Below are 71,757 nucleotides of genomic sequence, written 5' to 3'. Positions count from 1 at the left end.
TACCCATTAAATACCTATTATTTCTTTCATTATAATACACCAAAGTTACAAAATAAAACTCAATTTCATTAAATGATAAAAAAATATAATTTTTTAAAATTTCAAATAAACCCTAACATATACAAATCATACAACGAATTTTTCTAGAAAAAAGCTATAAAACAAATAAACACAAACAAACCACATATATTACACAAAAATACCAAAAAAATTAACATAAAAAATGAGTTACAACAAAAAATAGATAGATTTGCTTACTTGATGTGATAAATCTTAAGAAAAAATAAACAAGGACAATAATACTAACAGATTAAGTATTGGGATGACTGAATTTGTGATGATGGAAGCTAGATTTGTAATAAAATGAAAGAGAGGGTGATGTTTTTCTGCAAAAAAAAAAATGAAGTGGATGAAGAAATAAGAAAAAGGGAGAGAGAGGGTTGTGCTACTAGTTAAAAGTTTAATATTACCACGGAATGTGCTGACAGAAATTAGCAATGACAATTAATTATCATTGGTTATTTCATAAGGTATATTGACATATTAGATTTGCCGATGAAATTAATGAGGAAATACTTGTTTATTTTTTTTATTTTTTGAATTCTACCAGTAATTTTTTTTGGTATTCATCAATAGAATTTTTTTTTATTAGTAAATATTATTATAATTCATTAAATGAATTTTTTCAGTTGAATTGATAATTTTCTTGGGAAGAGCTGCAAATACAAAACGCTAAATCAAATGCAGCCTCTACCATCTTCCTCAATTGTCGGCAAACGGATACCATTCTTTCCCATTCCTCTCTCAATTCCATCTGTCAAAGGTGGAAAATTTCACCCTCTCTCATCTCAATCTCTCAAACTTTCGATTGATTTCTTTGTTTCTCTACTCGAATTCTTCTTCCCTCTCGAACCTTCATATGTGTTGTTAATATAAACAGGTTTGAATTGGTTCCTTGACACCATCAAGCAAAAACTTGTTCTCTGTTAAGGTGACATATCAAAGTTTGGTATGTCATGCGTAACATAAATGTCATTCTCTTCCTGTGTTTCTCGAATCAGCTTAATAGATTTGTTTGTTGTTTGATAATGCATAAACCCAGTCAATCGCAAACCTTGCATGTCATAAGTATTGAGACCCCTGCTTACCAAAATCACCACCATTGTCCATGGTAGAGGAGACCGGGGACCAAGTGGGGGATAGTACCCATTGTTAGAAAACCAGAAAATTCAGCAATTCTAATAACTTCAACAGGCATTGCTCTTCCTGCCTTGCTTGTCATGTTCATTTTTTCTAGACTGGAAAGAGTTTAATAATACTTACCAAAGAACATTATTTTCGGTCAGAAAGTGCAGTAAATTACTCATTGCTTGCCGTTCGATGCTACCTACCAATTTTACCGTCCCTGTCACTGTTATATATGCCTAGCATTTCACTGTAATTCATATCCGAGTTGAACTCTCAGTTTCTTTCGTACGAGTAGTTTCCTTTATTCATAATTTTTTTTGGGTCTCCATTGATTGCTTGAGTTATCTTTCGTGAGTTGTAATCCATTGCCAGCTTCTACCTTTTCCTTTCTTCTCTGTCTTTATTCATTTTTTTTCGTCCTTTTTTTCATTAATTACTGCAGAATTTTCCTCGATGTTATTTTTTTCGGGGAAAGTGAATTTTCATTCATTCCCTGTCTCATCAGTATTTCTTGTATTTGCAGTGCCTCTCCTTTTCTATAATGCGTTTTTTTTTTTCTTATATGATTAGGGATGGACCAAGATCATACCAGTCAGCGTGCAACTTGCAATGGCTTCTTGAGGAGACGTGGAGCGGATAAAACGTATGGAATAAAGCTGGTTCGAGGTAAACTCTTTTTTGCTCTCATCCACATCGTAATAATAATTTCTTTTATATTATTATTCAGATGTTATATGGGACAGTTCTTGCGCAGATGTCTTTATTCTCGAAGCAAATAAAAAAGGATAAATTAGATACTTGTTATATTTTATTCTGTCTTATTCTTCGAAATCAGCATGTATATAAATTTATATATTGTTAACCAAGCCATATATAAATTGGTTTCATACCATCTCAAACCCAGCCGAAGTGAGAATTTTTAAAACTCGTGGGCTTGTGTGCTGACAAAAAATATCATGCCCCTGTTGTCGAAGAACAAGAAAAAGTAAGAAAAGGCTGCAATGACTTGTACTTGCTAAATTTGAAATAGAAAGAAAGCTACGGCTATGATGAAATAACCCTTAAAAAAAATACTATCGCTATTATAATAATAATAATAATAATGAATTAATGAATGACGCTCGTTGGATTTTGCGATACTCCAGGACTCTATACACTTGAAAAGTAGATAAATTGGCCTTGATCGCTAAACTAGCATATCTGTTGTTATCGTGATGGATACGTTGTCCTTGCCACCATCGTATGGAATTTTTATATTGGCATATTAAATACCACACGACACATTACGAGCCTTGTGGTGGAGAAACCATTTCGAATAAATTTGAATTTTTTTAGTTTATTTTAAATTATTTTGATATATTGCTATAAAAAAATAAGTGTTTTTTTTAAATATATTATTTTGATATATTTTTAAATAAAAAATTCTTTGAAAACAATTATTACAGTAATAAAAACAGATTTTATAACCTTTTTTTTTTAACTGTGGGTGTTCGGATCAGTTTACGTGCAGCTCGACTGATCCTTTGAAACCCTGAAGTTAACGACCATGAAACCTCTAGTGACTCTGAGATTTGTAACACTCAAACTGATAATTTTAAAAAAACAAATTCAGAACCTGATCAATTAAATTACACCTCTTCAAATTTAACTTAATTAGTTTAACTTAATTTCAATAGACTCGTACAAGTTTTCGATGCACCGAGTTTTTCCTTGTATAAGGAAAAAATACATCATCGGTTGAATTATTTTTATATGAAAATGTTATACTTGAAAAACTGTTCAGTTGTGAGGTTCTGATGACATCCATGTAACAGAAGTGTTCTTGAGATCTTGTGTCAAAGAATTTGAGGACAAATCTGAGCTTATCCATTAAAGAAATTGTAAAAAGAAAAGAAGAAAACACATCATCCCACTAAAAGTTATTGGAAAAGGGAAGCTCTCTCTCGAGAGTGAAAATAGATAGTCTCGAAGGCAATGATGAGAAGGCTCTCAGTCCGTGATTGACGGTGTTATTCAGTTAAGGTCGTTACTGTGTCACCAACCACCGAGAAATAATGTAAACATTGACCAAAACAATGGTGGTTGTTTTTGAAATTAGAAACGAGGAGCCAGACAATTATTGTGCGCTTATTCTTTTTTTGTTTTTGCTTCGAAGACGCAACAATATAGTATGAAACTGATTGTTTTAGTAGTAATATATATTTTTTATTTTTTAAAATTTATTTTAATATTAATATATTAAAATAATCTGTAGATTTTTTTTTAAAATATTTTGTAGTAAAGAAAAAATAAAAAAAATTTAAAATTTTTCAAAAATATTCTTGAAATGTCAAAATAAACAGTGTTTTATCTGTGTGTGGACGTTTTTCCAATTGTAATTTGCAAGTGACTCCACTGATGGTGACTCAAAAGAGTTGTAATAAATATGAAATTTATTTGTTAAATCTTTTTCGGCATTTTGTTTCCTGTTTCAACTCTAAACAGTAAATTAGAGTTAGAATGGAGACAGAGGCTTGGCAGATTCAGGTCTGTGAGGATTTGGTGGCGAGCACAAGGGATCGAATTGAACAGTAATAATAAATTACTATAAGTTAAAGATTTGTGGGGTTAATTGAGATGCACGTAAGTTAATTTAAACAACTACATTAATAAAAAAAAATTACTACAAAGACTCTAATTGATGTGGTATGAAAACTATGTATGCTTCCACTGTTCACCTTATCATATTCTACCGTGTACATATTATTTAGAATTTTTATTTTCCTTCATTTTAGTTTTTGAATTTTGAATTTGCACAATTGCTTTTTTTTTTTTAGCATAATTGAAGAGCAATCGAATCAATTTTATTGATTAAAAATAAAATTAAAAGATAAAGGATTTAAGTGAAAAAAACACCACAAATAATTGATTGATGCTTTCAAAGTTATCATAAAAAATTTTATTTAGTCCTTAAACTTTACAAATTATACATGTTTGATCCCTCAATAGTTTTTTAATTCAATTTTCATACAAAATCTGATTTTTATTTATTTCTTGGTACCTAGTTTGAGAGAAAGATGATACGTCGTATTTCAATGGCAGAGGGAGAAAATCAACACTGACATCAATTCCTACAACAAAAATAATCGATTTTGGTGTCTAAATGTTTTATTTAGTGAGGAGAGTTCAACTTAAGTGTTTTTTTTTTGTTGATTTTGGGTTTTTGTATTTTGTTTTTTAAAGCAATTTATGGGTTTATCAAGGTATTTAAACTATTTTTTAAGTGTTTTGGGTTAAAATTAGGTTGAAAATAGAGGGTTTTTTTGGTCAATAAAGCATAAACCATGTTTTTCCGGGTACTACAATGACTAGAATCTGGAATACCAAGCAATGTATCGTCTAAAATTTATTTTCAAAAAATATTGAGGTGGCAATTGAATTTATGGGCGTGCATGCTCTTTTTTCTTCTTCTTTTATTTTCTGTCTTGCTCTTTTTTAAAAATAATCATGTTTTTTTTTAAACGTGTCTTTTTAAATAATTTCTCAATTTATATTGAAATTAATGCTCCTTCTCTTTGATTTTTTATTTTTTGTATTTAGTCATTTTTAAATAGTGGTTTTTTTAATTATTGTTGTATGTATTTAATTTTTGAAGAGAATATTTTAATTCATCAATAATTTTTTTATGTTTTATATAATTGAACTTTATTTTTAAAGATGAAAAATATTTATTGTTGGATAATATTTCTAATAAGTTCTAATAAGTGCAACCTTACAAGATATTTTTTTTCTTTGAATTTTATTCAATTAATTTTAAGTGTTTATCTGTTTCTACTATTATTTGATTAAATAAAAAATAATTTGAATAAATAGAGTTATTGAACACAATCGGGTGAATGGACTGTGTTGTGAGATCAAATATCTTGATCTATATCTGCCTCTCAACTTGTCCAGATTCATATTTAGTTATCATTAATGATTTTTTTTCATTTATTGATATAGATAAGATAATTCTCTATTTATTTAATTATATATGTGCATAAATTTTTGATTTATACTTGATATTATTTATATAGAAAAACATGTTGCAATGCCTGCATGTTCAATTTTGTTGTTGAGAAAAAAACTCGACCCGCAATGAATTGCGGGTCAAATAACTAGTTTATCCCATGGGATGACGGGAAAAAGTTTACTAAAATTTTGATTTTTTTAATTTTCTTATCAAAAGTACCTTTTAAAAAATAAATAAAAATATTTTTTAATATATTTCTAAACAAAAAAACACTTTAAATTATAACCATTACCCTACTCTCACGTTTTTTTTTTCCTTTCAAGAGAGCAATGTTCCATATGGGATGAATCAATGGGGTGTTAAACGAAGCTAGGAGCAGGAAGTAGCGAATAAATTAATCTCTCACTCAACCTTGTTTAAAAAACTGGCTCAAATGTACTTTGCCTGTATAAAATAATAAACCAACACAAGAACGACTCAAGCAACACGAAATCCTAAACTACTCACAAATGGCTTCATGGTCTGCATTTTTTCTTCTTCTATAAATTTATAAGATAGAAGAGAGGTGGCATGTCACCTCCCTGGAGGCCGGTGGCAGGCGCAGGATTTCAAAATCTATCTTCACACTGAGAGCGGATTACTTTATAATCAAAATATCAAATCCCCGCTCACAGGTTAAGGGTATAGGACGCTGAATAGCTGGCCCATCGGCATGCAGCTCTTAATAAAATCTGGTGGCTAACAACCATTTGTCTCATCTTTTAGCTAATAATAACATGCTTTCCTCGAACCCTATGTTCCTTCTTTTTTAATAAAGGCGTCCCTGTCGCTAAGTGGAGCTGGTTAGAATAAAATGGTGCCTATCACCTGTCAACAAATGATTATCGTATTGAAGCTAGTTGGACCACTTTGAGGTTGCCATATCTTGCAAAACTCATCATGGTAGTAATAATATTGGGTCATGGCGGAGGTGCGGTGGGCGTGTATTCAGTTTCAATTTGCTTTTCTCATTGTTCATATAAGCTTAAAAAAATGTTTCAAGGTTCATTATTGATTCCACCCGAGTACGCAAATCAATTTAACAGGACAGCGGATGTTTTTGCTTTATTACTTGTAATGTTTCAGAGATCCCATTAAAACTCGGCCAGGACACTGTCGATTTGATGTCATGTTTTCTTTTAGAAGAAAAATAAGGATAAAGTTTTTGTTTTTGTTTTTGTTTTTTTGAAATCGTGATATCCGAACCAATTTACATGTATTTCGACTAATTTTTTAAAATCTTGAAATTAACAACCAGGTAAACCTCCAGTAGTTCTGAGCCTGGTTATTAGACCCGGACCGACAGGTTGACCTGGTGACTGGACCGGTCCGGGTTTAATAAAAAACCGGCAGGGGTAACAATTTAGCAAAACCCAATCGACCCGGCGGATTAACCCATGACCCGCGTGAACCCAGACGAGAAGTGGTGTTTTTTTTTTAAAATGTAGGATTTGAAACCCATTAATATATATACTCTATGTTTCCAAGAAAAAAATTATGTTTTTTTCAATGTGGGATAAAAAGTTTTTTGGTTTAAATACTTCAACTTAAAGGGATAATATAATATCTTTTCAATGTGGGATTTGAAATTCTTTCATATATATATATACACTCTATGTTCCAATGAAAATAATTATGTTTTTTCAATTTGGGATTTCAAATCTATTTGTATATATATTCTATGTTCCTAAGAAAAAAGTTATGTTTTTTCAATGTGGGATAAAAACCTTTTTGGTTTAAATACTTTAACTTTAAGGGATAACATAATATCTTTTTAATGTGGGATTTGAAGCTCTTATATATATATATATATATATATATATATATATATATATATATATATATATATATTATGTTCCCATAAAAAAAATTATATTTTTTTAATGTGGGATTTAAAACTCATTAGTATATATACTCTATTTTTTCAAGAAAAAAATTATATTTTTCAATGTGGGATTTTAAACCCATTAGTATATATACTCCATGTTCCCAATAAAATAGTTATGTTTTTCAATATGGGATAAAAAAATTTTCAGTTTAAATATTTCAACTTAAAAGGATAACATAGTATTTTTTCAATGTGGGATTTGAAACCCTTTCGTATATATATTCTATGTTCCTAATAAAAAAATTATATTTTTTCAATGTGGGATAAAAAACTTTTTTCGTTTAAATACTTCAACTTAAAAACTTAACATAATATCTTTTTAATGTGGATTAAAAAACTTTTTTAAATATTGTTTTAAACTTTATTATTTATAATATGTATAACCTATATTTACATAGATTTTTCATATGAAATATTAAAGTTTTAAATATTTATTTTTAATTTTTCTAGATTGACCCGAGTCGATCAATGAAACTCGTGACCCGGGCTCTTGATCGGGTCAACCTTCAAGCTAAGTTTAATAACTATAATCTCAAGATTTATAACATTTAAACTAGTATTATAGTAATACTGTGAAGTAAACTCAAGAAATAACCAATTAAATTACATCATTCATGTTCAAAGTTTTGGATTTTGCTTTGAGATGTTGTGATTACGGAAAAACAGGGAACTTGTGGTGAGTTGATCTTTTGGGCCCTCGATACCTGTGGCATATGCCGGTTTGCAATAGGCCTCGGGCTAATTTTGTATTCGCGAAAAGTTTTACTGAAATCCAAACAAAAAAAAAAACGCAGGAAGATTTATACTAGAAATAATGCTATGAACTGAGGGACAAGTTTCAAGAATCACGATGAGTGAACGTCTAAGCAACAGGGGGGCGTACTTGAACTGATAAACTGTCAAGGCTCAATTCTTCAATCATTGTAAGATGAGCCTCCCTCTTCAACAGCTTTCCTTGCCATTTCCCCAAGACTATTTGTTCTACACTCCATTTCCCCTGCTTTCTCACCTACCATTATCTGCCTCACTGCCTTATCCATTGCTTCACTCTTCACACAATCCTCACCAGCCTCGTAAATGATGATTAACCTGATCTCAGGTCAATTTGGAGAAGACTGTTGCACCGCACCCATTAATTCCTCTAGTAATTCATCAATTAATGGTATCAAAATTGGTCAGCAAAAACTGGCCAAGTTACCACTGGCAAACCACCAGCGACACCTTCTAAAGCAGAGTGAGTACCATCCATAATGTGTCACAAATCCACCAACAGCTATATGATCGAGAACAAAACTGGGAGTGCCCACCCCTGTATGACTCTTTTTTCACATCCACAAGGCAACCATATTTCCTCATTTTCTTGCTCATTCTTTTCTTTTTTAACTACCCAGATAAATTCCTGTTTTGACATTTCAAGGCCTTTAACAATCTCACGTATCTGAGAATCAGAGTTTTTTTTGTGGTACCAAAGCATACATGAACAACTGAATTGAGATTCTTAGGGTCAAGCCATTTCATGCACTCATATTGATCAATGTTCGGTACCTTCCCTCTTTTAGCTTTTTCTTCAGCACATCTATTGCAAAGTGAATCTGACCCTATATGCCAGGCCTTTTTCTTTTTTATGAAAGAAAAACCTCCTTGATCAAAATCAACCAAAAAAGAAAAATCATGTTTACAAAAGAATTACAGCTCCAAACCAAAGCAAACTATAAAACACATTAATCTTTACACAAGTGCTTAGAATTACAAAAACTAGCCCAACTAGGATTACGGAAAGCTTTCTACAACTGGTTAGTTCCCTTCATTCTAACTTCAACAGATTGAACAATACTCTTGATGATGGTACTTCCATTTGATGAAATAGTGCTATGTACTCTCTGATTCCTCCCCTTTCAAAAAAATTAGATGAAGGAGCACCATGCAATTCTCACAACAATGGATTGGAAACACTTCTTCTGAAGATTCTGTTTTGCCCAACAAAACTCATAATTCCAATCACCAATTCCTCTGTCACTGCTGCGCATTTGCTGGACTTGTCGGCAAATTCTTTTGCAGACCAAACATTTGAAAAATAAATGATCTCTGTCTTCATCATCAGAGTTGCACAGAGCACGTATAGGATCAACTACTCTTCCCATTTTTAGTTGTCTCTTCTTAATTGATAACCTATTCATAATTGCGGGCCAACTGGTAAAACTATGTTTTGGATGTGCAAAGGACCCCAAAGAAGTTTAAACCAATCTACACCATTGCCCATCTTCCTTACTGAATCCCAGGCACTTTTTTGTAGAAAATTACCCGTTTGTAGTGAGCTTCCAGACAACTCTATCCTTCATCATTGGAGAAGGATATAAAATGCCCCATATGGCACTTTGAATAGCTTCGATAGCATCGGATCTAGCAGCAGGCCACTTCCATTCTCCCTCTTTAATAACCCGTGAAAGTTTAGAAAAACAAGGTAATCTAGATTCAACAATGATTCTGAGACCATATTTCCTTACCAAAGGTCCATGAGGATGTCTTAAATCCCACCAAATATTCTGCATTGCCAACTAAATGCTCCATGTGATCCCAAGCTAAATATCTAAGCTTCATCAGCTTTTTCCAAACCCATGAATAATCACTTGATATTTCCTCGGACCACAGACTTCTTCCCTTCAGATAATAGGTCATACACCAGGCTTCACATAAAGATTCAGACTGTATAATTAAGCACAATTCCTTAAAATACAAGCTGAGTTCCACTCTTTCAACTTTTTTATACTTAACCCTCCCTTCTGTTTTGGCATCGTCAAATCTCGCCAAGCAACCTTAGCTTCAATAGCACAATCATCCTTAACATGCCATAGAGAGGCATTAAATTTCCTCTCTATGAATTTTATTACTTGTGCAGGAAGTATAAATAAAGAAACTCAGTAATTTTGAGCGCTAAAATCACTGAATTCAGGTGTAATCTTCATGCAAACTTATCAATAAGATTTCTTCAATCATTAGAAAAAAGCTTGCCTGGTATTAATGGAACTCCAAGATACCGAACTGAAAGCTTCCCAATAGGAAAACCAGTTCTATATATCATGAAAAACAATATGTTGCTCCTCAGAAATACTAGCACAAAAGAGTTCACTCTTTGAAGGATTAAACTTCAAATCATTCAAAGAATAAAACTGATGAAAAATGGTATTTATTTGAAAAATATCATCAACGCCCCCTTCAGAAAATATCATCAAATCATGAGCAAAGCACAAGGGTGTAAGGGACACTTCCTTACATTTTGGATGATATTGCACCCCTTCCTTGTTCAGCAACTTGATTCAAAAGACAAGAAATGACCTCCAAATAAATTACAAAGAGGTATGGGGACACTGGACCCCCCTCCTTAAACCAGTCTTCCCATTAACAAATCCACAAAGACATCGCGACAGAGAAGTTAGAAGAATCTAGAATCCAGATTCCAGACACGCTTGCAACCATTTAATGAATTTGGAAGGAAAACCCTTTGCTTCCATCACATTCAATAAAAAATTTCATTTTATAGAAACAAAAGCTTTCATCAAATCTATCTTCAATGTGCATCTAGGATAGATAAATTGCTTGTGATAACCCCATAAAATTTCTTGTGCCAGCATAATGTTTTCACCAATCCTTCTGTCCTTGACAAAAGCAGATTGATTAAGACTGGTCACATGAGATAGACATTTTCTCACACTATTAGCCAAAATTTTGAAATGAACTTGTAAAGAGTAGTGCAGAAGGAGATAATTTGCATAACCTGGTTCTAGCTCATAATTCCTTATTACTATTACCTGATAGCTTTTTTTTTTCTGATTCTTTGGCACTTTCTGATAAGCCAGATATAAAAGGCTTCTTAATCACGTAACCATTAGCATGCCTTTATCTGTTATAACTGAATATCTATTATAACAGATATTCAGTTACAACAGCTGTAACTAGTAACTGTTATTCAGTTACACTAGCTATCAAAGGCACTACGTAATATATGTATATATATATTGTAGCTTCCCTGTAATAAAGATCAGTGAAAATAATAGAGAAGTTGCATTTTAAGTATTTTTGCCTTCTCAGTTTTATCTTGGTATCAGAGCTTTTTCCAAAGATCCAGTAATGGCTTCTGCTTCAACCCAGTCTTCTTCAGCTGCGGGTTCTCTTGGTTCTACACAAGCCACAACAATGGCGCCCATACCTTCTTATCAGATGCTTAATCACACGCTGCCTGTAAAACTTGATCGCACCAATTCCATTCTTTGGAGGTCTCAAGTTGACAATGTAGTCTTTGCCAATGGATTTGAAGATTTTATAGATGGATCTTCTATCTGTCTAGAGAAGGAACTAAGTCCAGGGGTGCTTAATCCAACTTTTATTGCATGGAGACGACAGGATCGCACAATTCTTAGCTGGATATACTCCTCTCTCACCCCAGCAATCATGGCACAGATCATAGGTCACAATTCTTCTCACCGTGCATGGAAAGCATTGGAGAAAACCTTCTCATCATCCTCAAGAGCTAGGATAATGCAATTAAGACTGGAACTACAGTCCACGAAGAAAGGATCTATGACCATGATAGATTACATCATGAAAGTTAAAACAGCTGCAGATAGTTTAACTGCTATTGGAGAACCTGTCTCTGAGCAAGATCAAGTTATGAACCTCCTTGGAGGGCTTGGATCAGACTACAATGCAGTTGTTACTGCAATTAACATTAGAGATGACAAAATCTCTATTGAAGCTGTTCACAGCATGCTTCTAGCCTTTGAACATCGTCTTGAGTAACAAAGCTCAATTGAACAAATTTCAACCATGATTGCCAATTATGCATCCCCCTCTAGTAACAGAGGTGGTGGAAAAACATACACTGGCAGTCGAAGCCAACATTATACTCCTAACTTCAGTAACTACAGAGGTCGTAGTAGAGGAGGAAGATTTCGACAAACTGGAAGATATAATTCTAACAATTCTGAGAAACCACAATGCCAGTTATGTGGCAAATTTAGTCATACAGCTCAGGCCTGCTACCACAGATTCGATATCTCTTATCAGATGGTATTCCTTGATACCTAGTAATCAAACTTCTATTCCTGCTATGGTAGCCTCTTCTAATACTGTTGCAGATGACACTTGGTATCTTGATTTTGGCGCAAGCCATCATTTAACTCAGAATGAAGATAATCTCACTGATTCCTCACCTTACAATGGGAAAGATAAGATCACAATTGGGAATGGTAAGCATCTATCCATTTCCAACACTGGTTCTACATGTCTGTTTTCTAATTCTTATGCCTTTCAACTCAAGAAGGTGTTTCACGTTCCATTTATCTCTGCAAATTTAATCAGTGTTGCTAAGTTCTGCTCAGACAATAATGCTTTAATTGAGTTTCGGTCTAATAGCTTTTTTGTGAAGGATCTACATACGAAGAAGGTGCTTGCTCGAGGCAGACTTGAGAATGGCTTTTATAGATTTCCAGTATTGAAGAACAAGAAATTAGCTTATGTTGGTGTTCATAAGCCTTCTGCTTTTCATTCCTATAATTGTCGACCTGTTGATAATAAGGTGGTGCTATGGCATCACAGACTAGGTCATGTTACTTCTGAGATTGTAACCAAAGTTTTGCAAAAGTGTAATATCTCTTGTGGAAAGAATAAAGCTACTGTTTGTTCTTCCTGTCAGCTTGCTAAAAGTCATAGGTTACCCACTCATCTTTCATTTTCCCGTGCATCCAAACCACTGGAACTTGTTCACACTGACATCTGGGGACCTGCTTCTGTCAAGGCCACATCTGGTGCCAAATATTTCATCTTGTTTCTAGATGATTACTCCCGATACACTTGGTTCTATCCTTTACACACAAAGGATCAAGCCCTGCCTACTTTCAAGCAGTTCAAACTGCAAGTTGAGAATCAATTTGATACTAAGATCAAATGCATACAATCTGATAATGGTGGTGAGTTCAGGTGTTTTATGACATTTCTTCAGCAGTCTGGCATCCTTCATCGCTTTTCTTGTCCTTACAACTCAGCACAAAATGGCAGAGTTGAGAGAAAGCATAGGCACGTTGTTGAGACTGGGTTGGCATTATTGGCTCATGCTTCCTTACCCATGCCATTTTGGCAATATGCTTTCCAGACAGCTACGTTTCTCATCAATAGAATGCCTAGCCAGGTACTCAATCATGCCTCACTATATTTCACTCTATTTCACAAAGAACCTGATTATAGGTTTCTTAAAGTATTCGGTTGTTTGTGTTATCCATTCATTCGTCCTTACAATAACCACAAGTTGCAGTATAGGTCTGTCCAGTGCACGTTTCTTGGCTATAGTTTCAATCACAAAGGCTACTTATGTCTTGACTCTGCCACTGGACGAGTCTACATTACTCCTCATGTTGTGTATGATGAACACAAATTTCCTCTAGCTAAGTCTTCTCCTTCAACAAATGCCATCTCAGACGAGGTCTTTCCTCCAGCAATCATCACTGCTTCAATTCCTTCTCCTACCTCTACTTTGCCAAATATAAGTACCAGTTCCCATTCTACAAGCAGTTCTGAGATCACTCCTGACTCTAGTAATGACTCTAGTATCCTTCTTGAATTGTTTCATACCACTCCTCATTCGTCTTCTTTCCCAGTTCCACGTATGACAACCAGATTAATGCGTGGTATCACCAAGAAAAGGCCCATTTTTGATCTCTCTACTATAAAAGTCTCAAAACCCACCACTCTCAAACAAGCTCTCACTGATCCACACTGGACTCACGCTATGGATCTGGAGATGGTTGCATTACATCGCAATCAAACTTGGGATCTTGTTCAACAGCCTTCAGATGTTAATGTCATTGGTTGTAAATGGGTATACAAGCTAAAACACAATGCTGATGGGAGCATAGACAGGTATGAAGCCAGGCTTGTGGCTAAAGGGTATAATCAAACTCATGGTCTTGATTATTTTGAAACTTTTAGCCCTGTTGTTAAAACTGCCACTATTAGAATCATCCTGACTCTTGCTCTCAGTTTTAAGTGGGAATTGCGCCAACTTGATGTGCACAATGCATTCCTAAATGATGATCTTCAGGAACAGGTCTACATGACTCAGCCTCCTGGATACGTGGACACTACATTTCCTGACAAAGTGTGTAGGTTGAACAAAGCTTTATATGGCTTGAAACAAGCCTCACGGGCATGGTTTCAACGTCTGAGTTCTGCCCTTCTACAATGGGGTTTCAGCAGTTCCAAAACTGATAGTTCCATGTTCATTCATTTTGGACAATCCTCAACTCTCATTGTTCTTATCTATGTTAATGATATCATCCTCATTGGCAGTTCATCCACACAGATCTCGTCCCTCATTGCTAAGCTTAATTCTGTCTTTGCATTGAGAGATTTAGGAAAGCTATCCTACTTTCTTGGTATTGAGGTTACTTATCATGACGGCTCTATGACTCTTAGTCAGAGCAAATATATTTCTGATCTGCTCTATCGAACTGCCATGTTTGATACCAAACCAGCACACACACCTGGTGCTGTTGGGAAGAACTTATCCAAATTTGATGGTGATCCTCTAACAGATGTTACTCAATATCGCAGTGTTGTAGGGGTTCTTCAGTATCTTACCATGACCAGGCCTGACATTGCCTTTGTTGTTAACAAGGCGTGTCAATTCATGCAACAACCCACTTCTGCTCACTAGCTTTCTGTAAAACGAATTCTTCGTTATCTTAAGGGTACTTTGCATGATGGGTTATTATTAAGTCCTTCCAGTCACTTGACATTGGAAGGATTCAGTGATGCCGATTGGGGTAGACAGCCTGATGATAGACGCAGTACCAGTGGCTATCTGGTTTATCTAGGAGGCAACCTAGTCTCGTGGTCATCATCCAAACAAAAGGTGGTCTCACGTAGCAGTGCAGAGTCAGAATATCGTGGTCTTGCCTTTGCTACAGCTGAAATGATTTGGATGCAAGCCCTGCTGCAATAACTCTGTGTATCCATTCCTGCCATTCCTCTTCTTTGGTATGATAACATCAGTGCTTATCATATGGCCAAGAATCCTGTGTTTCATGCCAGGACCAAACACATCGAAATTGATCTTCATTTCATCCATGATCAAGTTACCCGAGGCAAGCTTCAGTTGCAGTTCATCCCTACTGAAGAGCAACCGGCTGATCTGCTGACAAAGAATCTCACAAGTTCAAAGTTCTTGTCTCTCAAAACTCAGCTTTGTATAATTCCCAGACCTTTTCACTTGAGGGGGGATGATAAGCTAGATATAAAAGGCTTCTCAATCACGTAACCATTAACATGCCTTTATCTGTTATAACTGAATATCTGTTATAACAGTTATAACAGATATTCAGTTACAACAGCTGTAACTAGTAACTGCTATTCAGTTACACCAGCTGTCAAAGGCACTATGTAATATATGTATATATATATTCTAACTCCCCTGTAACAGAGATCAGTGAAAATAATAGAGAAGCTGCATTTTAAGTATTTTTACCTTCTCAGTTTTATCTCTTTCATGCAATTTGTTTCTTACTCATTTGTGAACTCTAATCTTAAATAATCTGGGAGCTCCAATCATGTAAACATAACTGGATCTGGCAAACCAGACAAAGTGAACAGTTCGGTGTCAGAGGATACCTTGGTGTGAGGTGATATAGCCTAATGCATGCTATTCGACACAGGCTGAAGAAGCTAGTGCCATGAAAGACTAATCCCGGAACCCTAAACTTGTATGCTTCATACGCAGCCGATGGAAAGAAAAGGTCTGCAGCAAGTCCAAGTGGATGCAACTCTCATATAACTTGCTCCAGAAGCTATTGAAGCATATTTAGAGCACAAAGAATTTATTGCGAGTTTCTTGATTAGTGACCAAATCAAGATTTTCTGGGCCTTTAGTGACGTGGGGAAATTTCTTCTATGTTTTTGACATAATAATGCTTAATGCATTATTTTGCTTAAGATTTTTAGATTTGAAAGAGTTTAAGAAGAGTACAAGATGCAATTTGATAAATTAATCATATAATGTTTAATTTGACCTTTAGGTCAATCTAAAATTTTGATAAAAAAAATTTGATGGCCGTGTTTTCTACTAAATTATAATTTCATCAAGATCGCGGATTGGAAAGACCTTTAAATAAAGCTCAAAAGTTATTGTAGGTAATTGTTTTTATTTATCTTGTTGTATTTGAATTATTTTTTCTATTTAAATTATGACTTTTAGTTTAATTAATCTTTTACTATTTATAAATCCTAATGCTTGATGAGTTCTATTAATTATGTAAGTTTTAATTAAGAATCCTTTCAAACAAAAGGATTTTAGTTTTAATTAGAAATCCTTTCATATAAAGGATTTTAGGAATAATATAAACAAATGTGTCATGTTTATTTTAAGAAAAAGACTATTGTTGGGATTTTATAAAACACCAGATAGTTTTCTCTAAATTTCTCTACAGCTTAGATCTTGTAACCTTGATGAGTTTTTAATTAAGAATCATTTCAAACAAAAGGATTTTAATTTTAATTAGGAATCCTTTCATATAAAGGATTTTAGGAATATTATAAACAAATGTGTCATGTTTATTTTAAGAAAAAGACTATTGTTAGGATTTTATAAAACACCAGATAGTTTTCTCTAAATTTCTCTACAGCTTAGATCTTATAACCTTAAGGTTTAAGAATCCTAACTTTTAGTCTTATTATACGCTACATCAATTGGTATCAGAGTAAGTTGGCCTCTTTGATGGACAAAGATGTAGCAACCCACTCCGTGATGCAAGACTGGAGACCTTTTGGGGCGCTATGCGGACTTAGGAGCAGAAACAAGATTGTTAGGAATAAATGCTTAATCATTTAGAGCAAACCATAATAGATCTAGCTTGACTAATAGGTAATACAAACACGGATTGTGAAGAGGAGATTTATCTCAAGACAGACTACAACCCATTCTATGATAGGGGATTTTCGAAGAAAAGATTTAATGTGGGTTGACTAATAGGTTTAATTTCATCTTGGCAAGATTTGAGACATTCATTAATTTTAAAGTTTACACAAGATGATTATGAAAAGATTTTATATTTGATAGATAAACAAATACATTATTATTATTATTATTATTTATCTTATATGCAACCTTGTCAAAAGGCAAGGTGGAAAAACATAAAGGAGTTTGATGAAAGCAAATTTTCAAAGTTATCTAATCATATTGATGAAAACGTGATCAAAGAGGGTGTTGACAAATAATTTTAGCTGTTTGATCTTAAATTGAAGAAGCCAGTGGCAAATGATGATCTTTTGGTCATAGATGAAGCTCTTGCAAACAAAGACATATAAGACATGCGGAATTCTGAGAATTCTCCTAAAATTATTTTCAAATATTATCTTGAAGTTTCTTTATATTCAAATGTTGAAGTATTGAAAGTCATAAATGATGATGAGGTCAAGCTCGAAGAAAAAATATATGAGAAGGAACTATAAGTGGACTTTATAGAAACGAAAACTATAACATTAAATATTTGAAGCTCACCGATTAAGAACATGCTATATTGTGAATATATTAGCTACAATGTTATATTTGAAATATTTGTTCATTTGGAGTGAAAGTATTCAATTCTTGACAAATAACTCGATGGCGTGTATTATAGAAGTAGAGGGGACTAACATGGAGAAATTTATTCAATATTCTTGACATTTTAATGTTTATTATATTATTTCATTAATGGTTAAGATTTTTAGATTTTAAAGAGTTTTAAGAAGAGTCTAGGATGTAGTTTAGAAAATTAAGCATAACTTTTAATTTGACTATTGAATCGAGCTAAAATTTTAACAGAAGACTTTGAAGTTATTGGGTTAAAATTTCTTGATGACCACAAATAAGAAATATTTTCAAATAAGGCTTGGAAGTTACTATGTGGGATTGCCATTATTTACCTTGATGTATTTGGATTCTTTTTCCTATTTAGATGATAACTTTTAGTTTAATTAGTATTTTACTATTTAGAAATTCTAATATTAGATGAATTTTATTAATTAGGTAAGTTTTCATTAAGAATTTTTGCATTGAAAGAATTTTAGTTTTAATAAGGAAAGAATTATAAGATATTTTAGAATTAATACAAATAGAAGTGTATATTTATTTAACAAAAAAAAAGACTATTATTGAGGTTTATTTAGGTGGTTGGATTTAGGTTTTTTGTACTGATTGTTGAAGTGTTTGACATTGCGTTATGGAAGCATTTTAAAAAAAATTAATTTTTTTTTATTTTTTTTGCTTCAACTTAATATTTTTTTGATGTTTTCATATCATTTTGATGTGCTGATATCAAAAATGATTTTTAAAAATAAAAAACATTATTTTACATATGTTTTGAAATGAAAAACACATTGAAAAGCAACTGTTATCACACTCCCAAACACACCACCTCCATGTTGGCCATGGACTCGTCCCCACCCAACATTACGTTGGGTCTGGACGCAACCGCTTCCAACCCCACGTTGGGTTTAGGCACGTCCGTGTCCAACCCTATGTTGGACCTGGACGCGTCCACGCCCAACCTCATGTCTGTTTTCTTAATATAATAATATGTGTTATAAATATTATTATTTTTCTTATAATTCAAAGTGTTCAAATAAAAAATATTGTTATTTGTATTATAAATATTATTATTTTTATTATAACTCAAAGTATTGATATAAAAAATATTATTATTTGTGTTATAATCACCCTTGTAACTCTTAATATAATTATTTATGTGATAAATATTATTATTTTTATTATAATTCTAAATATTAATATAAAAAATAGTATTATTTGTGTTATAAATATTATTATTTTTATTATAATTAACAGTATGAATATTCAAAATATTATCTTTTATAAATATATAGTTTATATCACATGGATTGTTTGGTCAATTTTTTATATAACATATTAAAACTCAAATCATCAATACTTTTTCCAAAAAAATCTTAGAACAAAACATTGTGCCTTACTTTTTCTTTGGGCTTAGAAACTATTTGACTTTCGTAAGCGAGATCATGATGGAGCATTAAATACTTTAAAAATTTACCATTGTTTGTTCATTTTCGTTGCAATACAGTCATGTTTGGTCTGGATGAATCCGTATCCAACCACATGTTGGGTCTGCACGCTCCACGACCAGCTCTACATTAGGTTTAGACGTGACCGCGCTCAAATCCATGTTGGGTCTAAAAGCGTCCCCGTCCAACCCCACGTTAAGCCTGAACACGTCCACGCCTAACCATATGGTGAACCTGGACGCGTTCGCGCCTAACCCTCCACGTTGGGTCTGGACACGTCCACGTTGGTTGTGGACGCGACCATGTCCAAGTCCTTGTTGCAACTACACGCGTCCACGCTCAACCCCATGTCGGTTTTCTTAATATAATAATATGTGTTATAAATATTATTATTTCTCTTATAATTCAAAGTGTTCAAATAACAAATATTGTTATTTGTATTATAAATATTATTATTTTTATTACAACTCAAAGTGTTGATATAAAAAATATTATTATTTGTATTATAATCATCCTTGGAATTCTTAATATGATTATTTATGTGATAAATATTAGTATTTTTATTATAATTCTTAATATTCATATAAAAAATAATATTATTTGTGTCATAAACATTATTATTTTTATTATAATTAATTGTATAAATATTAAAAAATTATTATTTGTGTTATAAATATTATTATTTTTATTATAATTAATATTATTAATAATTTCTTGCAAAGTGCAGGACCAATTCGGTATTTGTATGTTGCTGGGTGCAAAACCCAAAATACCTCTAGGTACTCATATTTCTAGGACCCACAATTGCGCTTTGAATCGAGAGATCAACTGCCATAAACACTCACTATACTATTTATTTATTCCTTACATTTCATAAAAACAAAATTATTCACCCGCTGTGAAGCGCCGGCCATAATACCATTCCTCTTGTCTGCCTTGTTTCAGGGGCGACGCCACCTCAACTCTTCAATCAAAGCATTAAAATCAGAGGAAGAAGATCCACCTTCTTCGACAGCCTTCCTGGCCGTTTCTCCTAGCTTCTTTGCTCTGCTCCTCATTTCCTCTGCCTCTTCACCCACCATAATTTGAGTGATTGTCTTCTCTACAGCTTCACTTTTAACATGATCTCCATGCACTCTAAGCCATTCCTTAACTCCAACACCAACTCCAGTTTTCAAAACATCAGTCACCAACTTTTCATTATAGAATTGCTCAGCAAATATTGGCCATGTAACCATTGGTTTCCCTGCAGTTATGCCTTCAAGAGTTGAGTTCCATCCACAATGAGTCACAAATGCCCCTATTGCTTCATGATCAAGAATCAAAACTTGGGGTGCCCATCCTCTGATAATTAGTCCCATGCCTTCCATTCTTTCCTCAAATCCTTCAGGTAACCAATCTTCCTTGTCTTCTTGACCCTTTTTGTTTCTTCTAACTACCCAGATAAACTGCTGACCAGAAGCTTCGAGACCTGCTGCAATCTCCTTAAGCTGAGAGTCACTGAAGTTGGTCGTGCTTCCAAAGCAAATATAAACAACTGAATTTGGTTTCTTTGAGTCGAGCCACTTCAAACACTCATGGTGATCAATTGAGGTTTCTTTTCCTCTTCCTGCTTTATCTTCAGTGTCTCTATTGCATAGTGAAACCGGGCCTACATTCCAAGCCCTTCTGCCCAAGACCTTCTTGTAGTAATCAGCGTAGGCTGGCTCAAGCTCATAAAAGCTGTTGACAACAACACCAAAGCTCCTCAATCCTGCTTCTTTAGATGCTTTCAAGAACTTGCTAAAGTCATTTTCAACATTTTCTCTTACAACATCTGGCAGTTGCTTCTTTGTCAACTTTATATCACCAGGAAGATCAGGCACCACGAAAGGTTCGGAATCTGATGAAACTTTCTTGTGTGGCTCATAAAGCCTCACACATTCTGAGGCACTTAAAAGCAAAGTTACTAGTGCCATGAAACACTAGCCTCGGAATTCCAAATTTGGCAGCAGCATCAGTAGCCCAGGGAAAGAACACATCAGCAACAATGCAATCAGGGTGGCATTCTTGTAGCACCTTCTCAAAGGGTGCTTGAAGCAAGGTTGTGGCCTTGATAAACTTTATGGTCATTTCCCTTGCATTTTCGCTGAAAATGAAGGCATCTGTATTTTCATATCCTTCAGGCAAACCTGCCTCTGCCACAGGGAATTTGATGGTTAAGATATTAATATCAAAACCCAACTCTTTGGTTTTTTGGATTGTTTTCGAAAAGAAAGGCGCGTTTAGAGGAGTGGTGATGATAGTTGTCTTTATGCCTCGAGAAGCAAAAAGCTTGGCCATGTCCACGGATGGTATCATGTGGCCATGAGCGAAGAAGGGGAAGAAGAAAATGTGCAATTGGTGACCCAAACTACCCATCTGGCCTTGTAGGAAAAAAAAAGAACTGAAATGAATTTGTCAGTGAAAGATGGGAGTGACGATGAAGATGAAGAAAAGCTTGAGCTGATTTTGTTTTTCTATGCTTATGGACCCAATATCTTCCTGGACATGAATTGGTATTTATAAACAGACAGGTCTAGGCATCTGAGATTTTGATGCAAGAGTGCTATTTAACTAGCTAGATTTTTCTCGAGCTACGAAATTTCCAGCCCATGCTAGCCTTTTCTCTTAACGTTGTATTATTTAACTACACACACGTCATTGCTCCTGTCACGAAGTAATCTGAACTTTTGATCCGCACAAAACAAATTTCCTTAAAAGTAAAAAGTGGCAAGATAGTTACGGAAAAATTAAGAGAATAACAACGTCCACTACTGCATTATATTTTTTTCACTTATTTTTCTTTGTTTATTACTAAATATATAAGGATAATAATTTAATTCATTCAAGATGGTTATCGATCCGAATTGATCAAATTATATTTAATGATTGCCCAATTCCGTGATTAATAGCTCCCAGTATTGCACCTGCAAGCGTAAAACACTCAAGACGACTTCTTTATTATGACATACGCTCTTACATCACGACCCTAAGTAGAAGACAAAAGAGTGATATACTCAAGACGACTTCTTGATTCCTGAAGGCGGCAGAGGCTTGAAGCCTTGAACTAGTAATACATTCATGAATGTGTGAGCTCCAATGATGCTCGAACACAATTTCACTTTTTTCCTACCCTAGAATTACTTGGCAAATAAGCTTTATAAAAACAGGATTGCGAGAGAGTTGCTTCAGGTAAGCTTTTTTGAAAGTCAGAAACTGTCAAATAGTCATTATTTCTGTCATACCAAGCTATAGGTGCTTCTTTTAATCCATAGAAAGCATTTTTTAACAGATAAACTTTGTCTTCTTTTTCTTGAATTATAAACCCAACTAGCTCTTCAGCATAATTTTTTTTTTTTAGAATGCCATTTAAGAAGGTTGATTTAACATCTAACTTGAATACTTTCCAATTCTTATATACAGAAACAATAAACAAAAATCTGATAGTATCCATTCTTGCTACAGGTACAAATATATCTGAATAATCAACACAAAAAATCTGACCATACCCCGTAACAACTAACCTAGCTTTATGTTTGTTGATGGTGCTATCTACATTCAGTTTGGTCTTGAATACCCATTTCACACCAACGATATTTTTGTCTGATGGTCTGTCAACTAGTTCCCATATGCAATTCTTTTTAATCATGGATATCTCCTCTTGCATTGCTTTCTGCCACTTTGGGTTCTGCTAAGCTTCTTCATAGCCTTTTGGTTCGCAGACTGCTACATTACTCCTTTGGTAAATGTCTTCAAGAGATCTGGTGCCTTTGATTGGTGAATCATCAATTGATTCATCCTACAATTGAGGTTTGATTTGATTTTCAAGCAACTCATTTCTTTGCGAGTCTCCCCAATCCCATTGTTCTTTTTCATGGAAATGAACATTCCTGGTAATGGCCATCTTCTGAGTTTGATGATGATATACTTTGTAGGCTTTAGAAACAGTACTATAGCCAACAAAGATACCCGACATAGCCTTCTTGTCAAACTTGTCCCTCTTGATTTGTGGAACATGAACAAAACATATATTGCCAAAGATTTTAGGAAAGCTTAGTGAAGGTTTGTAATTATACCAAACTTCAAAAGGTGTCTTTTCTTCCAACAATTTTGTTGAAAGTCGATTTTGAAGAAAAATAGTTGTGTTAGCTGCTTTTGCCCAAAACATCTTTGGCAAATTCTTTTCATGTAGCATGCATCTAACCATCTCAATTATGTATATGTTTATCCTCTCACTGACTCCATTATGTTTTGGAGTGTAAGGAGCAATGAATTAATGTTCAATACCAGCATCTTCACAGTAGAGATTTAATTTTAATGAAGTATATTCCTTACCATTGTCTGAGCGAATGTCTTGAATTCTGCAGCTGCTTTGATTCTCCACTTTCTTCTTGAATCTCCAAAAAATCCTAGCTACTTCTGACTTGTATTTCATAAAAAAAAATCCAACACATTCTAGTGAAATCATCAATAAAGAGAATGTAATATCGACTACCTTTTAGTGAAGGTGTGCTTAGAGGACCAACAACATCATTATGGATTAATTGAAGTTTCTGTGTAGACCTCCAAGTTGATTTTGGAAATGGTTTCCTATTTTGCTTACCAAACTGATAGGCATTACAATTTGGTAAATGATCAGTGAATGAAGGCACACCTTTTACAACATCATGCTTCTTTATACTAAGCATATGTTGTTGATGACAATGTCCCAACCTTTTATGCCATACTTCTATGTCATTTAGCTTTGTTGAAAAAGCTGTGTGCTCCTCCTCAAATGGTATAAATGAGAAACTTTTGCCTCTCATACTGGCTTGCAATATTTTTTTAGCCAGCAACATCAAATATATAACAAGATTTATCTTCAAAAATCACCTTTATATCTTTCTCTATTAATTGCCCAACACTTAAAAAATTTTGATTTATATTAGGTACATAGAGAACATCAGAAATTGTTTTTGTACCGAGTTTGTTGTGATAACAATGGTCCTTTTTCCTTTAACTGCTATACAATCACCATTTTCAATTCTGACTTTAGCAACTTTAGTAGATTGCGAAGTTTTGAAGAGACTTTTATCAAAAGCCATGTGGTTTATGCAACCACTATCAATCAGTCAGTGATTTGAGAAGGTTTGAACTGAAAAACACGTGGCTACAAACATCTGATCTTCATCATCTTGACTAGCAACTTGAGCATCTTCTTCTTGTTTCTGAGTTTTTGTCTTGCAGATAATTGCTTCATGTCCAAGTTGGTTACATTTGCTACACCTTGCATCAGGTCTCTTCCAGCACTTAAATGGTGAATGACCTATCTTATTGTAGTGTTGACATGGTGAAAAAATTCTCTGAATAAATTTTCCTTCGCTCTGAAATTGACTGGTTGTAGTTTTATTGCTGCTTGAAGCCTGGTTTTTTTTTTTTAAGAACTTCTTATCAGAATCTAGATATTGGGCTTGTAAAGCACCTTCTGTAACACGGGCTTACCTCATAAGTCTTCTTTGCTCCTGAGCTTGTAAGGCATTTAAAAGTTCTGCCAATGTAATCTTAGACAAATCTTTTGTATTCTTCAATGTAGTAATTGAAACTTCATATTTTTCTAGTACTGTAACTAGAATTTTTTCAACAATTCTAAAGTCTGTAAATGATATTCCCAACAACCTGACTTTGTTAACTATTCCAAACAACCTATCTGAGTATTCCTTTATGGTCTTAGATTCTTTCATTCTTTGCAGCTCGAACTCTCATATCAATTCTAGGCTTTGCATTCTGCAAATTCATTCATCTCCTGCATATTCTTTCTTCAGATAATCCCAAACATCTTTTGCTAATTTAAGAGACATGATTCTTGTGAAAATAGTTGTTGAAATAGCAGCAAATAGACATGCTTTTGCTTTTTGATTTCTTGGTTTTCCTCTCTCTGTGACTCTTGATCTGGGCCATGGTTGGATTATTCGGTAATGGAGGAACATCATAGTCCTCTTCAATTGCCTCCCAAAGATCTAAAGCCTCCAAATAAGTCTCCATTCTCACTGCCCAGAGTTGATAGTTTTCTCCATTAAAGATAGGAGAAGAAATGTGAGAAAAACTTGCTTCAACCTCCATTACAGGTCCCTCAAGAAAACTGCTCTGATACCAAATGAAAGTGTTTAAGTGAAGAAAGAAAGTAGAAGAGAATTAAACCAACAAATTATTATTACTATTTTATTTATAATGAAATGAATAGATTGCATGTCGTTCATGAAATCTTTAAAAATATATAGAAACAAAAAAAAACTAACAGATTAACAAGCTCCTAGAGACTAGGACAACTCTTTATTATTGCAGAAAAATCATAACAGAAAAAGCAGAGTCTTTGACAGCAACTTGAAGCAAACTTCAACACAATCTCCTTTAGCTGAGAATCACTGAAAATGGCTACAGTTCCAAAGCATATATAAACAACTGAATTAGGCTTCTTTGAGTCAAGCCATTTCAAACACTCATGTTTGTCAATTAAAGCTTTCTTTCCTTTTTGTGCTTTATCTTTAAATTCTCTATTGCATAGCGAAATCGGGCCTATATGCCATGCCTTCCTCCCTAACTCCTTGAAAAAATTAGCATAATCCAACTCGAGCTCATAAAAACTATTGACGATGTTGGTTATTGAGTTAGGTCCGGTCCACCCATGATGGATGGGCCTAGTCCAAGTATTTAGAGGACTAAAAAAAGTAATTGCTTCCTCTACTTATATAAAGAGGGAGGTAGATGTAAGTTTTCATTATTGAAAGAACATAATTCTCTCTTTCTCTTCTCCTATCTTGTACTTTACAAAGACGTTCGTACTGTGGAATATCACTTTGGTTCTAGTAATTGAAATGGCACTGAAGTTTTCATTTCCATTCTAGATTGGTATCAGAGCCATGGTTTTTAATATTATTTTTATGCAGTACATCTATTACTATATAAATGTTAGATGTAAATTTTATGTTAAAAAAATTCTTCCATTGAGTCTTGGATTTACAAAATTTTATGAGGTAATTGAGTTATGATTTTATCTTTTCTATCATTAATTAGAAAATATCTTTTGTAAACAATAGTTGTATAATTGTTATGTGATAAAACAAAATCGTGACCACACACATGTAACTACCATCTGCAGTTAAAAAAATAAACAAAAGAACACATATTTAAGAGATATGTAACTATCACTTGACAGTTAAAAATAATAATAATAATAAGGCAATTAATATTAATTTCTTGTTAATATAAATTGTCTAATTAAATATTAAGTATAATATTTATGTGCTTTTAGAATATTTTGTCACAATGGATAAACACCAACAAATTGATCATTTATTGAGTTATGCCTTTAATCATGTTCATAAAATTCAAGAGCACATTGATTATATATATAATTAGATGAGTAGAGTGACTATGAGTGATGTTTACGAATTCTACATGGAACATCAAATGTTAATCGTTCTCAATTCTCTGCTTGAGAAATGGATGTTGGTGCGACTTTTATTGGAATATAGGTTGTAATCCTTAGATTTCAACAATCTCATCGATGAAATGCTACTCGAGAGGGAACGTCAATATACCAAAATAGGTATATGACGCATTGGAAGAAGCGCAAGTCGTTTGGATGCTGCTGCTAAATTCATTCCATAGTTTGAGCAGAATGAACTTAAAGGAGATGACTTTGATGAAGTGGATGATGTAATTAGAGACCCTACTTATGTGCCTACAATATAAAATAATTCTGAATTTTATTATTCTTAATATTGTATTTTTTTAAGATAATTGGTTGTTTATTGTGAACTGTATATTTTATGTAATTTAAGTTTTAATTATATTATATGCATATATATGATAATATTTGCAACCTGATTAGTGGAAGTTGTTAGTTGGAACTAATAACTATAATTTTGCACTCATTTAAATTTTCAATAATAATTAGACCATACAAATGGTAAATGATTAAATGTTTAACATTCTTTTCATTTCTATTGTATGTGTTAGATTATTATTTATTTAATATTATTTATTTAATTTAGAATGGAGTGGCAAAATATGTCAATTAAATTGTACTAGATACTAATATTTGTAATTGCTGTCAATAACGCTTAATATGGCTGCATCTAAGAGTATTATTGTTGATTTGAACTATGAAGACAAATTAAGTGAAAAGAATTACGATGTTTGGCATCGTAAGATTGAGTATCTCCTGGAAGAGCAAGAAATGCTGGAAACAATCACACAACCAATGGTTGAACCTGAGTAAGGAAACATTGCTCAGCACAGGCTTAATATGGAAGCATATCAAACCTATAAACGCAAGGATCGTGTAGCTTATGTTTTGATGTTGAGCAACATGAGAAATGATATAATGTTGCATTTTGAAAGGCATCGTTCAGCTCAATATGTTTGGGATGCAGTAAAGATTCATTATGGAGGAACCTTCATTACCAGACTTCCCCAGTTAACCCTCAAATTCAATAGTTATAAGAAGTGCCAAAATCAGATGATGAGATAGCATCTTATGGTCATGTCTAACATGATCAATAAATTAAGGGGTGTTGGGCATGAGATGATTAATGAACAACAAGTCCAAGCAGTTATCTGCTTTTTGCCAAGTAATTAGAAACACATGCGTGTTAACCTTACCCACAATGACAACATCAAGACATTTGATGACGTTGCTCATCATTTCGGGCTTGAAGAAGATCGACTTCACGCTGAGAAGCCTATAAACAAGGCTTTTATATCTGAGGCTAAGATGCATGAAGCATATGGCTCTAAATATAAAAAAGGATAAGGCTAAGGGTCGCAAATATGACAAGAGAGGAATAGAAGCAAATAGTAGTGGACATAAGCGCAAGCGTGAGAACGGGGCAATAAGAAAGGCAAGAATATGAATTATTTCAATTGTGGTAAACCTAAATCACTTTGCTCGTGATTGCACTAAGCCAAAGACTTAGGAGCAACTGACCACACAGCAAGGGATCGAACAACCTTTGTGGAATTTCATCGAATTTTGAAGGGAAGTAGATACATATACATGGGGAATAATGCTTCTGCTAATGTGCTTAGGATTGGTACCTGCAAACTGGGTTTGCGGGGTGATTACACATTTTATCTTCATGATGTACTATATCTACGCTCCAAAAGTTCGATGGAATTTTGTGCCTGTTCTTGCTTTACTCCAATTGGGCTTTAATATTGCGTTTGTTGGTTGTTGTGTAAAAATATATCTGGATAATATTCTTTTATGGTTCTAGTTTTGTATTAAATGGTTTTATGGTGTTAGACACTGTTAATGTATCTATTAATTATGATGCTTCAATTTATGTTGTTCAAAATTCCAGCATTATTAATGATAGTAATATCATAACTAGGCATGCTAGATTAGGACACAATAAAGATCGATTACATAGATTAGCAAGAGCTAGTCTTTTAGAATCACTTACCGAAGAGAAATTGCCTATTTGTAAGCATTGTCTTGCTGGAAACGCAACTAGATTACCATTTGACAAAGCTAAAAAGGTTAGTATTCCATTATAGCTTATTCATTCAGACATTTATGACCCAATGAATGAGAAGAGGACAAGGCATGAAAGAAATTATTTCATTACATTTATAGATGATTTTACATGGTTCGGTCATGTTTATTTGATCTCACATAAATCTGAAGTATTGGATTGCTTCATTCGATACACCAATCTGGTGGAGAATAAACTAAGCACCAAGATCAAGACTTTAAGAACCGATCAAGGATGTGAATACCTATCTGATCTATTTAAAATTTTTATGATGAAAAGGTTACAGCTAGACAACTAACTATTCCTCTTACTTCATAACAAAATGGTGTGGCAGAAAGGAGAAATAAAACCCTATTGGACATGGTTAGGTTAATAATGGCACAAGCTGACTTACCAATTTTTTTTTTGGAGATGCATTGTTAACTGCTGCTTACATACTTAATCGTATACCCTCTAAATCTATATTACCCACCCTATATGAACTATGGAATGACGTCAAACCTAATTTAGGTTATTTCTATCCATGGGGATGTGCAACTTATATTCACAATAATTCTCATGAATATTGTCGCATGTCAAAATCCGCGCGGCGATTCAGCAATTTTCGTTCGTTTGCTTGATTAGTTCTTTGAGAGTTGCCACCTAGTGTTTCATTAAGGGTTACTAGGAAACCCGAATTTATTGGTCATTGTAAAAGATTCAAAAGCAAGGGACTGATTGTGGCTAGAAAATGTATTAACACCCCTAGCGCACCCTACCTAAGGTAAACTACTTCGTCGTTTGATGTAATTTTAAAAAATAAACTATTAGCTAAATTTCAAGGTTTAAATAATTCAGTTATTAAATCCCAGAATATATGTAGAAACATGTTCTTACATTTTCATGAAAAATACAACATAATTTTATTTATCCTGGAATATTTAACCATACATAAATTAAAACATTTAATTCTTTTTCCTTTCTTTTGGCTTTTATAATTCAAAAATATACATAATGAAAAGTACAATCACACACACATATCCATTCTCATTATGTTTTTTTTCTTCCACCTATATTTACATGTTCACAAAATAATATAAATTAAACAAAAAACTAACAATAATTTAAATACAAGTTCCAGCATGTAACAATTACAAAAAGGTCCTTAAAATGTCCAGGAACTGCACAGGAGGTCCTCAGGCACTGTGGAGCAGTGGCGGCGCGTCTCCTCCACGCGCCCCCGTTGCTGGGGCGAGTGGTTTCATGCGCCGCCGCGAAATCCGGGCAACAGCGGAGATCTATAATGGCTTCTTCCTTTCTTTGCCGGTGGTGAGCACCGCCGTTACCTGCAAAACAACCAAAAACGCAGCAAGCATGTTGTAGCTTTTCTTTCTTTGTTTTCAGTCCGGCTTCTCTTCCTTCAGATCTGCCAAATCTGGAGCCGGGCGTTGCACGCGCCGCCAACAGACCAGGCATGTGGATGGTTGGATAGGCAACTTTCCTCCTTCCATTTCATTTCTACAACGGCGGTGTTGTCCACCACTGCCATGGTTGTAAGATCGGCGCCCATCCAAGCTTTGGTTTTCTGCCCCTTCTTCACTATCCTCTGGCCTCCCTTCTCATTTCCTCATCTTCTCCACAATGAGTCACGGCTAGCAGCGGAGAGGAAGGGAGATCTGGTTTTGGCCGGCAGAAAGAGGGAATTGTGGATCTATGGCCGGCTGAAGAGGGGAACCGAGAAAGGGTCTCTAGTTTCCTAAAGGGAGAGGGTCGACCGGCCTCAACAGGGAAAGAGGGGAAGATGGCTGGAAGGAGAAGATGGAAATGAGGGTTGTGTGTTGATGACCTGAATGGAAGAGAGGGGCAGGGAGTGCGGCAGCTTGTTGGCTGAGAGTTTTTGCTTTTTTTCAAAGAAAAGGGGCGGCTTCAGGGAAGACGAAAATGGCCCAGGGGAGAAGGTGGCCGAGAGGGCCAGGGGCGACTTGCTGCTTCTGTGTATTTGTGTGGGGTTTTTTTTTTTTGGAGGAAAAGGAAGTGTCTTTGTGGGATTCTCTCCGGTTTGTTTAGCAAAGGCCAAGAGAAAGAATGAGTGGTCGGCTGGTCTGTGGAGAAAAACAGAGGAAGAGGGGGGAAGCTTTGGTTCTCTGGTTCTGTTTTTGGCCAAAGGAAAAAAGATGTGGCTGGCGGCTCGGGGAGAGGAAGAAGGAAAAATAATCAGAGGGGCAGGGGTCTGCGGCGGCTGCTAGGAGAAGAGATAGATTTAGGTTTCCTTCATATTTTCTTTTTTCAAACTGGCCCCCATCCCCTTTTTTTCAATTTTTCTCCCCCTGTTTTTTTACTGTAGACTAGTATTTGTAGGCAAAATGTTGCCATATTATCAAACTAGTCCCTCAACTTTCTTTTTCCTTTTCTTTTCTTTCTTTTTTTATAAATTTCAATTTTGATATTTTTTTGTACTTTTTTAAAACGAGCAATTTCAAAGTCGACTCAACAAGAAAAATCAGTAATTGTAAAATTAACGCGTTAACAGTTGAACGCGTTCTAAATATCTTTGAAAATTTAAATTCTTCTGAGATGACGTCGAAAATGCTAAAAATGATGCAAATATATCAAAAATGAAAATTTTAGGGTTTTCATTATTTTTTTTGCCTTTTTTATTTATTTTTTCTAAAAATTTATCAAAAATATGGATCAAAAATTGGGTAGCAACAAATATGAGAAACTCGGTCCTAGGGGGAAGAAGTGTATCTTTATACGATATTCTAAACATTCCAAAGGATTCGTATTTATTAGTGAAAAAGCTTGTGGAAGATTGGCGAAGATTGAATCGTGTGATGTTGTATTTTTAGAAAAAGTTTTTCCAAAGACATGTGAGGTTGAAAAAGATTTTCATTTATATGAAATGCAAAATCTAGATTATGGGGCAACAAGCCATTCAACATAGGACTTATATGAAACTTTTAATCCTTCTAGAAATAGTCAGAGTGATATTTTATTTATTTCTACTCTCATAGAACAAGATCACTAGCAATTTCAACCTCGAAGAAGCATTCGTGAACCAATTCCTCGTCGTCGATTTGAGATTAAGAGGGAAGCGTTCATGATTGCTCCACAAGATGATGAAGAGCCTAAAACATTCAGTCATGCTCTATCTGGTCCTAAAGCAAAAAATAGATTAAAGCTATGGAAGAAGAAATGGAGTCGATGAAAATTAATCAAGTCTAGGACTTGGTTGATTTATTATCAGGACAAAGATCTATTAGAAATAAATGGGTTCTTAAAATTAAACGTAAGACGGATGGGTCAATAAAATGTTATAAGGCTCGACTAGCAGCGAAAGGCTACACTCAAGAAGAGGGAATTAATTATGAAGATACATTCTCACCAGTTGTGAGGATTACTTTAGTTCGCCTCATTTTAGCTATACTCGCACATATGTACCTAGAGTTATACCAAATAGATGTTAGAACTGCGTTTCTCAATGGAGAACAAAATAAGGAGATCTAAATGGATAAACCTTAGGATTCGAGTAAAGGACAAGAGCGCAAAATTTGCAAGCTTAAAAGATTCATATATGGTCTTAAACAAGCTTCTAGACAATGGAATGTTAAATTTCATCAAGCTATCCTTAAGGATGGTTTTACAATGATGGAAAAAGACCATTGCATGTATTAAAAATGTTCTAACAATAGTTTTATAATATTGTCCTTATATGTTGACGACATCTTAATAGCTGGAAATAACAAAGAGATGATTAATACTACTAAAAAGTGGTTATCATCAAACTTTAATATGAAAGACATGGGTAAGGTCAACTATGTTCTTGGTGTGAAAATTATAAGAGATCTCGCTAAAAGGCTTGTGGATTTAACTCAGGAGAATTACATCAAAAAGATGTTAGAGCATTATCACATGTAAGATTGCAAACCAACGAACACCTATGTTGATAGAAGCTTAAGCCTAAGTCGTGATATGTGTTCTAAGACTCCAAAAGAAAAGGAGAAAATGTCTAAGTACCTTATACTAACGTTGTCGGTAGTTTGATGTATGCAATGATGTGCACACATCCCGATATATGTTCTATCGTTGGATTGGTTATTCGATATCAATCAAACCTAGTCAAAAACTCTAAATGGTAATCAATAGGATCATACGAAGGCTTACAATCATTGAATAATGAATAAATACCATTACTATATCATGTTATTTATTATTTGTTTTATAGAATATATTGTGAGTATCATATAGTACAATTTGTTAAAGTATGTCAATAGACTTAGATTGGCTCACTCACATGACCAATAACCTGTAGCACTAGTAAGATGAGTAGAGATGATATTATTTGATTTTTAATGCTCAATAAATGACTTGGGCGTAGTGGGAACAATTTTAACTCAAAATGATTATTAACATGTCACCTTAGTTGGGACCAAGATGAGGTTCTTAAATAAAAGAATCGACATGAATGAATTCTCACCATTCATATGTCTATTATAATTGAAGTCGAGTATAAAATTATTTATTTGCCATTAATGACAAATGAGCAAATGAGAATTTCTGATTTGAAGTCTATGTTTTTAGCAACAAGACTAAGATTCATATGGTGTATTTCCTATAACAAGGAGAGCAACGACATACACTCTTTGTCTTAAGAAAAGAAAAGAGTAAAATCCACTATAGCATGTATTTCATACAACATGTGCTAGCGACCATTCCAGGAATAAAGAATGGATCCCTGCTTCTTTATTATGTGAGTCCTGCAGATCATATCTAAGCTCTTAAAATCTTACCCTTTGTGACTTTTGACTATATCATGAGGTAATGTATTAATGATCGCTACTTTAGGAGTATATTCTATGGTCATGGAATGATTCGACTTAAAGAAATACTCTTAAGAAAGTAAGTAATTTAGATCTGATTGATATGAGAGCGAAAGAAAAATAATTTTAGTTTTATACTTGTTACTTGTATTCACCGACCGAGATTATATCACTTGAATAGATTTGATATGATTTAGAAAACTTGTAAATATAAGGATGAATTGAGTATGAAATTCTTGAGGGATTGAATTATATTCAGTCATGTGTAACTAAAAATGCTTGGGGTATATTAGTACACTTTAAGGAATAATTAATTATGAGGTTGATGTCTTTTATATAGCCTATATTAGGTTTATATATTGAAGCTCCTTTCACAGTGTGCTTCAGGTTCTACGGTCTGTTCGTCAAGTATGAAATTCTTGAGTAAGTTTAAAGTATAATGTGTTAGAGAGATTCAGTCCTTCATGGGTGAGTGGGAGATGTTGGTTATTGGGTTAGGCTTGGTCGGCCAATAATGGATGAGCCTGGTCCAAGTATTTAGAGGAGTTACTTAAAAAAGTAACTGTTTCCTTTATTTATATAAATAGGAACATAACCGATATGTAGATGTAAGTTTTTATTATTTATATAAATAGTTCTCTCTTTCTTTTCTTCCATCTTGGACTCTCTGTATTAACTTGACAAGATTTACAAAGACGTTCATAGTGTGGAATATCACTAGTAATTGAAGTGACACTAAAATAAGTTTTCCTTTCCATTTTACAGACGACAATCCCAAAAATCTTCACTGAAGATTCTCTAACCTTTTGAATTAACCTAGTAAAATCAGTTTCCACGTTTTGTTTCATATATTCTGGCAGGTGCTTGCTTCTGAACTTGATGTCACCAGGAAGCTCAAGCACCACAAACAGCTCAGAATTAGAAGAACTTTTCTTATACGGCATATATTTGTTCAAGCAATCTGAAGTGCACAAAGAAAAGCAACTGATGCCATGAAATACTAATCTTGGAATCCCAAATTTGGCTACAGCATCAGTAGTCCAAGGAAGGAACATGTCGGCAATAAGACAATCAGGGTGGCATTCTTGTAGTAGCTTCTCAAGTGGTTGTTGGAGCATGGTTGTGGCCATGAAAAGTTTTTTGGTCATTTCTCTCTTTGTCTCATGAGAAGTGATCGAATCTGTGTTTTCGCATCCTTCTGGCAATCCAACCTCAACAGCAGGAAACTTGATGGTTTTGATATTAATATTTAGGGGTGAGTAAACAAACCAAGAAAAAATTAAAAAAAACGAACAAAAAAAAACCAATTAAACCGATTATTTAAAAAAAAATTGGTTCGGTTTCGATTTAAAAAACCTGAAACTGACCAAACCCCAACCAAATCAAATCGGTTCAGTTAAGGAGGTACTATAAATACAAAAAATAAAATGCTTTTTAATTCTTAATCCTAGCAATACCTGTTCGTGTCCAGCCGCAATACCCGTCAATCTCAGAATCTCTCACACTCTCATCCTAATCAAATATAATTTCTCCATTATCTAATAAAATCAAATTAATCAATCTTCATCTCAATTCTTCTGACTCTTGTTATCTGCTGGTAAACCTTTAATCTTCATCAAAAGATCTAACAAACCAGCCACATCCCTCTCCCAATCTCCCACACGGGTATGACACACACCACACCTAACCTCCAAATCTAGCAAACCAATCACCTCCCTCTCTCACACCCGACCTTGAATCTTGTCACACTAAGTATGATTTTTTTTTATCAATCTCTGTTTTTATTTTTTTTAACATATGCTCTATGATTTGTGTGTTTATTAAAGTGGTAAATTCTTACAAAAAATTAGAATTTGAGCTTAGAGTGATATTTTGGTTGATTTGAGATTTTGGAAATATGCTTAAATTTAGATTTGTTGTTTATCTATTAGATCTGTTTTAGATTGAAATAAGTGGATCATCTATTTTAACATATGCTCTATGATCCGACATTCATCCTGTCTCCCACATTTATGAAAATACTTACAATTAATTTTCATGAATATATTCCAAGAAAGCATGTAAATACAATTAAAAACATGGTTTATATTCCTTGTGATTCCTTAACCCACAGGCCACAGTTAATTATTCTTCGTTTCCTTTTGTTTTCTGTCTTTATTAAACTTTTCTTATGAACTAATGTCTTGAATTGTGTTTCACACATTTATTATTTAACAAATTTATGATAGTTTTTTAATAAATTGCTTAGAGTTATTTATAAAATGAGAAAATATCTTTATAGATTTTTGCATATAGATTTTTGCAAGAAATGTCTATATTTTATTAGATCCCACTATTTCAAGAATCAAGACCATCCATTGGCTCTTGGATAGGAACATAAATACAACAACCTAGAAGCTGCTAATTCTTCTTGATTTTGAACATTCTTAACCAAGACTCAATTTTATTAGCTGTTATTGGAAATTTTCCTGCGCTAAACCCAATTAGCTAGCAATCATTCTAGTTCACTTGGTATTTCCAAGTATCCAGTTCTTCCTTTATCTCTTGTACATGTGAGTGAGGAGTGTAAAGAAAGGAAAACCTTAATATCTTTGCTTGTAGAAATTTGGGATCACTTTACAAAACTTGATGTTAATCTTAAAACCCTTAGAGCTGAATGTAATTATTGTGGAAAACATTATGCATGTCATACTATTGTTAATGACATAAGTAATATGTGGAGTCATTTAAAAGTGTGCAAAAAGTATTCTTTTATAGTTGATAGGAAACAAAAAGTTTTGGTATTAGAACCTAGGATAGAGAAGGGTGAATTGAGAGATCAAAATGTGGGAACTCTTAAGGCAATAGGTTATAATTATGATGAATGTAGACAAGCACTAGCAAAGATGGTTATAATTAATGAATTGCCTTTTAATTTTATGGAGGGTCAGGGATCTAAATTGTTTGCTAGAACCATGCAACCTAGATTTGACATTCCTTCTCGTTTCACTATTATGAGAGATTGTTTGAACTTTATGTTGAAGAGAATGATTGGTTGAGGATAGCTCTTAGGAGTCAACAATTGTCTTTAACAACAGATACATAGACATCAATCCAAAATTTTAATTATATGTGTTTAACAGCTCATTGGATTGATAATGAGTGGAGTTTGCATTAAAAAATTCTCAATTTTTGTCAAGTTTCCAATCATATGGGTGAGATAATTGGTCAAGTTATTGAGAATTGTATGTTAGAGTGGGGGATTGATAAAGTTTTGACTGTTACAATAGATAATGCAAGCTCTAATAATGTGACTATTTCATTTTTGAAAAATACGATGAAAGATTGACCAACTAATATATTTTCAAATGAGCATTTGCATGTTAGATGTTGTGCACACATTGTAAACCTCATTATGTGTGATGGCTTGAAAAAGATTAATATTTCAGTTGTTAAAATTTGAAATGCAATTAGGTTTGTGAGATCTTCACCGTCGAGGCAACTTGCATTTAAGAAATGTGCAAAAAAGTTGCATATAGAGTGTAAGAAATCATTATGTTTAGAAGTTGCAACTCGATGAAATTCAACTTATCTTATGCTAGAAGCTGCTGCAAAGTTTGAAAAGGTATTTGTGAAGTTAGGTGAAAAAAAACCTAGGTATATGAGTTACTTTTTGGAGGTTGATTCAAATGGGAATAAAAAAAACATAGGGCTAACTAGTTTGGAGGATTGGGAAAATGCTAAAACTTTGATGAAGTTCTTAAAGATCTTTTACATGGTTACATTGAGATTTTTTAGCTCATTTCATGTCACATCAAATTCCTTCTTCAATGAATTGATTTACATGTATACAAACTTGTTGCAATTGTGTACAAATAAAGATAATCTTTTAAGTGGAATGGTGATGAATATGATGTTAAAGTTTAAGAAGTATTGGGGTTGTGAAGCAAATTAGAATTTTTTGTTATATGTGGCTAATGTTTTATATCCATGTTTCAAGTTGAAATATGTGAAATTTTATTTTGGTGACTTGTATAATTATGACAAAGCACAATTGCTAACAAATAAGGTGAAAGATACTTTGGTGAACTAATGAAGTGGTGGATAATAATATGCATAAACAAGATGTTAATGCTATTGATGATATAGAGGTAGATGTTAACACTTTGGCTTGATTCAAAAGACATTTACAGGAGGAGGATAGTGTGGAAAATAGAAATGAGGTTTAGAGGTATTTGGTTGATGGTTGTAAGGATCTCAATGATGATAAGTTAGATATTTAAGGTTTGTGGAAGAGTAATGCTTCAAAATATAAGATATTTTTAAAGGTTGCATAACATATTCTAGCTATTCATATATCTACAGTGGCTTTTCAATCAACTTTTAGCACAGGTGGTCCTATACTCGATCAATTTCGAAGTTCTCTATCTTTAGCAACAGTTTAAGCACTCATTTGTTGTCGAAATTGATTGCATCATGGACCAATTTCAACTGATATTAGAACCTTGATAAATGATTTTGAAACTTATGAAAACCTTGAGTCAGGTAAATTTTTTTATAAACTTGCACCTTTTATTTTGTGATTTAATTAAAATGTTTTCAATCATCTAATATGTCTAATTTTTTATTTTGTAGAATTTGATGGAAAGTTACATCTAGCAATAGATGATAATTAGTTCAAAAGTCTGTTAGATAGTAAAATACTACTTTTTTTAATTTTTATATTGTTTTTAATATTAACAATATTATTTTTAATATTAATACTATTAATTATAATAAAAATAATAATATTTATAACACCAATAATACTATTTTTTATATTAATACTTTTGATTATAGTAAAAATAATAATATTAATAACACAAACAATACTATTTTTAATATTAAACTATTTATTGTACTAAAAATACTAATATTTAGAACACAAATAATATTATTTTTAATATTAACACTTTTAATTATAAAAAAAAATATGTATAATACATATAATTATATTTTTAATTATATTATTTTTAATTATAATAAAAAATTAATCTTGATTAAACAAATAATAATATTTTTAATAATAATAATAATAATTGTTATTATATTTTTTATTTATTTTTCTTCTCGGCAGGGTCTGCCGATCCATAATAATATTCATAACACAAATAATATTATTTTTAATATTAATACTTTTAATTATAATAAAAAAAATAATATTTTTAATACAGATAATAATATTTTTAATTATGTTACTCTTAATTATAATAAAAAATAATATTTATGAGGCAAATAATAATATTTTTAACAATAATAATAATGATAATTGTTATTATTATTTTTTTCATTTTTTTTCTTTGCAGGGTATGCTGATCCAGCCACATGAGCCTCTAAACCCAAGGGTGATCAGAATAGAACTCGGTTGCTGGGTCTGCACCTAGCGTGTGGGTCTGCAGGCCAAGCACTCGAGTCTGCAGACCCTGCCTTGCGGGTCTGCAAACCTTAGGGTTGCGGGGCTGACCCACTCAGCCTGGGACTGCAGTCAGGTGCGCAGGTTTGCCTCCAGTGCCCAAGGCTGAGCAAATCAAGTGTCGGGTGGCTATGGCCAGGCGGGCGTGGCCTGTCCAACACCCAGTCCTGGCAGCCAAACACCAAGTGTTTGCAATTTTAGTAGGTGTGTCTCTAGCCTGGCTCTTGGGTTCTGTAAGCTGCAACCTCATCATACCTCTACTGTAGAACAGTGTAATTTACAGTGAAAATATTCATAGTGCACAGTAGCTCGCGCATCAACCAAACACTGACGAGTTCTAGTTGGAGTTCATGCTCCACATTCTTTACGCAAAACAAAAGCAGTTTTATGGCATGTTGGATTGCAGGAGAGAGAATACCCTTCTGACATGGTTCACTCATATATATATATATATATATATATATATATATATATATATATATATATATATATATATATAATGTTGATATCAAAATATCCAAAAAATAATTCAAAGCAAAGAAAAATCATTTTTTTTTTTTTGTAAAAACACTTTAGAACTGCAAGAATAAAGGTGGCCTTTGTCAGGAAAAGATTACAAGCTTATATAAATGAGCTATGAAACCGTGGAAAGGGATACTTGAAAGCTTATCTGGGAGATATGGTGTGCAGATCCTTGCTGCCTTTGGTCCATCCTCTGTGAGAGAGTTTCGATGTATCCAAGGTCTACACAGGATGTGTTGAGTTTCACAAAACTACCATGTGTTTTGTTGACTGTGCCTGCGCTGCCCTTCAAGAAAACATTCCATGCTTTCTACTTACTAACATTTATGATGAAGATCGACTGTAATCCTATTAACATTCAATGTGACTGATTCACTGGTGGATGTCATGAAGATCTTGTGCTTTTCAGCTTGGTTCCTATTTTCTTTAATCTATTCGCAACCATGAAATGATTGTTGCGAGGAAGAAAAAGGGAAAAAAATGTTTATTTATTTTTATAAGAAAAACACCATTTTAGGTTTATCACCCTTGAAAGCCGACTGTAATGTAAATCGACAATGAGATGGTCTGGGCTGCAGGGTTTACGCCGGACCATGAGCTTGTATTTGATTGATTATTTGGGCTAAATATATGAGATGGACTTTTCTGCTGCTTCTGCATTTAGCAATAACAACTCATTCTTTTAAAAAAAGAATTAAAATCGCAACTTTATTAATTTGTAAATGAGATCCATTATAAAGGAAATGATGAATACTGTAAATCGCCAAAACCATTACTCTTGTCTGCCTTGTTTCAAGGGCGACGCCACCTCAGCTCTTCAATCAAAGCATTGAAATCAGAGTAAGAAGATCCACCTTCTTCGACAGCCTTCCTGGCCGTTTCTCCTAGCTTCTTTGCTCTGCTCCTCATTTCCTCTGCCTCTTCACCCACCATAATTTGAGTGATTGTCTTCTCTACAGCTTCACTTTTAACATGATCTCCATGCACTCTAAGCCATTCCTTAACTCCAACACCAACTCCAGTTTTCAAAACATCAGTCACCAACTTTTCATTATAGAATTGCTCAGCAAATATTGGCCATGTAACCATTGGTTTCCCTGCAGTTATGCCTTCAAGAGTTGAGTTCCATCCACAATGAGTCACAAATGCCCCTATTGCTTCATGATCAAGAATCAAAACTTGGGGTGCCCATCCTCTGATAATTAGTCCCATGCCCTCCATTCTTTCCTCAAATCCTTCAGGTAACCAATCTTCCTTGTCTTCTTGACCCTTTTTGTTTCTTCTAACTACCCAGATAAACTGCTGACCAGAAGCTTCGAGACCTGCTGCAATCTCCTTAAGCTGAGAGTCACTGAAGTTGGTCGTGCTTCCAAAGCAAATATAAACAACTGAATTTGGTTTCTTTGAGTCGAGCCACTTCAAACACTCATCGTGATCAATTGAGGTTTCTTTTCCTCTTCCTGCTTTATCTTCAATGTCTCTATTGCATAGTGAAACCGGGCCTACATTCCAAGCCCTTCTGCCCAAGACCTTCTTGTAGTAATCAGCGTAAGCTGGCTCAAGCTCATAAAAGCTGTTGACAACAACACCAAAGCTCCTCAATTCTGCTTCTTTAGATGCTTTCAAGATCTTGCTAAAGTCATTTTCAACATTTTCTCTTACATAATCTGGAAGTTGCTTCTTTGTCAACTTTATATCACCAGGAAGATCAGGCACCACGAAAGGTTCGGAATCTGATAAAACTTTCTTGTGTGGCTCATAAAGCCTCACACATTCTGCAGCACTTAATGCAAAGTTACTAGTGCCATGAAACACTAGCCCTGGAATTCCAAATTTGGCAGCAGCATCAGTAGCCCAGGGAAAGAACATATCAGCAACAATGCAATCAGGGTGGCATTCTTGTAGCACCTTCTCAAAGGGTGCTTGAAGCAAGGTTGTGGCCTTGAAAAATTTTGTGGTCATTTCCCTTGCATTTTCGCTGAAAATGAACGCATCTGTATTTTCATATCCTTCAGGAAAACCTGCCTCTGCCGCAGGGAATTTGATGGTTAAGATATTAATATCAAAACCCAACTCTTTGTTTTTTTGGATTGTTTTCGAAAAGAGAGGCGCGTTTAGAGGAGTGGTGATGATAGTTGTCTTTATGCCTCGAGAAGCAAAAAGCTTGGCCATGTCCACGGATGGTATCATGTGGCCATGAGCAAAGAAGGGGAAGAAGAAAATGTGCAATTGGTGACCCAAACTACCCATCTGGCCTTGTAGGAAAAAAAAAGAACTGAAATGAATTTGTCAGTGAAAGATGGGAGTGACGATGAAGATGAAGAAAAGCTTGAGCTGATTTTGTTTTTCTATGCTTATGGACCCAATATCTTCCTGGACATGAATTGGTATTTATAAACAGACAGGTCTAGGCATCTGAGATTTTGATGCAAGAGTGCTATTTAACTAGCTAGATTTTTCTCGAGCTACGAAATTTCCAGCCCATGCTAGCCTTTTCTCTTAACGTTGTATTATTTAACTACACACACGTCATTGCTCCTGTCACAAAGTAATCAATCTAGAAGAACGTACTGGGAAAGTGTGTACAGGTAATCTGAACTTTTGATCCGCACAAAACAAATTTCCTTGAAAGTTAAAAGTGGCAAGAGATTTACGGCAAAAATTAAGAGAATAACAACGTCCACTACTGCATTATATTTTTTTTCACTTTTTCTTTCTTTGTTTATTACATAATAAGGATAATAATTTAATCCATTCAAGATGGTTATCGATCCCAAACCAAATATATATATATATATATATAGCATTTAATTTATATTAAATAATTAATGATTTGAATCTAAAAACATGATCCAAAGTAAAATAAGAATATGCTCCTACTAGAACAAATTATATTTAATGATTGCCCAATTCCATTATTAATAGCTCCCAGTATTGCACCTGCAAGCGTAGAACACTCAAGACGACTTCTTTATTATGACATACGCTCTGACATCACGACCCCAAGTAGAAGACAAAAGAGTGATACACTGAAGACGACTTCTTGATTCCTGAAGGCGGTAGAGGCTTGAAGCCTTGAACTAGTAATACATTCATGAATGTGTGAGCTCCAATGATGCTCGAACACAATCTCAATTTTTTCCTACCCTAGAATTTCACGCTTTTAAATAAATAGAGTACAAAATACAAAACTTTATACAGCAGCAGCAGTAAGCAGGTATTTTTTATTTAAAAATATATCAAGATATGTTTTTCTGCTTTGTATTCGGGAGCTTCTTCAACCTCTGTTTTGCTTTATAACCAAGCTTTGTGAGCAGAGATTGGCTTATTCACACTGCACCAAATTTCACTGAAGCATGCAGTTTGTTTGCATACAAGAAGCACTGAATGAGAGCTGGCGATCAACCATAAAAGAAAGAGATTAAGGGAGATGGTAAGGGTTCAAAGCATGTAAAAAATAATTCATCAGGAACATGCGCTCTCCTCTCTCACTAAACAACATTCTATAAAATCAAGTTCCCTGCCATAGCTTAAAAATCTGAAATCTTCCTACTGCTTGTGATAAGGTCCCAGTCAAAAGCCAAATTCCAACAGCAAAAAATAACACAATTGTTCTCTTCAGGTGAGAACGTACCACAAGATAAAATTAGGATAGAAATTATATTATATCATTTCATTTCTTTCCGGCGTTTATTAATACCTTCACTTCAACCACTATTCGGTTACATTATTAAATTTAACCGAAATCTAAGGTTTCACTTCAACCGAAATCTAAGGTTCCACTGCAATGGTTACATTATTAAATTTACTGCAAAATAGAACAGAATGAAAACAGAATTGAAACTGATGCCTAACACTACCCCATAACTAGTTGACGTGGTAAAGCCCTCGCGTCCTTAGCTGCTACAATCAAGCCTTCGTGGATCAGGTTTGTCCTGGTCTTACGCTCGCACTTCACTTCACTGCACTTCACTGTACTTGGGATTCGGCTTTGTTGCTCTCTCAGACCTTCGTGGCTTATCAGCATGCTTGTTTTCAGTGGCGCCTGCCTCTTAATTCTTCAATTAGAGCATTCAAATTAGAGTAAGATGAACCATCTTCTTCGATAGCCCTCTTTGCCATTCCTCCAAGGGCCTCAACTCTGCTTCTCATTTCCTTTGCTTCTTCACCTGTCATGATTCGAGTTACGGCCTTTTCTACAGCTCCACTCGTAATTTTATCCCCGTATACTGTAACCCATTGTTGAACACCAACAGCCACACCAATTTTTAGCACGTCAGTCACCAGCTTCTCATTAAAGAATTGCTCTGCGGAAACTGGCCATGTTACCATTGGCTTCCCGGCAGCTATGCCTTCAATGGTCGAATTCCACCCACAATGAGTCACAAACCCCCCTATAGCTTCGTGATCAAGAATCACTACTTGTGGCGCCCATCCTCTTATAATCAGTCCCTTGCTTTCCATTCTTTTCTCAAATCCCTCAGGCAACCATTCCTCGTTATCCTTACCTTTCTTGTCTTTCCTGACAACCCAAATAAACTGCTGCCCTGAAGCTTCAAGAGCTATTGCAATCTCCTTTAGCTGAGAATCACTGAAATTGGCTACAGTTCCAAAGCATATATAAACAACTGAATTAGGCTTCTTTGAGTCGAGCCATTTCAAACACTCGTGTTCGTCAATTGAAGCTTCCTTTCCTCTCTGTGCTTTATCTTCAAATTCTCTATTGCATAGCGAAACTGGGCCTATGTGCCATGCCTTCCTCCCTAACTCCTTGAAAAAATTAGCATAATCCGACTCGAGCTCATAGAAACTATTGACGACAATCCCATAACTCTTCAGTGATGATTCTCTGACCTTTTGAATTAACCTAGTAAAATCAGTTTCCACGTTTTGTTTCATATAATCTGGCAGTTGCTTGCTTGTGAACTTGATGTCACCAGGAAGCTCAGGCACCACAAACAGCTCAGAATCAGAAGAAACTTTCTTGTACGGCTTATATCTGTTCAAGCAATCTGAAGTGCACAAAGAAAAGCAACTGATGCCATGAAATACTAATCTTGGAATCCCAAATTTGGCTGCAGCATCAGTAGTCCAAGGAAGGAACATGTCGGCAATAAGACAATCAGGGTGGCATTCTTGTAGTAGCTTCTCAAGTGGTTGTTGGAGCATGGTTGTGGCCATGAAAAGTTTTTTGGTCATTTCTCCCTCTGTCTCATGAGAAGTGATCGAATCTGCGTTTTCGCATCCTTCTGGCAATCCAACCTCAGCAGCAGGAAACTTGATGGTTTTGATATTGATATCAAAACCCAAACCTTTTGACCTCTGGATTGTTCTGGAAACAAGTGGTGCATTGAGAGGAGTGGTGACAATGGTTGCTTTCACTCCTCGAGAAGCAAATAGCTTTGCCATGTCTATGGTTGGTATCATGTGGCCATGTGCTATGAAGGGGAAGAAGAAGATGTGTACCTGATTCTCCTCACCACCCATGTATATTCCTGGCAATCAAAAGACTAAAAGAGGTGCTAATGACGCTGATAATTGGAGACAGTAATACCGTTAAGCCTTTCAAGATGAACTGGATTGCTGGATTAAGCAGGGAAGAAAATGATGATGTTGCAGACAAGGAATGTAAAGTCTATTTTTCTAGGCGTGGGATGTCTGAAGTCTGAGTGGGGCATATATGAGCACTGAGTATCGAATACTTCTTTCAATTTGTGGTTAGAAATTCCGCCTTAGACTACTGTTTTAACTTCAAAAGTCTGTGGTCTATCTAGAAAATTGTGACTAATGTATTTTTATAGACTTGATTTTACAACTCTTTGAACATTTGTTGCAGAAGATCTTTATTGTATTTTAAAATATATTAAAATACTATTTTTTTATTTTTAAAAAATTATTTTCAACAATATATTAAAACAATTTAAAAATATTAATTTTAAATAAAAAATAAAAAAATAATTTTTTCAAAAACATTTTAAAATAAAAAAACAAAAAAGTTGTAATATTCAAGGAGCAGCAAAGTCAGTCCTCGATTATTGATGCAAGAGACGACTTGGACCCGTAGAGTGACTTTTTTAGTTGACTTGAATAGTCCCTTCGCATTCTGCAAATTTTTCCACTCTGCCATTCTCTTTTGTTAAAAACCCTGACAGGCAACCCATCAAGTGAGGACCCAGGTTTACAGTGGCTTAAGGTACTGGTTTAAATGTTCTTAATTAAAGATGGATAAAACAAAAGCTGTGTTTAACATACAACCATGCATTTTTTGAATTTTTTTTTAAATATTATTGTGATATATTTTCAAAAAAAAATATTAAAAATACAACCCGATCCACTACCATCCCTTTATTGACATTAACCCAGAACAGTTGCTGCCCTGGAAAGCAGAGTCCATGTAACAAGCTACGCAAAGTCTCAACTTTGCCTGCGAGATTTCAGTTCTTGGATCAAAGCATCAGCATTCTTACAAGAGGATCCACCTTCTTCAACAGCTATCTTTGCCTTCATTCCAAGTTTTTCAGCTCTTCTTCTCATCTCGGCTGCCTCCTCGCCACTGCCCATCAGCCTCTTTACCGCTGCCTCCACTTTGTCTCTCCCCACTGAAACCCATGACTCGGTCCTTGGCGACATCCAGTGCATACTCCCCACTTTCACCCCTATTTTCAACACGTCAGTGATCAACTTCTCATTGGTGAATTGCTCTGCAGTTATAGGCCATGTTACCATTGGCGTTCCAGCACTCACACCTTCTAAAGTTGAGTTCCATCCACAATGAGTGACAAACCCTCCAACAGCCGGTTGCTCTAATATCAACAATTGAGGAGCCCAGCCTCTTATTATGAGTCCTCTTCTGGATTCTTTAATTCTATCTTCAAGCCCACTGGGAAGCAAATTTTCTTTGCTTTCTCCATTTTGTCCAGTTGATTTAAGGATTTTTCCTATCACCCAGATGATTGGGTAATTGGAAGCCTCAAGACCGTGGGTTTGTTCACCCAAAACTGACGTAAGGAACCGAATCGAGTTCTTTACTGTCAAGCCAGCTCAAAATGGTTTGCTCATTAACTGAAGTCTTTTGGCCTCTCCCGGCCTTATCTTCCACATTTCTATTGCATAATGAAACTGGTCCCACGAGCCATGCCCTGTTGCCTAATTCATTCCTGAAGTAGTCCACATAAGCAGTCTCCAATTCATAGAAACTATTAACCATAACACCGAAACTCTTCTCATCTGATCCTCGCATTCTTTTATGCAACCCTCCACCATTTGGTTGTCTTCCAAGGAATGGTAACTGGGACGTGGTCAGTTCAATCCCATCAGGAAGACCTGGAACAATAAAAGGCTCCAAATCGGAAGTTACCTTCTCATGTGGCTTATAGCGTTCCATATTTTCTCGGACAAAATGAGCAAAGCATCCATTCCCATTGAAAGTAATTCTAGGAATCCCAACACTGTCAATAGCATCAGCAGACCGGCGATGAAACACATCATGAACAATACAGTCTGGTTTTCGTTCGACTAAAAGATTTTGCAGAGGTTCTTGGAGCATAGAAGTGTCAGTGCAGGAGTTGCAGACATGTCCGTGTCGGCTATATCAACATTGTCAGACAGCTCAAGAACGTGGATGGAGATTGGGAGACCAGATTCTTGGTCACGGTGGATGCATCTTTGGAAGGAGAGGGAATGTTTTGGAGTGGTAATTATGATAGCTTTGGCACCATGGGAAGCAAAGACTCTGGCTATGTCTATCATGGGGATTTGGTGGCCTCCACCAACAAATGGAAAGAAGAACATTTCAACTGGAGGTGAATTTAAGTCCATTGTTGCAGAGGGGATGGATTTGGATGAAAGCTTGGCAGGCAAGAGAGAAAGAGAGCCTTCGACTTTATAAGTTCCAAATTATGGGATGTTCAGTGAAGACATCGAATGGAATATTTATAAGAAGAAATGAAATGAATTTCCATAGGATTTATCCATTTTTTACACCGAACAATAATGGACATCACTCTCAAGAACCTAGATGTGGCACTACACGTACGTCAGCAAGGGCGTCAGCTAATTTGGAAGAATCATAGCTGTTTGATAAGGTCGGTAGAAGGTAGACATGCTATTCTGAAACTTCGTTTACTGAAAAAAATTATTTGGTTAATTATTAGATATAATTTATTGTTTATAAATATAGTATAAGTTAGATTTAAAATATTAGTTTATTGAAAGTGAAGAGTTTCATTATCCACTGTTTATTTTTGTAAAGTAAACAGTGAAAAATTATTCATGGCTAGATTGGATTTGAAACCTCAATGTATTAGACTGGATTTGATTCAATAAAAAAATATTTAATTATTATTTTAATTTTAATTGTGTTTTATTAAAAAAAATAGTATTTAATATTATTCATTGACACTACATAAATTAAAAGAAAATCACATGATGATGTGACATTTACAGAACTTTATCGCAATCCTAATTTTATTTCTAATGATATTTTACATATGTTGTTGCATAAAAAATCATGAAAATTATAATCTTTATCAGATAAATTTCATACGTGATGGAATTGTAGATAGTTTAATAAGACAATAAAAAAATATTTTATAAAATATTATTTATTTCATAATGTAATAGCAGTAGTTAAATCTACAATATTTAAATTAAAAACCATCAATATTAATATATATCTTTTTAGTTATTTTATAATCTCAATTTGAAAAACATTATTAACTAAACATATTAAATTATTTTTTGTTCAATTTCAATTTTAACCACAATTATAACTAAACATATATAAATATTAAACCAACTTCAACCAAAACTATTTTTTATAAAAAAACTTTTTTTCCAAAACACATCCACAAAAACTACCACTTTTATAACGATTGATACTCCCTGTTTGTTTCAAGAGTAAATAATAATTTAGTTGGAATTTAGCAATATAATATCTTGACCATCCGATTTCATAAACCATGACTTAATTTCTTTTATGGTTTACGACGGTTAATTCTTTAAAAACTAAATTATTATTTTTTTGAAAACAATCAAACTAACCCTAGGTTTCTTTCCATTAACTTACAGCCAAATTAGTATTTTAAATTATTAATTTTTTTTAAACTAAACTAGTGACAGCTCGCCACCTCATTAACGGACAACAAAAGGAATAAGTTATGAACGGAAATAAAAACATAAGGATGCGATGAACCTCTTAAACTAGAGAGAGTGACTAATTGTATGCTGAAAAGGGAAAACAGAGGAGCTAAACCAGTGGGGTGCCATGCCAGATTTGGTTAGATTCCAACAGTTGAGGTGCTTTAGCCAACACTGAAATATTGTTTTTCTTGAGAATTAAGACTCCTTTAAAATAATGGGAAAATGTCAAAATAATTGGCCTTGTTGCGGCTGGAAATCTTACTTGCAACAAGAATGCTACTAGTAAAAAAACCCTGCGTTAGACTACTGCCGAACCACTCCAAGCCTAGATACAAGTATTTACCAAGCCTATACTATATATAACATTTAACTAGAAATCAAAGTTTTGAACCTCATAAAAAATACAATTTGTAACAGAAAAGACTGTTAGGGCAGGAAATTAATAGCTTGCCTCTGATTGTGCCTGGAAGAATGAACTGCAAAGCCTTTGTGTTGAACAAAAACAGAGCACTGCTATATCAATGTAGACTTCAGAAGTCTTAATCTATCGTGGAACACGAACTCATGCTGACCTTTCAGTAGCATTTTTTATCTGTAGAGCAGCTCTAACAATGTCTCCCCGTGTAATGATTCCAACCTTTGGTTTTAAATTAGAGACCAGTTATAAATTACTCAGAACAGATAAGAATCCATAAAATAAGATTGAATAAAGAATATTGGGAACAATTCTTACCAGCTTTCCATCATCATCTACCACTGGGAGTCGCCGATATTTTGTTTCAAGCAGCAACCTGTCATTAGATTATGACATCAAGCATGTTTCAGTTTAATGTGAAAATTCCCACAGAATCCGATTTCAATAAGAGAAAAAATTAGAAATTTGATGATAACCATTTAGAAAATATTTTTAATAAAGCTTGGACAGAGAGAGAATGCATAATAAAATCTTCTCGACAGTATTGTCATACATTTATGGAAGTACAAAATAGAACATGTTGTCTTACAGGTTTAAACAGAAATGTCCTTGAAGAAAAGGATACACTAGAGTGGAAAGAGTTAATACCTAACAGCATCCTCTAGATTGGTAGTTTCATAAACAACTAGAGGATTAGGAGTCATCAAATCACCAACAACTTTGCCGTTGTTCTTGATTAACAGTTTCTGTAACTCATTAAAAGTCTGCAATATTTATCAAGACACAGAATTCAGGACTAAAAAACAATAACTGAAAAATGTTCTAGAAGTAAAATCACCTTTGCCAGTTTACACGCCATTCTCTCTTGTATTTCTAACATCAAACTCTTATTATAGGCCCAATTCCCACGATGGAGAAAACTCTCATTTATCAAGTTGTTGTATGGTTTTCCATTAACTATTAGAAATTACCATCATTACATCTACCCACCAACAAGAATATTCCTGCATTTGGAGAATTTGTTCAAGCAAAACTTGTATGTAAGGCCAGCAGATGGGTTGCAGGATGTTGCTAAATGTAATGGTGCAGCAATCAAACCATCAACTGGCCACATTCTTCTGCATTCTTTACAACCAGTCAAGTTGGATCGAAGTTTTGGGTTCTACCTCCCTCCAATAAGAGTGTGTTGACTAATTGTGAGCAAGCCCTGGTGAAGGAGGAAGTACTAAGCATTCCTTGATTGCATGCCATGTACTTGAAAAAGGAAGGATGGCAAGGATTTTAAAAAGTCAAATTGCCTTATTGAGCCAATCCACCCCCCATTTTCATTCTGAACCTTGGATTCAATAGTAAGGGCTACTCAAGTGTTGGAAAGACTTGCCGAACCCCAACCCCCACAACACCCACCTTTCTTAATCTGACAAAGAAATGGTTATGATTTGTTTGCTAATCATGGCCTGATCATCCTCTTAAAAGTATGATAAACTACATATCTTTTCTTGCAGATGTGGCCCCCAATTCTCACCATCTTCATGCCTAAAGAAAATACTATGTTCAATTTGTTTCTATTCGTTTGTATATTTGATTGGCAAGTATAACAGCAGGTCTACAACATTATTGGGAGTTGAAGGACGTTAGCTCTGAATTTGACAAACACGAAGGATTCTAATCTCTAACTATAGAAATCAGTCAAAATATCTCATTTTTTAAATAAACGAAAATACATACAAACAGATGGATGCATGCTCGAATACAAATACTAGATGCAAACAACTGGAATATCAAAGGGGAGCTTCACACACACCTTCCAAGAACTATCAACATTAGGAAACAAGTTTGTGTCATTTTGACAGCCACCTGATAGACACCGAAAGAAGAAATCAGTACCAGTTTCACACTTTACAAAATTATAGTGCCAGTTTGTCAGTAAAGAGCAAGTACAAATGACAAAACTAAGTACCAACATCTAACAAAACAATACATATATATATATAACTGAATCAGTACAGCATCCTTGCTGCTATAGGCCCTCGAGATTGAAAAGAAAAGTTTGAGAAACAAGCTAAGAATCATCATAATGTTGCCACAATCAAAGGGATGAAGAAAATTTATTTCTGAAAGGCCATGAATCCAACAGTATTAGTTACCCTAGCTTATCTGTTTTTACTCTAGTCTATCTCCAAGCCTAGCAAATTGATGCTAGAATTGACTTTTCAATTGATGCCAAGATGAATTAGTATTGTTCGACTAGATAAGCAAGCAAATCTAACAAATAAACGAAGTTGGCAAGTAAGGTGCCGTGTGGTTGTTTAAATTGTTATGGCCATCAATCAGCCATGGTCTGAGAAAGCACTTGTAGCCAAGTTTCTTCAGCCCAACTTTAATGGAACTCCTTGAATCAAACTTAACAGAACTCAAAATTTAACAAAGAGATCGACTTGGTTTTGAAAACCATAGTAATGTAATTCGCCATCATTCTCCGGTCAACTTAAGAATTCTCTAGAAAAGAAAAGGGGAAAGAAGAACAAACACAAAAATTATAGAACACGCAATGGCATCAAGGAGATTATGTCCAAATGGAAATAATTTCCCACACATTCACTCTTCATGAGAAAATTCAAACAAGGGAGCAAACAATGGTAAAAACATACGGGGAAAAATACATAAAAATCCAACACTGGCTTCACTAATCTTATACTACCTGAAATGGAATCGAGCGCAAGCAGGTCATAGTCAGAAACAACACCAACCTGCAACGAGTAAAGACTTGAAATCAGTTCTTTACAACACAATCTCAAATAAATATAGTTTTTTTTAGCTGACCAAGTGTTATCCTTCATTTTCAGGAAGGAGTAACATGAATATTTTACTACTTCTTAGACTAGCTTTCTAGTTTAGATCTTAGCTTTTTTTTCTCAGGGTGAACTTTGGACTCCACGAAATCCCAAGAACAGCATAGAAGCAAGGAACTGGTAAGCATGAATAGAAACCGTATGACAGTGGAATCATGAGATAAAATGAAAAACTTACCAATCTCCAGTCATCATCAATGACGGGAAACCCAGTTATTCTCTTCTCTACAAGAGCCTCCAATGCTGCAAAACAATATTCACGAAAGAATAAAATCAACAAACAGAACAGCTCATAATCAAAGAAAAAGTAGTAATTACCATCATCAACGGTTGTGTTAGCTTTAACGACATATAAACCCTCCTTCTTGGTCATAAAATCACCAACTGTGTAAATCCCACTTCTCGCCTGCAGAGAAAAAAATTATATATAAAAAAACGCTATAAATAGAAAACAGAAGCAAGAGGCGGGTAAGTCAGTTATTTACCGGAACAGAGTTTGCTACAGTGGACAAGGCAACTGTAACAGAAGAACGGTACGGTGATCGAGGGACTGAGGAGGAGCGAAGACGACAACATTTCGATCTTGGGGTTTTAGAAACAAAAAGAGAAGGTGGTGGTGACTGGTTGTTATTGGTATTGAAACAGAGTGGCGGAGGCAGAGAGAGTAGTAAAGTGTTCGCAACAGAAGCCATGTAGCAGAAGATGATTGTAGTTAGGGTTAGACCAACAATGACGGTAAAAAGGTTACGCTTGTTCTATCAGGAAGGGGGGGTTTGTTAAGAGTGTATTGAATTGCTCTAACTGAGGAATTTCCAAGTGAGATTTGAAGCAGATGGGTACAGAGATAGCGCTTTGATTCTTTTGAATCAGAAAGTGTTGTTTTTGGGGTTGCTCTGTTCTGAGATAGGAGGAAACTTGAGAGACGTCGAAACGCCAATTGGTTGGTGAGGACTTTTCTTTATTTAACTCCGTGGACCCCTCTACAGCTCGCAAGTCACGGCTTATCCAGCCCTTTAATGGATTTACTTCTTGCATTCTATTGCTTTATTTTGACTTTTTGGGTTTTTTTTACATAAAATATTTCACATGTAGATTATCTTCTCATAAGATATTTTTCACTCGAATTTTTTAATAATAATAATAATAATAATAAAAGAGATTATGGTAATAAATACGATGAGATATTAGTAAAAGAGACTGTGCTGATTATTATTATTATTATTTTAAAAAAAAATTATTTTTGATATAGTGTATCAAAATAATTTAAAAATATAAAAAGTTATTAATTTAAAACAAAAAAATAAAAGAATTTAAATTTTAAAAAAAAACTCTTCTGAAAAACAAAAATCAACAAGCCCTTCTGAAAAAGCAGATTTTACTTAATGATACAACGGAGATGAAAATGGTGGTAAGATAGAAATAATAATAATTTAAATAGCTGAACAATATTGTTAATAAAATATTTTATAGGACTTTACACGTGGAAAATATTTTTTAGCAAGTTAACAAAATTATAAAGATTGATGATAAAGAAGATCTGAAGAACGACGCATTAAGAAAACAATTTGGATTGTCAACAAGCGATGAGGAGAAAAGAAAGGGAAATGAGAATTGTCCTGTCTCGGTACAAATAAGAAAGTTCGATGAGTTGTGTGGTGGGGGGCAATGAACATTGCGTGGAGGCTGCGTTTGTCCACTTCCACCTTCAATATTTTAATTAAATAAATAAATAAATAAGGGAAAGGCATCCATTTCGCTAGCTGTCAAGAGAACGTGCTTGCTTTGTCCATGTGTAAATATTTTTAATTTGTATTCGAAATATTTTTATTTTAAAAAATATTTAGCTGATGATTCTATGTATTTTTCAATAATTTTATATCAAAAAATATATCGGTATTTAAAATAAAAATAATTTTAATTAAAAAACACCATACTTCGCGTGGACGTATCATCCAGCATGAAATAAAACCCGCCGTGTAACCAAGAAATTTCCCTTTGTCGCAAAACGATGTAGATTTGTGTGGTTCAGGTTTGTCAGCAAGGAATGAATAATAAATGGAAAACTCGTGGAAAACAAAATATCTAACGTTGATGTCGGAATCACCAGCTGATCGAAAGTCTTTGTCGGCAAAACCATGCAATTACATTAATCATACGTCGTTTGTATTAATTGACCCTGACCTGTGAAAATAAAAACAGAATGCACTTGAGGGTCTAGTTGTTGTGGTTAACCGTGTTATTTGTTTTGTTCCCGTCTCGGGTTCGACCCTCTATGTGCACGCCTGTCACCCCTGCGGTGCCTAACCTGCCCCTGGGCTTGCAGGATGTCCAGTGGACCGTGGGAAATAGTCGTGGTGCGCGCAAACTGACCCGGACACCCCACGTAAATCAAAAAAAAAAAACTGAATGCTTATAACCATGGTCTAGTGGTAAGAGTTTAAGATCAAGAAGTTTATTCATTCTATAATTTCATGTTTGAGCTCTATGATTACTCATATGATGACCATTAGAGACTTACATGGTCGTTAACTTCAAGGCCCGTAGGATTAGTCGAGATGTGCGCAAGCTGACCCGAACACCCATGTTAAACTAAAAAAAAAACTAAATGCATATAATACTTAGGAGTTTAGTTTACTGGTCATGTTGTAAGTTTGCATTCTAAAGGTTATCAGTTTGAGTTTCACAAATTTTAGGGTCACTGAAGATATACATGATCGTTAACTTTAGAGCCCGTGAGATTGATTGAGATGCGTACAAGCTATCTTGGAAACCCATATTGATAAAAAAAAAAAAACCCGAACACATACACTGGATTTTAAGATTTTGATAATAATTGTTTTTTTAAAATATTTTTACTTGAAAATGTATTAAAATAATATTTTTTATTTTAAAAAATATTTTTGATATCAATATATCGAAAGAATCTAAAAACACAAGGAAAAAAAATTAATTTAAAATAAAATAAATTTTTTAATTTTTTAAAATATTTTTAAAATATAAAAACAAAGAAACCCTTTGAAACTTATTTGTATTTCTCGTTTTCTAGCTTTACATTATGCTTTTAAATGTCAAGAAAGAAATTGAACTTCAAAAAAAATCCAAAAACACAAGACAAGCATCACCTGATACACCCCACCACGAACCACAATTATCATCTTCACAACCAGATCCACAATTTAATTGTAATTATAGTACTGTAAAACCTATCGTTAATCTATTAATCGGTGGGTTTGGATATTAAAAAAAGAGAATAAAAAAAAAGGGCTCATGGCATGTTCACTTGCCAAACAAGTATGGAGGGAAAAATATTGTTTTGTTATTTTGGTTACAGTAATAATTATATTTTAAAATATTTTTATTATATATTTTAAATTTTTTTCATAATTATATGTTATTTTCCCGGTATGAAATGATATTGTTGATGTGGATATGAATATTAGGTATTTCAAATAAATAAATCCTGATCTTAACTTTTTTTTTAATTGCAGATGTTGTAAGCTTGTTGTTTCATTATGTTTTAAACTTTATATTACTTATTATTGGTAATTTAATTTTAAAGGGTGTAACTCATTTGTTAAGTTTTAGATTTACTCTCTAGAAGTCATCAGTTCGAGTCTTATAAATTTTAAAGTTACTAGAAATTTATATGGTCATTGACTTGCTTTAAAATCTATAAAATTAGTTGAGATACATGCAACAGCTCGAACACCTGAACCTACATTAATGATATACTAAAAGGGTAGCATATTAACGTATTTGTTGCATGATATACTCATAATCATTATTAATTGACAGTTCCTTCCACGTATGCGTATTTATATTGTGCTGTACCGGAATCCATCTTCGTATCCGTACTCGCCAGTTTTTCACAGACAACTTTCCTGCCTTTCACGTGCTTCTTTCTCAAACTTTTTTGGACTCCATCTCGGTGCTTGTTTGCTCGCTCGCTCACTGGCTGATAGCAAGAGGTCTCACGTCATCTCTACCCCCATAGCACGGCGGCGGCAATCCACTGGCGGTGCTTCTGAGACCTTTTTTTCTTCTTCCTCTTTTAAAGTAACTTTTTATGTAATAATAGTGGTTTGTTAAAATGTTTTTTTTTTAGAAATATATTAAAATAATATATTTTTAATTTTTAAAAAATTATTTTTAATATTAACAAATTTAAATAATTTAAAAATATATAAAAAATAATTTTAAACAGTGATACATGAAGATATCAATAATTTCATGATAACAATTTTATTGACGTGGCAGACAACAAATCAATGCATTGCTTGTTAGGCTAGTAAATTGGTATGGCATGTTGATTTATTGATATTAATTTTTTCATGGAACAGATTCGAGTCTTTACTATTTTATTTATTTATTTATTTATTTATTATATAATAGGAAATGACAGCCATCCATAGCGTAGCCCTATGCTTGACAAGTCTTTCGTTAAAAGGGGAAAAAAAACGAGAGTTATGTAGTCCACTTAGTAAAACAAATTATCTTTATTTTTATTAAATGATAGAAAAAATAATATTAGATGGATCAAATAAAAAATAATCATTATAATTCAATAAAAAAATATTTATTTAAAAACACAAACGATCCAATAACTCATTAAAAATAGTAAGAAGAAATGAAATAAAAATATATTATAAAAAATCAATTATGATCAACCTGAAATACAAATTTATAACTCTAATAATCAGGGTCCAGTCAACTCGATATATTTTTTTAAATCCACAACTCAAATCATAAGATCAAAATAACATAATAAAAAAAATTACAAAGCTAATTTTTTTAAAAAAATATTATTAACCCATGTTTACTTTTTAAACTTGTTATCAAAGTTATTAGATATAATATATTCTATCTGGAAAATCCACAAAACTTAATTTTTATTTTGAAGAATGAAATTAAAAAATTAATTTTAATTATATAAAAGAATTCAAGAAAAAATAAAAAATAAAAAAACAAAGTAAATTTGATATTTGATGTAAATTGAAATTAAAAAGAAATATTAATTAAAAAAACTAAATACAAATCAAATTTAAATTGTTTTTAAAAAACAAAAATAAATATTATGCCAAACACTGCCACGTATCGCGCGTCAAAACCTCTTTATCCTACCAGTTACCCGCTTTACCTCATCTGGACCCCACACACCATCAAATCCGATGGTTGATACCTCTCCCTCACACAATCTTAGGGTTTACATATAACCCTCTCTAACCCTCTCACAGCCCCCAAACACTCTTCCCTTTTTTTATTGCAGCTCCCACCACTGCACTCTCTCTCTTTCTCTATCCCTCCCTCCCCTTCTCTCAATATTTCCGCCGCCCCCATCACCACTTCTTCTCCGGCGGCCAATATCTCCTCCTCCTCCTTCACCTTCCCTCTCCTCCATAAAACAAAAAAAAACATAATTCAAAAGAAAAAATCAAAACTTCTGTCTTAGGCATTTTATTAAACAGTTGGCCTGTGTGTTTTTTATTCTTGTAAAAAAAAGAGGAGAGGGAAGTTATTTCAAAACCCACAAAAAAATCAAAACTTTTTCCGAGAAAAGCAAAAAAGAAACGGAAATGGCACAAGTTCAAGTACCAGTTCAACCACAGAGTGTGAATGCAGGGGCTAGTAACCCTAATTTTGTGACGACGTCGCTTTACGTGGGTGATCTGGAAGCAAGTGTGACTGATTCCCAGCTGTATGATCTGTTTAATCAAGTGGGTCAAGTGGTTTCAGTCAGGGTTTGCAGGGACTTGACGAGCCGTAGGTCCCTTGGCTATGGTTATGTTAACTACAGCAATCCTCAAGATGGTCAGTTTCTATTTTTGTTTGTCTTTTTTTTTTTAGTTTTGGGTTTTTAGTGGGTGATTATTAAGTGGAGAAACGAAGATTATTTTATTGAGTGGTTTTCTGTTAGGTTTTAGTGTTAATGTTGTATTTAATTGAGTGGTTTTAATGGGTCTGAATGATACTGTGGTGTTTTATGTACCTTTGAGCGAAAAGTTTCATACTTCAGAATTTTTGGGAGGGGTTTTCAACTGGGTATCATGACTTTTGAAGAGTATTTATATGTTCTTAGAAATCGAGACTTGGTTGAATTTGATAACAAATAATGAATGCATTGACACCCTTAATGTTTTGCATGTAGAGAATGTTGAGTGTCATTTTTTTTTGGTCTTCCTGGTGTGTTGTGTTAAATTCCATCCGTTCACTTCTGTTTTGTGTGGAACATGTTTACAGCTGCGAGGGCATTGGAAATGCTGAATTTTACTCCCCTGAATGGAAGTCCAATCAGGGTTATGTATTCTCATCGTGACCCAACTATTCGCAAAAGTGGGGCTGGAAATATATTTATTAAGGTATTTGTATTTTATTACCGGTCAATTTGCTTGTTGCTATGGTTATTTGTATTTTTTTGGCTTTATCGAGTTCCATTTCTGTTTCTTGTCTGACTTGAATGCGTTACTTGACAGAATTTGGACAAGGCAATTGACCACAAAGCTTTGCATGATACTTTTTCGGCATTTGGGAACATCCTCTCTTGCAAGGTTGCTACTGACCCATCTGGCCAGTCTAAAGGCTATGGTTTTGTGCAGTTTGACAGTGAAGAAGCTGCCCAAAAAGCAATTGAGAAACTGAATGGCATGCTGTTGAATGATAAGCAAGTTTATGTGGGACCGTTCCTTCGCAAGCAGGAAAGGGACACTGCTACTGACAAGATGAGATTCAACAATGTCTTTGTGAAGAATCTATCCGAAACAACAACTGAGGAGGATTTGAACAAAACTTTTGGTGAATTTGGAACCATCACTAGTATTGTGGTGATGAGGGATGGCGATGGAAAATCCAAGTGTTTTGGATTTGTAAACTTTGAGAATGCAGAAGATGCTGCTAAAGCAGTTGAGGCTCTTAACGGGAAAAAAATTGATGATAAGGAATGGTTTGTTGGGAAAGCTCAGAAAAAATATGAAAGGGAAGTTGAATTAAAGCAGCGATTTGAGCAGAGTATGAAGGAAGCAGCTGACAAATTTCAGGGTGCAAACTTGTACATCAAAAATTTAGATGATAGCATAGGTGATGAGAAGCTTAAGGAGCTGTTTTCTCCATTTGGTACAATCACGTCGTGCAAGGTATGCAGCTTTGAATTTTGAGTAGCTAACCATTTTGAGTGTGCAGCTTTTGATGGTTTGTGTAATCTTCATTAATATCACCTTTCGTCAAAGAAGAATTTTCCTCATTACTTGGTTGATTTCTGACATTAGTATTAACATTAGAACACCTCTCATGTTTCTTGTAAATCCTGCTCAGAACCCAGTCTTCCAGCTGCACCAAAACAAAGAAAAAAAAATCTGGTTAATAATCATATTAAGAATAAACAAATGTTGTTATGTCAATCGGAGACAGAAGAATATCCATGTTACCCTCATGCTGTCTGTATGATTTCTGACATGAGGAGGGGGATCAATCACTCAAACTCATGCATTATCCAGTTGGTTGTCACCCTTTGGAGCCTTTCCAGTTTAATGAACGACTGCCTTCCTGTATCCAGCAAGATTTATCTGATATGTGATTGTATTACCATCTCCAACAACAGGTTTTTCATAGCTGATTTGTATATCAGTGCCAGTGGCTTTCAAAAACCACCACCTGCTGCTCGATTCAGTCTAGTTCCGTTTCTATACTTTTTGTCCCCTGGTGTGAGAAAGTACCATACTTTTTCTCCATGATGATTATAACGAGCTGTTCATATAAACAAATAAATTTTATATTTGTCATTATAGTATCACAAACATGTTTTCACCTACAGGTTATGCGAGACCCAAATGGAATAAGCAGAGGATCAGGGTTTGTTGCATTTTCAACTCCTGAAGAGGCATCTAGAGCTGTAAGTTGATACTTTTTCTGTGCTTTCATGAAGGCCCTAGAATATACTAATATCATTTTGTTGTTTTGATAGCTCTTGGAGATGAATGGAAAAATTGTTGTTAGCAAACCTCTATATGTTGCACTTGCACAAAGAAAGGAGGATAGAAGAGCCAGGCTACAGGTACTTTATTTTCATTTATGTTATCTTTTGTTTCCCTTTGTTATTTGTCAGTTTGCAGCTATGCTACTTTCCTTTTTGCTGATCCTTTAAAGGTGTCGTTGTTCTTGTTCCTTGTAAAATTAATTTTCTTGGTCGTTCGTATCTGATGGATTTCTGTTCATCAAACAGGCTCAATTTTCTCAAATGCGGCCAGTTGCAATGGCACCTTCAGTTGGCCCTCGTATGCCTATGTATCCCCCTGCGGGTCCAGGTCTTGGACAGCAAATATTTTATGGACAAGCCCCACCTGCTATCATACCACCCCAGGTAATGCTTTCCACTCGTGTTGTTGCACATTAATTGCATAGCTATGTGTATGAATGCTCTGTTTTTCTATTAATAGATTTGTACCCATTTGGCAATTTTGTAAAATTGCTTTCTCACTTGAAAGTGCCTTCTGTGATCGTTGCACTTTTATCAGCCTGGGTTTGGGTATCAACAGCAGCTTGTGCCTGGTATGAGGCCTGGCGGGGCTCCTATGCCAAATTTCTTTGTGCCAATGGTTCAGCAGGGTCAGCAGGGTCAGCGACCTGGAGGTCGACGGGCAGGAGCTGGTCAGCAATCCCAGCAGCCAGTCCCACTTATGCAGCAGCAGGTTGATAGTCTTCTCCTTACTAGTTAATTGAGATGGCAAAACCCTATCTTATGGTTTTATAATCTATGACAGATGCTTCCTAGGGGGTGTCTTCTCCTTACTAGTTAATTGAGATGGCAAAACCCTATCTTATGGTTTTATAATCTATGACAGATGCTTCCTAGGGGGCGTGTCTATCGCTACCCTCCAGGACGTGGCTTGCCTGATGTTCCAATGACTGGTGTTGCTGGAGGCATGCTTCCTGTTCCATATGACATGGGTGGCATGCCAATGCGTGATGCAGCATTGTCTCAGTCAATTCCTGTTGGGGCTTTGGCTACTGCACTCGCAAATGCTACTCCAGATCAGCAGAGAACGGTATGCCCTATCCCTATTTTATTTGCATATTCATTTCTTATTTAGCTGCCTGCATGGCCTAGGTTAGGATGTTAGGCCACTTTGCTGATGCTCAGACTCTTGTGCTCTTTGAAATGGCACATAATAATACTGGAAGCATCGGTTATTTATTAAATTTTAATACTTTCCTCACTGAAACGGGCCACTGTTCGAAGCTGATTAGTTGAAGCTGTCATTTTTTTCTTGCACAAAAAAATCATGTTCGCTCATTTCAATTTTTCACAGTATAGATATCAGGAAAATGTCAGCAAATTACAAAATGAAAATGAGAGGATCCCAATTCCTATCCCTACTGGGAATAATATAAAATGTCTCTACTGAAGATGAGTGAAATGGACGTGGTGACCAATACATCTGATGCCTGTGTGGTGGTCTGGTTTAATTGATAGTTAATTTTTACTGGATGCATAACTGTAGATGCTTGGCGAAAATCTGTACCCTCTCGTGGAACAGCTGGAGCCTGAAGCAGCGGCTAAAGTGACAGGCATGCTTCTGGAGATGGATCAAACTGAGGTTCTGCACTTGCTTGAGTCACCAGAAGCTCTCAAAGCAAAGGTTAATGAAGCGATGGAGGTTCTAAGGACTGTTCAGCAGCAGGCCACTGGCACAGCTGATCAACTAGCTTCTTTGTCATTGAATGACAACCTTGTGCCCTAGGATGAGCTTGGGCATAGTTTTTGAAATGCCAGACAAGAAACCATTCTATCTACGGCTTTGATTTATACTTTGACTGCCTGGTAGCTTAGGCACCGGTTTTGTTTATTTTGAGATTCTTTCAGAAGTTACATTGATGATGGAGACGGTATTGCTTGAACTTTTGTTATGCGAGTGACAAATTTCTGGTGCTTTAACATGTTCGTATGATGCTGTTTTAGGTTATTAAATTAATGGGCGTAAGTTATTTAAGATGGGAGAGATGCAATTTGCAAGATCTGGCTACTGGGTAAGCAAGGGTTTAATTTGAAAGAAATTAGCATAAATGGTTCACCATGTTTAGGAAGCAAAACCCACTTCAGGCTTTTGATTAGAAGAGGGGGCGTGATCCTTGTGGTGTTCCAGGTGCCGATCCAAGTGGTGGACGGAAAACTTCAAACCAGGGCACACCGAAAGCACCCTGGAGAAAGAACTGGTAGCTCTGTTGCAGGATGCACACATTGGTTATCTAGCGGTTACATTGTTTAACAAGGGATGGCCGATTCTTGTAGTTGTTGCCATCATACAAGCATGTTGTGAACCTACAGCGGATAGAAAAGGAGAAAAAGCAGCAAAAGGGATCTCATTAAAATTAAAACGCTTTGGTGTTCTCTTCTAATTTCTAATCTAACAAAGTATAATATATGCACAAAAAACAACTCCCAATGGTACATCCTATAGACATATAATTAGGCCATCCATCCCATTACTGGTACTGGCCTCGGAAACATCAAAACTTGTACATAAATTAAGCTTCCTGTCGATTAGCACGTCTTTGTCTAATTCCCACATCAGCTTCTCGAATCAAACCAGTGTCCTGTGAATTTGAATTTTGTGCTTCGGAGGAAGTCCCTGCCTCATTTTGCTCCTCTCCTAGATCCTCCCCATAGTTATGTAGCTTGCGACCAATGAGATAGCGATCATCACGAATTGAATTGTGAAGGTTGGTGAACCAGACATGGAATCTCTTGGCACAAAAGCACAGCAGGCTGATGCAGAGACATCCCAGCCATGCAAATCGGTACACTGCTGAGTTTACTGCCATAGGGTACCCAAGCACAGGAAATACTCCTCTTGCTAAGACATAAGGTACGCACAAGGCTGTTAGCAGCTTCATTATTATTGGGAACACAATCTCCTGCAGTACCCAAAGGCATTGCAGCCTTGAGAAACCATCTTCTCTCACCCTTTCAAATTTCGTTCGCCAACTTTCATTCACCAGTGGCATCACCTGGTCCAACATAACCTGTTAAAGCACAAGATTTATTTTGAGTATATGAGATGGAAATCATTGTGGTATCACTGCTGTCACAATCCCAACCCACCATGAAAATACTCTCCGTTCCTTACACTCTACATTCTTAAAGGCAGCAACCCATTGCTAGGATAAAACAATCTATGTTATTGCAGGTCACTATATGGACATTATAATAGCATGCAGTAGAAACGGGATTTTAATGCTTTACAGACTAATGAAACAAAAACTTTCCTAATCCAGAGTAATTTGAAAATAGATACAATTGCTACTTCTGCAAATATTGAAACCTGGGCAATCTAAGAACAAGCACACATCTCTTTAGGGCGTTGGTGATCTACTTTTCAGGCATCAGATAGTAAATCACCATGTCCTATCAGGCTTTTAATGCCAATAACCATAGGTTATGCAGGTTGGGGCAATCCTGACGATTATTTAGCCATTCATAACTAAAGCGTTTAAAATAATCATGTGGAACTGACAATTTGAAAACTCACCAGCCGAGTACAGATCTTAAGAAAGATGAGCCCCAATGCCCAATCCTGATACAAAAGGAAAACTGGGCTTTCATCTACAGGCACCCGCAATGGCACAATTACCAAAAGCTCAAAGAGAAGCCCAATCAACACTGGGATAACAAAGATCTGGAACGTGAAAACAGCAAATTTAAGAGTTGAGAGTCAAGAGTTCTCATATATGAGAAACAAGCAAAACAACATAAGTATAAAGACATACCCATATTGACAAAAGAGCCAAGCTCTTAAGAACAATGCTACACCACTTCCATACTTGGCTAAGCAACAATGTTGCCCTCTTGGTTCTAATTTGCTCAATGGAGTATCTTGCTCCAGCTAAAGCCGTCCAAATGACATAACTTCCAATTACAAAAGCATAAAGATCTGAGGAAAGAAATAAAACCAGAACAAATCAGCTCTCTCATACCAAATGCATGATGCAAAAGAACAACCAAACAAATTCAATCAACCACATTACCGTTGCACTTGATGCCATGAGTTATTGGCAGAAGAGGAATGGCATTGAAAAGAGCACGCCCAAGTGATATCGGAACAACTATCAACACGGAGTTGAAGATAAGTAAAGACATCCATGCCACCACCAGCAAGAGGACGATACGAAGAGCAAAGCTGTACCTACTACAAGACACATGTACAATATCAGGAGCAATCAAAGCAGCCTTGACCCAGTGACCATAACTAAATGCAACAACAAATAAATAACGATAAGAAAATATTAAAGTGATAAATAATGCATCATTAATTGCAAGCTTCTGGCAGTTGATGGTGCACAGAACTGCAATACCAATCAGCACTAGATGATTGAAGAAAAGTAAAACAATAAAATGACATAATAGATTATAAGATCTTAAAGATATTCATGGAATGCCATACAACAACAGAACACGAGGATATCATGTAATCTTTCTACCCTTGCATTTAAGATTTAAAACAAGCAATCCATAAGATAAGATCAATGTCACTAATGATGGAATAATGACACATTAGATGAGTGCCAGTAGACGTTACTGGGGTAGGCTGATTGAGGAATAAAATATCAGAACCCCTACTTCCAATTCTTGTTATCAGGAAAAAAAAAATAAGGGTACACTATAATGTACAAGTATGAAGAAACTTAACATAAAGAGTCTAGGACAAACAAGCCACTACAGATGATAAACTATTTTTTAAAAATAATATGATGCAGATGATAAAGATGATAAAAAAATGGTAATCAGCAAAGAATGATATAGTTCAGACAACCAAGTTAAACTGTTAATAATGTAGAGCACATAATGCATACTCTGAATCAGATTGTTCATCACTATCATCCTCCTCCGCAGAACTTCCTGCTGTAAGAGTGGTCCTGTTTTGGTCATCTGCGGCTGCAAGGGCCACTACAGCCCGATCCAGTCCACCGAGTTGAGCTACCTGTAGTCTATCCTGTCTTCCTTGCTCCGCGTTTCCATTATCTTGACCACCACTGTCCTCAGGTCCAGGCAGTATGAAATCTGTTAAGCCAAGTGCCCAGCCAACTGCCGTAAACCAGTAGTGGAGAAGGGACTTGATTGTGGTCCGCAACTTAAAATGTTCAATGGCAAATGGGATGCAGATTTGAAAGAGAAGCATGTCAGCCGGAATTTCAGTAAATGGGTCAGACACCCTGAAATAAAAGTGCATTTGGATATCAGCAAATAATGGCAATATACAATTGTGGTACCTCCAAAAATGAACAGTGGGTGTAAATGAAGTGTAGGTTTCTTACGATATGTCCAGTGGAAAAATGGAAGGTGCCATTCTCATAGCAAGTTTAACGGGTAAGAATACAAGCATCACAATTAGACTTCCATAAACAGCAACAGACAATAAAACTCTGCGAGCATGCTTGTGCACAGGATCATCAATTAAATCACGGAACGGGTTGTAGTTAGGATCTGCTGGATCTCGAAGAAAATACAAAACCCCTTGACGCAAAACCTGCAAACAGTAAGGAAAAAGAAAAATTATCAATTCAATTGAACCACGTGATTAGTTATTCAAATTTGAATAATAATAAGATGGCTGAGAAGAATACCCCACGAAGAAGGCTCACGAAAATGCTTATATGTAACATGTAAACAATTCCTACAACCCAATGAACTAATGAGCTTGCTAAAGGAGAAATCACGAAGAATTGAACCCTTTGAGCCATAGACTTTCCAAACATCCTTATGGTACAAACATCCAACCACCATCCACACATCAAAGGAAACACCCCAAGTTCGATAACCAGAAGGAAGGCAACCTTAATCATGGTCATCAAGTGTCTCATGGCTGCCAAGAACTGCCTGAAGAGGGATGGAATTGTCTCTGCTATAGAAGCAATACCATAAAATCTCCCCATAGTCAAAGGTTCACCCCTAGTGTACCGAATTAAAGCAATAATACCAAGATAGAAGAAGACTAAAGAGAATATAAACATGTATCCAATAGCAAGAGTTGTGACATCAGAAAGCCGTGATGTGCCAACACTTGCCCCTTTTAGGAGATCTGCAGAAAGTGGACTGCTTAAGTTATTTGCAACTTCATTTAGTCCACTGGCATTTGCATTTAACATGTCTGCAACCTCACCAAGAACCCCACTGTCTTCACCTTCAGATGTCAAATTTGCAACAGCAGTTAATGCATTCTTCAAAGTGATATTTGCTAAGGAGAGGGCAGTATCAGTAAGAGGCATGACTGTTGACAGCACAGGAACACTTGCAAAAGAGAAAAGCCATGATATGTAGTATAGGATAATCCGTCCCAATGAAAATGGCACGAAGATTACAGCACCAAGGAATATCATATTGCTAGCCAAAACCTGTAGATCAATTAAGCCACAATAAAAAACAAATCACCAACATGGAAAAATGAAGCTGCATTTTATTCAGCCTTTACTTTTATCTTGATGGAGTCAACACCACAGCAGAGAGAATAACTTTTATAATTAGTTGCAAGACAGAAGAAAAAAACAGACAGTTGAGGAGGGGGGAAGCATCATGTTGAATGAAGATATGTCCAATATTCACTAAGGAGAGGAAGGAAAGAGCATAGAGATTGAAAATGACTTAGATGTGATAGAGTGAAATTCTTGGAGGCAAATGGTAAAAATAACACCAAACAACATGATATAGAGCAGTGGACTTACAGTGAATGCATTTTCAACTAAATGGAAAACAGGACCCTGCATGCCCACAAGCTCATCAAAGGGCACATCCTCTGCACCATCAGCATCATCTAAACCATCAAACATCTGTTCAACATGAGCCTCGAGACGAGCTGCCTGCATCTCCCATCGAGCAGCAACATTCTCCACATTCCTTCGGATTATTTGACCACCCCCAGCAATTCCTTGTGCTCCACCAGCATCTTCAGCATTTGCCTCACCAGCAACATTTCTATTAGCCTGTCCTGGTTGTTGTCTTGCAGCACGGGCACCATTTTGGTCTCCATCATCTTCTCTCTCAGCATCCTGTCCTCCAAGCTCTCTTAAATGCCTAAAATAATCTCTTAAAGAAGTTGCACCAAGAAAAATGAAAACAATACTCGCAGAAAGCAGGAACCCATGCAGACAATCGGTAAGAATAACAGCAGTGGAGATATGACTTAAGAATAATCTCTGGGCTTCAACAAAACTCCTCACAAAAGCCAACCTCCATATCCAAAACGTTATGAAGGGTATAATTAGAAGCCAGACAGAAAGCACGAAACTGAGACGCAAAAAGAATTGCAGAACATGGCAAGTCTTCATTGCCATCCCTACTACAAACTCCTGAAAAGGAAGCCTTGCCGGGGCATTCTCAGAATAAACAGGAGAGAAAGAAAATGGATGTTTGCAAACCTACAAAAAACATGAAGAAATTCATTGGGAAACAAGGAAATGCATTTCGTTTCCTATAAAACAAAGAAAATGCCAGAGATACCACTTTTATCATGCGTTTAACCCATTACACACAAAAAAAATCGCGCAATTCATCAATTTTCTTCAAACACCTTTCATCCCAATCTTATGAATCTAAAATTAAAAATACTGTGAGCCTAAGCATATCAAGTACAATCCGAAACTTCATAGATTAAAGCAAAAGGAAGAAAGTTTATATGTGTTTTTCTTTATAAAGACCACGATTAAATCCTAGTTTCACCAAATTGAATTAATTAAACAACCTCCAAACCCTAATCAAACCTCTTCCGATCAATCTTTCAATATTTCAATTATTAACTCACAAAATCCCTAATTATCAAATGAAACACACGAAACAAGATAGAAAGAGAGAGAAACCTCGCATTGGCGAGCATTACTATGATTGAGCCACTGAAGGAGACAATCCTGGTGAACAAACTTAATACTACCACTGCAAGCGCAAGGATACCGTAACGGATTCTCCGCATCTCCTGGATTCCTACATATCCTGCAAACATCCCCCTCCTCTTCCTCGTCATCATCGAACCTCGCCGCAGCCGCTCCGTAACTCTCCTCTATCCCCATCGAACCGGATGGAGATTGTGTCTGGTTTAAGCTCTCGGGGGCGGCTTCGGCGGTGCTCGGTTGTTGTTGTGGCGGTGGCTCCACCGCGGAGTCGATCTCCATGGGGGGAAGGCTGCTAGGTATGGGATTTAGAGGCGGGTTGGCTCAGTGAGTTAATGGCGCGAGTTGGGATTGGAGAGAGATTCCAGAGTTTGTATTTTTGGAGGTTTTATTTAATGAGAAAAAAGGGGAATTGCAACGAGGATTCGGTGTTTTGACACATTTGTCCCTGATTGTGGGGTTTTATTACGGGAGTATCCTGGTGGATTTGGTGAGGATAACGAGGAGGTCTGTGTCTGTTTGCTAGGGATGGGTAGATTACACGTGGAGGTGTAAAACCGGTAATTCACGTAGGAGTTTTAAACTCTGTGGTCGTGATGATAATTTGACCTGATATTAATGGATACCGACCGCCTTAACTTGGATGGGTATGAAATTTTTTGATCTAGTCGGGTTGGAGAAGAATCTGGAAATATTAAGATTGGTTTCGAGGTGGTTGTGGATATTGCTATGTCAGACGTTGACTTGACCCGACTCCAATTCAAAGTCCATAAATAATTTTAAAAATATTAAAATTATACCAAGATATAAGTTTTTTTAAAAAAAAATTGAAGGCATTTCAATATATATATATATATATATATATATTGTACACACACACAATTCATTATAATAATATAATTATTTTTTTACCCTTAAAAAAAAAACAATAACCTTGGTAATAGGGGTATTTTGATATTTTTAAATGGTCCATTAAAAAATTAACCAAGGTATAAATGTCTTCTCAATTTTTTTGCCCGGTGAAATGGTCTAATTATTCTCTAACTCATCATTTTCCAAACCGACGAAGAAAGGTATTTTTATCTTTATATATTTTAAAATACAATAAAATAACAAGTTTACCGTTAAAATAAAAAATAAACCATGCATACGAGGTTTTTTGATTTTTTCACTTAGATTTTTTTTGTGATTATAGGTCCATCAAAGGTATTTTTATCTTTTAACAAGGATTAAATATTAATTAAATTGAACAAATTAATGGCCCATAAAAAGAGCTCGCTCACTTTTAACGATGCGTACGACATCTACGATATCACAAATTATTGGAAGAGCCACCAAGTTCTCCTTTTCCTGGAGTAGCACGTGTCGGCAAAGGTGTGACAATTTATCTTCCCTCAACCTTTTTCTCCTTCTTCTTTTCTCTAAAAAGTTATAGGTTAGTCCTTTTTTGTGTTGATATTTCAACCTCGATTCTTATTTTTTTAATTTGTAATTTTTGTTCCTGGTTCTTTTATAATTTTTTTGTTTTTAACTTAGTCCTTCAATTATATATATATATATATATATATATATATATAATTTGATCTTTATTCTTTTAATTTTTAATTTTTATTGTATATTAGTTTCTCATTTGGAGTAGGTGGGGAAAAAATTGGAATTGTCTTTCTAAAATAAGAGAGAATGCCGAACCTCCTACTTATCTTAATTTTCAGTGTTCATATTGTGTTGTTTGTCTAAAAAATGTTGTTAATTCTCTTGCCAAAGTACTACAAATTCATGTTTTCCTTCAGTATTCTGCAGGTAAGGTTGTCAATTTTGTTTCGTTTCGCTCGGAATGGCCAAAATATTCCATACCAATTCAAAAAATGAAACAAAACGGAACACTTTTCATCTCATTTTAAATCTCGGCCCGTTCCGGATTTTTCAGCTAAATTTCAGCCGAAACGTTCCTGTTCCATTCCACATGTTCCGTTCTGCTCTTGAAAAACCATCAAATTAAACCTTGTTCAATTTAATTAATTAAACCACCCAGGTATAAAAAACTCTTTTTCATTACTATTTTTAATAACAATGATATTAATAATAATATTGAAAATTATTATTGTTATTTTCATTAACAATGATATTAATTTTTTAAAATTAGATTTATCACTAATATATATGGTTTATATTCATGTTATTTTTTTCATGTTTATACTTTGTAGGAATTTGAGCAAAATAAGGGATGCTCTAGATTTCATTAGTCTTGATAACATTGATCTAACTTTATATTTAAAATATTTGTGTTAAAACATTTTACTTTCATAATATTTTGATATTTTGTTGAAGTTGAATTACTTTAAGTTAAAGATCTATTTAATCTTGACTATTTAAAAATATTTTAAATTTTAAAATTATATTTGTTTGGTATTGTGTCTGTATTGCATAATTTATAATTAATTTATCTTGAATTTGAATTATGTTTGTTATATATATATATGAACAGTACAACCTCGAAACGGCATGCCAAAACACTCTAAAATTAAAACATTCCATTCTAATTAAAAAAACAAAACATTTAACGAAACAGAATTGACAATCTTATGCATGTCAATCATTATATATCAAGCATTTTGTCTTGTAATTAATGTATGGTGGCCTTCTGTTGTTGATCTCCAAATGCATAGTGTACTTATGTTGCTGATGTCTGTTTTTGTCAATCCTAGGGCATGCAATTGAAGTATTAGGAGGAGGTGATATCACCTTTTCCTACAGGATGTAAATAGACCACATTGTTCATGCGAATGCCTGTTTTGGGCATCCAATTTGCTTAAATTGATGGATATGCTATACATGTATGTATATATAGGAAATTAAAAATGCCAGTAGATAAATTTTATAGCCTATGATTTGCTTAATCATATACTATATTGTTGTAAAATTATAATATTTAAGTTTGAATTTCGAGGCATAGATATCCAAATCTAATTAGGTTAGTTCGAGTATAAAAATTTTATACTCAATCAAGTTTGAAAAGTAATTTTAGATTTCGTATAAACAACACAAAACCTAATCTATAAATATATTTGTCATTTCTATTTTACAACTCATCAAATTAAATCCAAAGATTTTGTTGCCCAAACCTCAAATTAGCCCCTTATTTTATAATCCAAATCTCAATTAAGTTTTCAAAATATTAAATTAGGTCTTGTGCAAGGAAATAGTAAGATTGAGAAGGATCAAAGGTAAACTAGAGATTTCATTCAAGATCCAGCTTGTTTGTATTTGCTTTCTTTAAAAAAAAAACAAAAAAAACAAAAAGAGATCCAAAAAAAGTCGATAGAAATTAATAGTTAAATTAATATGGTTCGTCTACTAAAAAATAATCATATAACATTTTTTTATATTCTCTCTATTTTTTAAGTTTTTTAATTAATTTTTTTTCAAAAATAGTGATAAAGGACATCTTGCAAAAAAAAAAAAAACAGGTTCTGTAAATTTTTTCTTAAATATGAAGAAAGCTTGGGGGTTGACGCATAGGATTTTATTTTTATTTCTCTTTCTTGTGCAATGAAGCCATTATGAAAAGATGTGGATAGAAGTCTTGCTGAATTTTGGGCTGCGTGATTACGTATGGAATTCCATGATTGAGAATTACTAGTTGTTTTTAAAATATATTTTATTTAAAAATATATTAAAATAATATTTTTTTATTGTTTTAAAATATTTTTAATATTAACATTAAAAAGTTTTTAGATTAAAAAGTTATTAATTTGAAGGAAAAAAAATTAAAAAAAATTTAAATTTTTTAAATGTATTTTTAAAACACAAAAATAAACAGGATATTTTTCCCTACATTACTCAATCCGTAAAGGAACAAATTAAATTTCAAACAGTGATATTATTTCTTTAAGAAAAAAAGAATTGGCTTGACATTAGTCAAGGGAAGACATAAATGGGTTTTCATTGATGCTAACCGATTGATACAAATGAAATAGATAAAAAATAATAAAAAAAAAACCTTCCAAATGAATCTAAAAAACCTTTAAAAA

General features: G+C 34.6%; 7 protein-coding genes and 1 pseudogene across 9 annotated transcripts; 1 reads left to right on the top strand and 7 right to left on the bottom strand.

Annotated features, from left to right (window-relative positions):
• Positions 1–19,812: 19,812 nt before the first annotated feature.
• On the bottom strand, positions 19,813–21,733 carry LOC133703742 (scopoletin glucosyltransferase-like; annotated as a pseudogene).
• A 3,277-nt stretch (positions 21,734–25,010) lies between these two features.
• Positions 25,011–34,745, bottom strand: LOC133673215 (scopoletin glucosyltransferase-like; the record flags this gene model as incomplete). Its single annotated transcript, XM_062093972.1, has 3 exons — positions 25,011–25,302; positions 25,556–25,816; positions 34,273–34,745. Coding segments are annotated over 3 exons (1,026 nt in total), but the record flags the coding sequence as incomplete, so codon positions are not given.
• A 5,386-nt stretch (positions 34,746–40,131) lies between these two features.
• LOC133703507 (scopoletin glucosyltransferase-like) lies at positions 40,132–41,895 on the bottom strand. Its single transcript, XM_062128089.1, has one exon. It carries the CDS (start codon positions 41,702–41,704, stop codon positions 40,247–40,249), a length of 1,458 nt encoding a protein of 485 aa, XP_061984073.1. The 5' UTR covers positions 41,705–41,895; the 3' UTR covers positions 40,132–40,246.
• Positions 41,896–43,100: 1,205 nt separating this feature from the next.
• Positions 43,101–45,179, bottom strand: LOC133696951 (scopoletin glucosyltransferase-like). The gene has a single exon (XM_062119252.1). The coding sequence runs from the start codon at positions 44,939–44,941 to the stop codon at positions 43,490–43,492; it is 1,452 nt and encodes a 483-aa protein (XP_061975236.1). The 5' UTR covers positions 44,942–45,179; the 3' UTR covers positions 43,101–43,489.
• A 513-nt stretch (positions 45,180–45,692) lies between these two features.
• LOC133704024 (abscisate beta-glucosyltransferase-like) lies at positions 45,693–47,759 on the bottom strand. Its single transcript, XM_062128761.1, is given in 3 exon segments — positions 45,693–46,445; positions 46,447–47,014; positions 47,017–47,759. Coding segments are annotated over 3 exon segments (1,401 nt in total). The 5' UTR covers positions 47,273–47,759; the 3' UTR covers positions 45,693–45,868.
• Positions 47,760–48,774: 1,015 nt separating this feature from the next.
• LOC133689083 (CBS domain-containing protein CBSX2, chloroplastic-like) lies at positions 48,775–52,812 on the bottom strand. The gene is made up of 8 exons (XM_062108812.1): positions 52,348–52,812; positions 52,181–52,268; positions 52,041–52,105; positions 51,712–51,760; positions 50,815–50,867; positions 49,659–49,774; positions 49,329–49,386; positions 48,775–49,232 (listed from the first exon to the last, which is right to left on the bottom strand). The coding sequence occupies exons 1-8, from the start codon at positions 52,552–52,554 to the stop codon at positions 49,158–49,160; spliced, it is 711 nt and encodes a 236-aa protein (XP_061964796.1). The 5' UTR covers positions 52,555–52,812; the 3' UTR covers positions 48,775–49,157.
• A 4,275-nt stretch (positions 52,813–57,087) lies between these two features.
• LOC133693410 (polyadenylate-binding protein 8-like) lies at positions 57,088–61,787 on the top strand. Its single transcript, XM_062114623.1, has 9 exons — positions 57,088–57,670; positions 58,100–58,218; positions 58,333–58,989; positions 59,667–59,744; positions 59,817–59,906; positions 60,075–60,212; positions 60,367–60,540; positions 60,694–60,897; positions 61,354–61,787. The coding sequence occupies exons 1-9, from the start codon at positions 57,436–57,438 to the stop codon at positions 61,591–61,593; spliced, it is 1,935 nt and encodes a 644-aa protein (XP_061970607.1). The 5' UTR covers positions 57,088–57,435; the 3' UTR covers positions 61,594–61,787.
• Positions 61,788–62,196: 409 nt separating this feature from the next.
• LOC133693390 (probable E3 ubiquitin ligase SUD1) lies at positions 62,197–68,110 on the bottom strand. 3 transcript variants are annotated; one of them, XM_062114614.1, is made up of 9 exons: positions 67,700–68,110; positions 66,569–67,261; positions 65,474–66,241; positions 65,165–65,376; positions 64,703–65,062; positions 63,878–64,038; positions 63,620–63,783; positions 63,382–63,528; positions 62,197–62,860 (listed from the first exon to the last, which is right to left on the bottom strand). In XM_062114614.1, exons 1-9 carry the CDS (start codon positions 68,006–68,008, stop codon positions 62,378–62,380), a joined length of 3,297 nt encoding a protein of 1,098 aa, XP_061970598.1. In that variant the 5' UTR covers positions 68,009–68,110; the 3' UTR covers positions 62,197–62,377. The 3 variants fall into 3 exon arrangements, with proteins under 3 accessions (XP_061970598.1, XP_061970589.1, XP_061970581.1); XM_062114605.1 differs by having other exon boundaries at positions 62,197–62,875; positions 63,878–64,035; XM_062114597.1 differs by having other exon boundaries at positions 62,197–62,875; positions 67,700–68,109.
• Between the last annotated feature and the right edge of the window lie 3,647 nt (positions 68,111–71,757).

Source organism: Populus nigra, chromosome 1 (assembly GCF_951802175.1).
Source record: "Populus nigra chromosome 1, ddPopNigr1.1, whole genome shotgun sequence".
NCBI classification, from domain to species: domain Eukaryota; kingdom Viridiplantae; phylum Streptophyta; class Magnoliopsida; order Malpighiales; family Salicaceae; genus Populus; species Populus nigra.
Note: the sequence above shows the minus strand (reverse complement) of the source record. Positions and strands in the feature narration are given on the sequence as shown.

What these genes read in the sequence shown, in the direction of transcription:
- LOC133693390 (XM_062114597.1), bottom strand. Translation starts at nt 68,008, where the DNA reads ATGGAGATCGACTCCGCGGTGGAGCCACCGCCACAACAACAACCGAGC. An exon ending in TAGTTGAAAATGCATTCACT is followed by an intron (nt 66,242 to 66,568) that starts GTAAGTCCACTG and finishes ATTGATCTACAG; the next exon opens with GTTTTGGCTAGCAATATGAT. An exon ending in TCGTGAGCCTTCTTCGTGGG is followed by an intron (nt 65,377 to 65,473) that starts GTATTCTTCTCA and finishes TACTGTTTGCAG; the next exon opens with GTTTTGCGTCAAGGGGTTTT.
- LOC133696951 (XM_062119252.1), bottom strand. Translation starts at nt 44,941, where the DNA reads ATGGGTGGTGAGGAGAATCAGGTACACATCTTCTTCTTCCCCTTCATA.
- LOC133689083 (XM_062108812.1), bottom strand. Translation starts at nt 52,554, where the DNA reads ATGGCTTCTGTTGCGAACACTTTACTACTCTCTCTGCCTCCGCCACTC. An exon ending in CTGTAGCAAACTCTGTTCCG is followed by an intron (nt 52,269 to 52,347) that starts GTAAATAACTGA and finishes TTTTCTCTGCAG; the next exon opens with GCGAGAAGTGGGATTTACAC. An exon ending in TTGATGATGACTGGAGATTG is followed by an intron (nt 51,761 to 52,040) that starts GTAAGTTTTTCA and finishes TACTCGTTGCAG; the next exon opens with GTTGGTGTTGTTTCTGACTA.
- LOC133693410 (XM_062114623.1), top strand. Translation starts at nt 57,436, where the DNA reads ATGGCACAAGTTCAAGTACCAGTTCAACCACAGAGTGTGAATGCAGGG. An exon ending in CTACAGCAATCCTCAAGATG is followed by an intron (nt 57,671 to 58,099) that starts GTCAGTTTCTAT and finishes ACATGTTTACAG; the next exon opens with CTGCGAGGGCATTGGAAATG. An exon ending in CTCCAGATCAGCAGAGAACG is followed by an intron (nt 60,898 to 61,353) that starts GTATGCCCTATC and finishes GCATAACTGTAG; the next exon opens with ATGCTTGGCGAAAATCTGTA.
- LOC133703507 (XM_062128089.1), bottom strand. Translation starts at nt 41,704, where the DNA reads ATGGGTAGTTTGGGTCACCAATTGCACATTTTCTTCTTCCCCTTCTTT.